The sequence below is a fragment of the Phocoena phocoena genome, chromosome 3 (assembly GCF_963924675.1).
Source record: "Phocoena phocoena chromosome 3, mPhoPho1.1, whole genome shotgun sequence".
Taxonomy (NCBI): Eukaryota; Metazoa; Chordata; class Mammalia; order Artiodactyla; family Phocoenidae; genus Phocoena; species Phocoena phocoena.
In genome coordinates, this window is record NC_089221.1 from 44,349,363 (window position 1) to 44,421,451 (window position 72,089).

Sequence of the window (72,089 nt, forward strand, 5' to 3'; positions counted from 1 at the left end):
TACATTGTAGATGATTAAACTATATGGTAAAAATTTTAAAAGCACTGGAAATATATACAAAAACTACTTTTTTGTTTTTAAAGACAAGTATATTACTATAGGTAAGAAGTCAACTAGTTCCTTTTAGTTCCTTTTAAGTTTGGAGACCTTAAAGTTACTCTTTGAATGCCATTTGTTACACATCCTGGAACTGAATTGCTCCCATTTAGCAAATCAGGTAAATCTGGAGGATGTCAATTTACCAAACACAACACCTGACAGCACAGCCTCTAGAGTTTGCCAACTATCCTATATAGTAGAGTGAAATAGAAACTTTGACAGATATTTTTTTCTTTTTATTCCTTTTTTGGAATACAACAAATCAGTCCTAAGGCTACTTGAATTTGCCTGAATTTTCACTAGATCTGACTAGTTCAATTTAGACTTTTAGGTTAGGATTTACCCTCACTTTCAGGCAAAGAACAGGAAAGCTGACTTTCCAGACTGAGGAAGCGGCATCAACATTTATTTTTTAATAAACACCTGCTGATTTGAAGATGGTTGAGTTATTCTAGTATACCCCTCCTGCAACTAAGCGTGGTCTAATTAATCCTCTCCTAAATGTGCGCGCGTGTGTGTGAAAATACACGAGCGAATGGAGAAAGGAAAAGGGAATAAGGAGCCCTCCTACAGCTCTACGCACCTCTGTTTCAGCGAGCTGGGGTCAATAAAGCAGAGGCACGGAGACACGGCGACAGGAGGCCAGGAGGTACCGGGACCGCCGAGCGCGGCACTGAGTGTTGAGACCGCGAAGGGGAGGGACGGCGGCGCGGCATCTGCTCCTCCTCGGGTCGGGGCGGGCCCGAGAAAACCCGCCTCCCCAGTGCCTTCCTCTTCACAGCACCACAGGACAGCCATGCCGGGCCGCCTGCTGCGCGGCCTCTGGCAGCGATGGCGTCGTTACAAGTACCGCTTCGTACCCTGGATCGCGCTGAACCTAAGCCACAACCCGAGGTGAGAGGGCTGGGCGGCTCGACCAGGGCCGTTTTCCTCTAACCCAGCGACGCCATCTAGACCGCTGGGACTTGGGTTAGAGGGCCGAGGTGGGCGGAGCTTCCGGAGGGCAAAGCCTCAAGCAGGCGGAGCCTAAGACGACCCAGGGACCTGAGTGGGCGGGGCCCGAGGTGCACAGCGCCCGAGGTGGGCGAGGCGGAGGCTGATGGAGTCCGAGTTGGGCTGGGGGCCTGAAGAGGGCGCGGGGCTTTTAGGTGGGCAGGGCCTAAGGCCTATTTCCCGTCGTCCCTGGCGCGGCGAGGTACGCTAGGACCCGATCGCCCGCGGGCTGTGGCTGGAGTTCTCACGTTTGCTTCTGCAGGGGCTGGGGTGCCTGGGTTTGGGGGAAAAATAGGAACTTTTGAAAAAGAAAAGAACTTGTACAACATGAGGGTGCGTGGACTTCTCTCCGCCAAGGCAGTTAGGAGCTTGAAGTTCCTTAGAAAAGCCAAACCGTGGTTTATTTTCACAGCTCCGTAGTTGGTATGGAGAAAACAGCGCAGCTCGGCTGTGAGGATAACAGCTTGGAGTAGCTGATGTATAAAAACGAGCAAAAAACCAATAAAAGCATGTCGGAATAATGGATTTAGAATACGGATTCAGCGCTTGAAGAAGGGGATCTAGCTGAGTGGGTGGCCGTAGTATCATTGTTATTGCCGGCTTTAGTAAGTGGCCTGCTTGTGGTCTGGAAGAAGTCAACGTAATGCTCACTTAAATAGGCAAACGAGCTCCATTGAAGGCTGGTTAATAACCAAAGAGCTTTCCCAGAGTTTCATACTACGGAAACGTGAATTCAGCTGCATCATTACTAGAATTGTGAGGCGGAAATTGGTTCAAGTAAAACAAGAAGTAAAAATAATAATTAAAAACTATTTACGGAAATAAAAAGTGATCATTAAAGAAGTAATTACTGTGGTGGTGTGATGAATTGGGAGATTGGGATTGACATATATACACTAGTATGTATAAAATAGATAATAACCTGCTGTATAAAAAAAATACATAAAATTAAATTAAAAATAAAAAAGTAATTACTCCTGGGAGAGAATGTGACAAAATATATAATGTTAACTTAAATTTGTCTTTGAAACTACACGCGTGTGAAAAGAGCCATTGCAATATGAGGATTCTCATTATGTAATAACATTCACATAATGGCTTTGGGTGTAGTGGGAAACTAGCCCTGTTTCCGCTTCTGGCTCTCCCATTTACCCGCTTTCGGACCATGGGCAAGTTCCCTAACATCTTCAAGCTTGAGTTTCCTTGTCTGCAAAAATGGGGTAATGAATGTAAGGACCCAACAGAATTTGGTATGTAATGGGCCTTTCATAAGCATTAGCTGTTATTGACTTGTGTAGGTATTGTTGGGAGTCAGGTAACTAGAACTAAAAACTCTTTTCTGAACTTCTTAGTTTTATGCCCTTCAAACACATGAGAATAATCTTCATACAGGCCAGTAACCCAGAAGACATCAAGACAGTCTGGCTTTTATCAGTTGAGGGTAGTGAATAGAAACTTTTCCCATTTTCAGGACCCTCCGATATGTTCCAGAGGAATCCAAAGACAAAGTTATCTCAGATGAAGAGGTCCTAGGAACATTACTGAAAGTTTTCCAGGCTCTATTCGTAAATGATTTCAATAAACAATCAGATATCTTGACTGTGTTTCCAGAACCTGTTAAATCAAAATATCAAGACCTACTGTCAGTTCAGCATCCAGGGGTGAAACAGCTTGAATACAGACATCAACAGCAAAATACCTTTACACCAGAAGAAATTCTTTATAAGACATTGGGTTTCAGTGTCACCCGAGCACCTAGCACATTGATTTCGGCTGGAAAAGGTGTCTTCGTTAACAAAGGATTGGTACCAAAAGGCGCGGTTGTATCTATGTATCCTGGTAATGACATAATTAGTACTTGGCCAAGAGTTTCTTATAAAAAAATATAAGTTCAACAAAATGCTTATCCCAGTAATCCTTGGAGTAAAGGGTTGTATTGGAAACTCTGATTTCCACGGATTTTTTTTTCCACAGATTTTTAAACCCTGATTTGGAAATTAACTGTTTGTAAATTATCTCATGTATTAGAAAGTATCCTGGAGTATTTGTTGGGATAAATGCATTTTTCTTTTAAGGAAATTTTTCTAATCAATGTTTAAATTTAGGAGATTATAGTATGGCCTACTTTGATAAGACTGATTACTTAGAAATCACTAGAAAATAAGTCAGTTTGGCTTAGCTAACTAATAATTAAAGGTAAAAAATGATATGGGTTAAAACATGAAAGATAAAATTTAAACCTATAAATCACTGAATAAAGATCTTCCTGCCATTTCTAAACTTGAAAAGTAAAGAAGCTTCTTTTCAAAAGATCATTGACTAGCATGCTAAGTAGAATGTTACTTGTTAAACATATTATTTGGTGTAGTGGAAAGTAAGCGTGAATGTTTGTCAGATAGACCTATGTTTTTAAAAAGTCATTCTACTATTTTTTAATTCTGTGTCCCTAAGCAAGTGAGTCTCAGTTTCCTCCTACACAACTATCCTAACTCCATAAAGACTAAATAGGACAAGCCAGCAACAAACAAATTAATAGTAAAATAAATAGATTAACATGCCTGGAACATAGGAAGCACCCTGTAAGTATTAATTTTCTCCTTTCCTTCATTGCCAATGAAAGGAAAAACAACCTGAATGTCAGACTTATCTATTCCCGTATATATCTACATTATTTAATTATTAATAAAAATACTTTTCTTAAAAGGCTCTTTAATAGATGACAAATCACACTCTACTTTAAAAAATAAAAATAAAAACAAAAACACAGCTTTGTAAAACTGAACCTAAAATGTGGTGTTCACATTTTTTTAACCAAAATAGTCATATTTTATTTGGCTGTGTGGACAAGTTGGTTCTGTGCTCCTTCTGCTATTGGCCACTCTTTAATGAGGGAAGGTAGCCAAAGAGAATCTGATGGTCTAGACTGGAGGTGAAACTTTAGAAAAAGGCAGAGAAATTAAAACAAATTCTTCCATGTTATGTTTATGTTCCAGAGAAAGGTCCTTATCATGATGTTTATGATTTTTATAGGTTGCTATAATAATGTCTTTGTCTTGTATACTAGGTACAGTATATCAAAAGTATGAGCCAATCTTTTTCCAGTCCATTGGAAATCCGTTTATTTTTAGATGCCTGGATGGGGTACTCATTGATGGAAATGACAAAGGAATATCAAAAGTCGTGTATAGGTAAGTTGGTGCCATGTTCAAATTTAATTATAGGAGGTAGAACCACACCACAATGACTCTGACCACTAGCGTTTGTACTTTAAAGAAAAATCACTTAGGCAGCTGCCCTATTGATTAGACAAAAGTTTTTTAAGAAAAATTTCACTGTTCAATTCTAGGGTTAACTTTCAATTTTAAGATACAGAGGAACAATGTCTTAGCTAATGCTTTCACCTGTTTCAGATCTTGCAACGGGAGGGATCAACTTGGCCCTTTAAAAATGAGTGATAGTACATGGCTAACGTCAGAAATTCATAATCCACTGGCTGTAGGACAGTACGTCAACAATTGTTCAAATGGTAAGTTGGCACCTTGGGGCTGTGAGATATAAATACAGCAGTCGTAATGCTCCTCCTTTGCCATGTGACTGAGTGCCAGAGGCAGTTGAGTTAACATTTCAGCTATTCTAAGCCCTTGAGTGAACTCTAACTTTATAATAGCTGATATCAAAGAGAGAATTCAGGGAGATAATGATATACATTAACTGGAATTCTTTAACTTACTATTTTTATTCTGATTTTTCAGTAAATATAGGCAATTGATAACTGCCCTTTTGATCATTATTATTTTAATATTTTTTAATACTTAACTTAGAGATTATTTTGTCAGTGCCTCAACATAGCCTTATAGATTACTCACTAGACACTAGACTGGTATCCTCTTTCTGTTGCTAAGTTTGTGAGTTACCTACCTTCTCTAGGACTTAACTTTCCTACAAGTTTGATCATCTGGCTACATTTAACATAGACTTTGGTGTTCGGGAGACATGAATTTGAAGCCTGATTCTTCTACTTAACCTTTACCCTTTCTGAACCTGTTTCCTGATCTTCAAAAAGTAAATAAAACATCCAAACATATGTATATAGATATATAATCTAGCAGTGCCTGGAACATAATAGTGATTATTAATTTGAACATTTTCTGAAAATTTAGAAAACCATACATCAAGTGCCATAATTCAGTACATAATTCATGACCTTATAAAATGTCTCTGTTTCTAAAAAATTCTGTACTTGTTCCTAGACAGAGCAGCTAATGTCTGTTATCAGGAATTTGATGTGCCTGCAGTTTTCCCTATAGAACTGAAGCAGTATCTTCCAAACATTGCGTACAGCTATGACAAACAAAGGTTAGTCTTCTGGAAGAGCTTTTCCTATCTTCTGTCTTATGCTGTACCTAAAAAAATATATATTTTCTATGAAAAAACTATATAGAGATTGGGGTAAGTTTTTTAGTGAAAAATTATAACAGATTTTTATGTGCATCACACTTTAGTGTGTTAATGTAGGTTATCTGAAATTTAAAATTTTCCATTAACTTAGCTTATTCTGCTTATTATTACCCACTTTTATTCTGTGTAGTATAAGTTATCAACCTTAAAGTTTGTTTCAGGTGACTCTGTTGTTTTTCCTACCTACAAAATCTTCAAATAAATTTTACTTTATTTTAAGGATCCTGTTCTCCATTTTACATGGAAGCACCCAGTTGAAGAAAGGGACCAAATTAGACTATTACTTCTTTTGCCTACTTCACTATTAGGTTCAGAAACTTAGTCAAAAAAAGGGAAATATTCAGAAGATATGAATTTTTAAATCTGCTTTTGTTTTTACCATAATTTATTTATTTTTTATACAATTGTTAAAGGTTACTTTCCATGTACAGTTATTACAAAATATTGGCTATATTCCCCATGTTGTACAGTACACCCTTGTGGCCTTACACCCAGCATTTTGTACCTCTCATTCCCCTGCCCTTATGTTGACCCTAGTAACCACTAGTTTGTTCTCTATATCTCTAAGTCTGCTTCTTTTTTGTTATATTCACTGGTTTGTTGTATTTTTTAGATTCCACATATAAGTGATAAGAATATATGTATTTTTTTAAATAATGTTATTTTGGGCAGCATTGCATCTTCATTGTTGCACATGGGCTTTCTCTAGTTGCAGCGAGCGGGGGCTACTCTTCGTTGCAGTGCGCGGGCTTCTCATTGCGGTGGCTTCTCGTTACAGAGCACGGGCTCTAGGCGTGCGGGCTTCAGTAGTTGCAGCACATGGGCTCAGTGGTTGTGGCATGCGGGCCCTAGAGCACACAGGCTTCAGTAGTGTTGGCACGCAGGGTCAGCAGTTGTAGCTCGCGGGCTCTAGAGCACAGGCTCAGTAGTTGTGGTTCATGGGCTTAGTTGCTCCGTAGCATGCGGGATCTTCCTGGACCAGGGGTTGAACCCGTGTCCCCTGCATTGGCAGGAAGATTCTTAATCACTGCGCCACCAGGGAAGTCCCTGTATTTTTATTGTAACATTTCTTCTCTGATTGATCATTAAATGGAAAGTCTACCGAGAATACTCAAGTAACAATTTTTAAATATAAGTAATTCTGTAGAGCTAAGAGTTCTTTATTAACAATGCTATAGGAAGATATTGTCTTTATATCATTTCACTGAGCTGCCAATTGCTAGCAAACTTTATTTTGTACAGGTCCTATTAAATTGTCTTTTGAAGATGAATGATATTTAAAACTTGGACTATTCCCTGTACTTAAACCTTGGTAACTTTCATGTCTTTGTGTGTGTATTTAACAATGAGGTTTTCTTAGCCTTATACTCTGGAGCATAATATTATTACTATTCAACAAGTACAAGAAAAGTTAAATGAGTAGGAACATTGAAGGTGTGCATTATGTCTTGTGTCCATAAAAAGTATTTTTTCAATTCCCATAAATTATAAAGTAATGTTTCCAGCTTTGCAGAATACAAAGATACAAATTAATTTTTTTAAGTGTTGATTATAATAAATTATAATAAATGTCATTTTAAAATGCTTTTTGTGATACCAGTTTTGAGGGCTTGAACATAGAAACAACATTTTCAAAAGAAGTAGTCAGTTGTATAAACAATTGACTTGTGGTCTTTTTAAATAATACAAAATAAACATACTCTAAAATGCCTTCATCAGTGATAAGAACTATTTCCTCATGGAAATCAAATACATAAAGTAAGATGATAGTAAGGAATCTGAATAAAATTCTCTAAAATCCATATTGGTTGTATTAAAACATGAGCTTGTATCTGTTAATACTTCTAATTTTGTCTATGTTTCTTTTTGTTTTCAGTCCACTTCGATGTGTCATTCTTGTCGCACTCAGGGACATCAAACAAGGAGAAGAGCTTTTTTCAAACTACTATACAATTGTCAGCTAACTGTATGAAATTAGGTTTTCTATTCAGCTATTGAGTTAATTCTAAATGTTTTTGTTGTTTCTCTGAGTTCCACCTGCAGAGCAAATATTTTGAAACCTAACTGAAGTGGGAACTTTTTAGTTTTTATTGATATTTGTGTTTCAGTTCCATCATGAAAGCTATTTGCTTCATTACAATTTCAAATTTGTAATGCAATTCCAGTGTTAATTGGTTTTCACCTAAGTACACAGTAGTTTACTAAATTAAAACCCACTGTCTGAACTTACAGTTTCAACTTTTCTTTTGTATATTTTGATTATCTCTGTGGTGGTTTATCAAATTTTAGCCACGTCATCAGCAATTCTTGTACTATTGATGTGTACTAACTTCCATAAAGACTTAATTTTTCCAGAATATTCTAAAACCAAAAATATTTGTTGTGTTGTCATGAGTTAATTGGGGTGTGTTTGTGTGTGTGTGATTTAAAGATTGTTTTAGGGACTTCCCTTGTGGCACAGTGGTTAAGAATCTGCCTGCCAGTGCAGGGGACATGGGTTCGAGCCCTGGTCTGGGAAGATCCCACATGCCATGGAACAACTAAGCCCGTGAGCCACAACTACTGAGCCTGTGCTCTAGAGCCCGCGTGCCACAACTACTGAGCCCACGTGCCACAACTACTGAAGCCCGTGCACCTAGAGCCCATGCTCCACAACAAGAGAAGCCACCACAATGAGAAGCCCGTGCACTGCAATGAAGAGTAGCCCCGGCTCGCTGCAACTAGAGAAAGCCCATATGCAGCAACAAAGACCCAACACAGCCAAAAATAAATAAATTTATTTTTAAAAAAAATTTAACAGAAACATAAAAAAGATTGTTTTAGCTGGTTAAGGGGAAAATGGGGGGTCATCATACTATTTACTGTATGTGAACATTTACACACACACACACACACACACACACACACACACACAGTTTAAGAGTGTAAGATTGTTTTGGCATGGAATTATAGTTAAAAGACGGTGGTGGGAGGAACACCTATCCCCTATTCCACACTTCTCATATTTGGACAGCTTCCATAAGTAATTCTCCTGCCTCTTTCTCCACCCACTGGCGAAAGAGTGATTTTCCGAGATTATCTTTAGGGAAGAACTAGGCACCCATGGCCCAAACCCCTCTAGTTCCTTTTCTGTGGACTCTCCCAGCTGAGTCTGTTCTGGGCTGCTCTCTGCCCTGTGCAGGGAGTAGCCTGTAGTCAGCCCAGCCAGTGAAGGAGTGAGTTTAGTTCAGAGGTAGAGTATTAGTGAGCTGACCTGGCCTCAGCTCTGAAGCCACATTCTCCAGTTTTATTAGTAAGAGTTACTTTGATCTGCATCAACCTGACTCCTGCATCCAACCCTCAGTTCCAAACTTGGATAGGGAGGAGGGTGTTATTTTTTGGGCCCCTCAAATCCTAACATGGCACCTATACAACCAGATTCTGACCATCTCCACTGCTACACCAACAGCTTTTCTCAGTTTACTGCAATTTCAGTGGCCACCTAACTGCCTTCCCTGTTTCCATTCCTGCGCCTTTTACAGAATAGAACACCAAGAGGGATTCTTTCAAACACAAATCAGATCCTAACCCGCCTCTGCTCAGAACTCTTTGATTACTCCTGCTTTGGAGTAAATGCCGGTCTTTCATTACCTCTGATCGCAGGTCCTGCTCACTCCACCCAGCCACACCTGCCTCCTTGCCACTCCTAGAGCCTGCCGGGCACACTCCCACCTCAGGGCTTTTGCACTAGTTCTCTCTGCCTCCAAAAACCTCCCCCCAGATAGCCATACAGCTCATCCCCTGTCACCTTGCCTAACCAACCTATGGAAATTTACAATCCCCAACCGCCAACCCCTAAAATCCCCATCCATTTCTTCTCTGTAGTATTTATCATGTATGTCCATGTAAATCCACGGAAGCATCTCTTTTTCTCAGGCTCATTTGTTTTTTATTTGTGCCGCCAAGATTCTGAGATGCCAGGAGACTCATATCGTTAAAAAAGCCAAGCCACTTGATCAAGAAGATCCTATTGGGCTTCCCTGGTGGAGCAGTGGTTGAGAGTCCACCTGCCGATGCAGGGGACACGAGTTCGTGCCCCGGTACGGGAAGATCCCACATGCCACGGAGCGGCTGGGCTTGTGAGCCATGGCCACTGAGCCTGCGCGTCCGGAGCCTGTGCCCCGCAACGGGAGAGGCCACAACAGTGAGAGGCCCGCGTACAGCAAAAAAATAAATAAATAATAAGATCCTATTACTCAGAACTTTATGTAAAATACAGAAACTTAACTCCTGTGGCCATATTAGGTATTTAGGAGTGAAGTATTGCAATGTAAAAGACTTTTTAAAAATAAGTCAGAGGACTTCCCTGGTGGCATAGTGGTTGGGAGTCTCCCTGCCGATGCAGGGGATATGGGTTCAAGCCCTGGTCCGGGGTGATCCCACATGCCGCGGAGCGGCTGGGCCCGTGCGCCACAGCTGCTGAGCCTGCGCTCTAGAGCCCGTGCTCCGCAGCTGAGGCCGCCGCAGTGAGAAGCCCACGTACTGCAACAAGGACCCAACGCAGCCAAAAATAAATAAAAATAAAATAAATTTATAAATAAATAAGTCAGAAAAAAATGCATATTATATAGAAAGAGAACAAATATGGTAAAAAGTTAATTGTTTAATCTGGATTGTTCTTCATACTGTTATTTTAACTTTTGTCTCAAAAGTTTTATTATTTTAAGTAGGGAGAAACGTCACCATCAGCTTAAGAGTCATCAAACATTTAGTGAATGCCTACTATGTGAAGGGTCCTGGAAGATTCAAAGAATAAAACATAGTTCCTGCTGATAAAATGCTTACAATGGTACTATAAAGCGTACCCAGTACCATGACTTGGTCTGGACTGGAGAGGTGAAGATATTTTAAAAAAATAAAACACTGATTTTTTTTTAAAGAACCACTTTTTCCTTACTAGAATATTTTTTTAAGGTTTATAAATGACATATCATTTCTGACATGCTTATGAAATGCTTTTATTAATTCTACACCAGGAAACAACTTTGTGGCAGTATTGGCTTTTTGTGTAAAAACAATCTCATCAAAATCGAGGTACACTATAGAGCATGTGTCTCTCTAAAGTGAATATGCCAGCTATAGTATATTAAACCTTGAAAAATGTGAGCATTTCTGGTCTAGGACTATGACTTCACTGCCCTGTGCACTGTTTTGTCAGAGAACCCAGATAGCCACAGAGAAGAGAATAAAGATCAGAGATCACTTACCTGGGTGGGAAACTGTAAACAGTGCTATATCCCAGGGACTAATTTAAGTTAAAAATGAAAGTGTGGGGCTTCCCTGGTGGCGCAGTGGTTGAGAGTCCGCCTGCCGATGCAGGGGACACGGGTTCGTGCCCCGGTCCGGGAAGATCCCACGTGCCGCGGAGCGGCTGGGCCCGTGAGCCATGGCCACTGAGCCTGCGCGTCCGGAGTCTGTGCTCTGCAACGGGAGAGGCCACAACAGTGAGAGGCCCGCGTACCGCAAAAAAAAAAAAAAAAAAAAAAAAAAAAGAGAGTGTGTATAATGAAATACCCAATTTACAGATGACATGAAATCTTTAAGTCAGAGAAGCAGCTGGCTCAAAAAGTATACCATTGATGGAAATTATGGCCAAAATGGGTAAGGTCTACAAGTGACTAGATTATTCTGCTCCCACAAGGCTCTCCTCCCTCCCCTAAAAGACTAAAGCGCTATGCTCTTATATGGCGTTTGGCTGACCTCTTGGCTGTATTCAAAACACTGGTCCTTGTACCTCCTTTGAAGGCACTTCTGTGTATGTGTCCACCAGATAGCCCTGCACATTAAGGAAGAAATGTGGTTTTAGATAAGCAACTGAAGCAGAGACGTCAAGGTTTTTATCCTCCTCTTGTCCTTGTACAAAATCTGGACATTATGTGCAATCTGATCACTGCATATTAAGAATGGAACTACAGAGAAAAAGCTCTGGTCAGAGCAAGTGAAATATGGGGACAGACTTGTGAAATTAGGCTAAGGTGAGATATTTAGCTTGAAAAGATGAAGACTTAGGGCAGATATTTCTAGAGTCTACTAAACTATGAATATTATGATAAGGAAGACTAGTTTACTATAAATATATTGTCAAATAATAACATCTGATCAAATTTCAGATTTCATGTCTTCCTAAATGACAACAGTTACTGAGAAACTTGTTTGAAACATAACAGACATTCAATAAATACTTCCTGAATGAAACTAAAAGTATGTACAATCCCCACTTTGGGATAACGAGAATTTTATTATAGATGGAAATTTATTTTAGAGGAGTTAAAGAAAACTTATTTTATCTACCAATTTTATTACTTACCTATCAAATATCTTATTTACTACATCTAAAACCAACTTAACAGTGGTTAAATATCTACCCATGTGTTATAGCTTAAGAATTATTAAATAAAAATCTATTTGTGGCAAATACTCACACGAACCAAGAAAAAAAAAGATTTCCAGATTTTTATTTCTGGAACTGTACACCAGGTATTAAAGTACAACAAATACAAAATAATGCTCAAAAAAATCAGTGTTTATGTACAAATATTAAAATCAATGCAACAATAGCAACTTCCTCTTGAACATCTGATACTAAAACTTGTTCTGATTGTCACTAATCATCTCATACTCACAGCGTACTTATTTCAAACTGGGACAATTGGAATCACTGGTCATCTAAGAGGAGTTTTAATATCTACCATATTTAACAATAAAACTAATAGTTTCCTCCTTTTAGTGAAAAAATTAAGAACTTTTTAAAAAACATAGTAATGTCAATATTTTTATAAATTATTTCGATTTCCAGTTGTAGACAATGTGCTTTGAAACTCTGGGCAAACAATCTCCTTGGTGGTCAGGTTTATTTGTTGGTTTACATTCAAAGTTGAAGTATTCACTAGAGACTTTGGTTAAATTAAACAGTATCACTATGCTCTATTCGATCTGACGTTCTCAAATATTATGACCCTCAATTGTAAAAATTAAAAAGGAAACAATTGCACAATTCTTTGACCTAATTGTACACACTTTAGTATTGTTTAAACAGTATTCTACATCCTTCAAGTAAATTCAGCAGTTGACCATGACAAGAGGAAAACTAAACACTGAAAAAGCTAGCATGAAAAAGTGGAGTACAACTAACAAAAGTAAAGTATTGCTATAATCACAGCACCAGTTTCACTTCTAAATGAATCCGCTGTCCTCTTCAAACCCCCTGTACATAAAAGACACATCAGCCAACACTGCAACTGCTCACCATGGATTTTTGGTTTGTTCATACAAAAATAATATGGCAAAGGAAAAAGAAAAAAGAATTTATCACAGTTTGTTATAAGAATTGTGCTTAACACTTGATAATAAAGGCATTATTGTTTCTTCTTATGACTGCAAACCAGTTATTTTCATGCTCTCAAACGCAATTCTTCTAATAAACAGTAACAAATTCTCTGTTAAGATGCTTAAACGGAAAGGAAAAAACCCAGTAAATCCAGATTTAAAAGGAAATTCAATAAATAGCTATTTTACATGAATAAAGTCATAGTGGTACAATTTATGAATGTCACATCAAGCATGCACAAAAATGGTATTATACATGGAGGAAGCAGTCAGAAAATATTGAATTAGATCTAAAAAGAGATGAAGACTTTACATATATATACAAAAATCTTGCAAATTATTGCCTCATTTTAACAAGGAATTAAAAGTAAACGTTACCAGCCAGTTAGCGCTCTCTAAGAGGCTAAAATCAGATTGGCGTTTAAAAATCCATTAAACTAGCTGGAAATTATTTTTCTCTCATATCATTTCTGGATTTTGGTCAAAAATCTTTATTTAAATAACTAAAGTGTCCATTCAACTTGCTGATAATCAAAACTTCAGATAAGAAACACTGTTTCCATCTTGTATCAAGATCCCAGCAATGCATAGATAAACTGAATATATTACTGCATCAGCTACTGAGAATGGGCATGTTCATTTAAGTGCAACTGGTATTAGCATTCAGTCATCTTTGTGTAAATTATTTTATACAGACCAGCCACTGTAAACCCAGAGTAAAAATTAAAGTTATAACAATGGAAGAGTATGGCCAGTATCTTACTAAATTATAGGTGTATTCATTTTTAACAAAAGAAATTAGGTTCAAAGTTTAGCACAACACCACAGCAATAAGAAGCTGACAACTTGGAAAAAAATATCTGAAAGCAACACAGAACCCAGGCTACCCATTATTTACTGTGTGCATACAGGAATGCTAGACTTTAGATGTATAAATTAGAGACTGACTTTAAGTTATTAATTTAACTACTTTTCGTCCACTGTGCTAAACTAACTTTTATAGTAAATGTGCTAATGCGTAAACACTTCAAAGCAATCTTCATTAAAATGCTGCAAAGAAAAGAATACACATCATCCAAAACTAAGGATGTCATTGCAGTTCACAGTTTGTATAATAAATACCCTCCCTTTCCATCACTACTAAGGTAACTACACTCTATCTATTCATCAGCACAACCTTGAAGCGACTTATACTTACAAATATCAGCAATGTAGCCAAACATTTAAGTTTCTGCAAAGCAAGACAACTAGTAGAAACTGAAAAATTTAATTGACAGTGCAAAAAAAAAAAAAAGTAAAATTCTGTGTTTTAACTGAACTATAAAAGCAAAGCTTATCACATCCTAATACTGCATTACATATTGTATGAATTCACCTTATAACTTAAAGATGCATGTCTATACAGCAAAAATGGCCTAAGTTTAAGACAATGGCTTCTCATTCACAATGTTTGGAATAAAAATAAAACTGAGTTTGAGATGCAACTGAACGTCAATCACTTTTTAAAACTTAAAGTGGTAACGTACCATTCTATTTCAGATAGGAACTCACATTTTTCTTGCCAGTAACTGTTCAAGCTAAACAGAAAAGTTTAAATATACTTCAAGGTTCTACTGCATTTTATGTCTAAAATCTAGAAATCCCTCCTAAATATTAACACTTTGAACTGCACCACTATAAAAAAACTTAAGAGGTGTCCCAAAATGTAAACCAATGAGTGGCAACATCCTAGGCTTTGTAGACTGTGCCCTGCAAGTCAACTGCCTCAGGATAAACTAAATTATCAATGACTGGTATGATTTTTATGATTACAATCTTGATAATGGTGGACAAAACCCCATCTAAATACCACACCTTCAAATGCCAAACTTTTAGCCAATAACTGAAGTTACACAGAAATCTTCCGGCAGTAAAATGACCAATTCTGTGTAAGGTAGCCCTGGTCTAGAATTCTGAAACAGGATCCAAGCAAGCGTCTTCATAATTTGCACGCAGTTCCTCGTGCTGGCTTCCATAAAGATGGACTTGCTGTTTTGTAAACTGAAGTGCTCTAGTTGAACAACATGAGAGAAGTTTCCATTTTTAAAAAAATCCTTGCATGTTTGTGCAGTTTAAAGAAACCTACCCCTGCTTTTATTTAATTAAGAAAATAAAACCAAAAAATGCTACATTGAGCAGGGATCAGGATCGGTACCTGTAAACATTGTTATTCCACTGCATCCATTACGGCAAAAGGAATTTACATGAATAGAAGCCACTCCCTTCAGTTCAGAACATCTGTGCTGGTTTTGAGCTGGTGGCCTCTGTCTACAGGTTTTAAAATTGGGAGTGAGGGCAGTGGGGAACAGAAAATAGAAAAAGAAGGGAGTGGGGAAGAGGTACTGGGGATGAGGAAGAGATAAGCAGAGCTTAAAGCTGCACCACAGAGTTCAATCTTAGTCCCCAACTCTGCTGATCATAGTTCATTTCCACATTTATGGATTGAAAATGAAAATACTCTTGATAAATCAAGATATAGTTCTATACATACTGACATCACTGATGTCATAGTGAAAAAAGTTCAAACTTCCAGTGAAAGACTAAGCAAACCTGATACTTTCCTGGTACTGGTACTGCACACCCACTGTTTCTGGGCCCCTCACTCACGTCACTCAGAATGAAGGGCGGCATGCTGATGCAGAGCGTGGGCACTGATGAAACCATTGGTCTCGCTGGCAGACAGACTGCCAAAGTCAGCCACAGACACGGCCATTTTGGCACTGGTGATATGATGTGTGTGATTTTCAAAGTCCACACCCAAATTATTTGCAGAAACCTCATTCATAAAGGATTCAGGAACAGCAATGCCCATTTTCAATCTCTTTGCTGGTCTTTCTGACTCTTCACTGCACATGTTCATGGGGTTTAGCTCTGAGTGATAAAATCCAGTCTCAAATAAGTTAAAACAATCACTTTCCCCATTGCTGGGCAGGGTGAGTAACTCCTCTGTTCCAACAGGCACATGATTGACTTGTCCACGGGGCGTGCTGCCCAGTGGAGGAAAGCTATCATCCAAACAACTCACATCCGCTGGATCGCAGACGGTCGCTACACCGCTGGTCAAAGCTAAAAAAGAGACGGAAAATGGTTTAAGTAAGCGGTCTGACGTCATGCCACAAAGAGGATATAAGTTTGCCCCAAGCTATGGTAAAAAATGCAAAAAGACGCTCACGTTACCTGTCAAGTCACTAGCAGTGAAAGAGCTGAGAATGTTCAGCTGTTGATCAGGAACAGGCTCAGGTCGGTTAGACGTTAAGGCTGAAGAATTTACTGTCCCACCCAGAGCTTCTGTTTCATCTACCAAACGATCCATATAGTCCCTAAAAAACACACCCCAGTAATTTTATGACTGCATATCACAGTTAAAAACAAAAATCCCAGAAGTCAATCCCACAGTACTTACGTAACTCCAGGGTGATGGTTATATCGTTTCTTTCCAAATCTTGTCTGTTGAGCAAAGTAATCATAACGTTCAGATTTCTTCCACATATAGTAGAATGCTACACATTCAGCAACTGTTCTAGTTCTCACCTAACAAAAAAAGTTGCATTTTAAAAAATCAACATATTCTACGCATTTTTTAATAACTATTTTTTTTTACAACCCATAGGTCTTATTTTCTATCTTCCCAATTATGAAATTCTGAACTTTTTATTAGTGAACTGCCATTACATTTACACTATTTAATAATGAGGCTGACTTCAAAAGCCCAAGGCTTTTTCTTTAAATCAGAATGTAATAATAATAATAAATGCGTATCCAGAAATTATCTTTTTTTACACCTTTACCGAAAATCTTAAAACACTGACATCCTTTACTTTTCTTCACTGAACTTTCACTGTGATTCTGACTGTAGCAGGGGTCCTTCTTAACCCTGAGGGATCCATGAATGAGCTTCGTTGGGATCTATTAATTCCCCAAATTTCATGCAGGTCTACTTTTCTGGGGAGAAGGGTGCAGCTTCATCAGATTATCAAAGGGTTCCAGGGCCCAAAAGAGATTAAGAACCATTTGCAAAGGGATCAGTACTCTACCGCATCTGGAATTTAAGATGATTGCCAGATAAAGGCAGAATTTTTTCCTTTAACATGCACTTGGCTCTTAGTGCCAACAGAGTTTGGTAAGAACAACAACAACAATAAAATTTGAGCCTCGTTCAACTTGGCTCCACATGCAGACTAGGGTTCTTCTAACTATATATAGGTAAAGGTATGAGTTCAGATGTACAGACAAAATTCTGTATCTTTATCCAATAAACACTTTCTCCCTGCTTAATCAGTACCCAATAAGGACGTTTCAGAATCTCCATCCTGATTAGTGAGCATGTTGTGATATAAGATCATAATATAGTAACAAGCTTTTTAAACCAAGAAATAAGGTATACCTTTCAATAAATACATTAGCCGTAAGTCTTCAAAAAGAATATAGGCTTCTTGGGAACAGAGACCTTTCCTGTCTTATTCACTGATGTATCTCTAGAGCTTAAAATAATATCTGTTAAATGATAAAGCTTATTTGTGAAATAAATGAATATATTTAATAAATTATTGCTAAACTGAGATTTTATTTTGACTTAAAAGGGCAACTGCTTCATCTTTCAATAAATTAAACACTTAATCTCATCTGTGAGAAAACAATAGGTTTTCATACATACAAAAAAGCACTGAAGTATTCAACATCATACTGGAAGATCTAGCTAAATGCAATAAGAAATAAAAGGTATACAGATTGAGAAGAAAGAAATAAAACTGTCTGCTCATAGATGACATGATTGTCTATATAGAAAATCCTAAAGAAGCAACAAAAAACCCTCCTGGAACTAATAAATGATTATAGCAAGGTTGCAGGACACAAGGTTAATATGCAAAAGTCAATTGCTTTCCTATATACCAGCAATGAGCAATTGATATTTGAAATTAAAAACACAATACCATCTACATTAGCGCCCCCAAAATGAAATACTTAGGTATATACCTAATAAAATACATGTAAGATCTATATGAGAAAATCTACAAAATTCTGATTAAAGAAATCAAAGAAGATTTAAATAAATTGAGAGATATTCCATGTTCACAGATAGGAAGACTGATTATTGTTAAGGTGTCAGTTCTTCTCAACTTGATTTATAGATTCAGTGAAATCCCAATTAAAATTCCAGCAAGTTATTTTGTAAATACTGACAAATTAATTCTAACGTTTATATGCAAAGGCAAAAGACCCAGAATAGCCAACACAATATTGAAGGAGAAGAACAAAGTCGGAGGATAGATACTACCCAACTTCAAGACTTACTATTAAGCTATTGTAATCAAGATAGTGTGGTACTGGTGAAAAAATAAACAAATACGTTAATGGAACACAACAGAGAGCCCAGAAACAGACTCACACAAATATAGTCAACTAATCTTTGACAAAGGAGCAAAGGCAATTCAATGAAGGAAGGATCATCTTTTCAACAAACAGCACTAGAACAAGTGGACATCTATATCCACCTTTCACAAAAACTCAGAATGGATTATAAGACCTAAAAGTACACTACAAAACTATAAAAGCTCCTAGAAGATAACACAGGAAAAAAACCTAGATGACATTGGGGATAGTGATGACTTTTTAGGAACAACAATACTAACACAATCTATGAAAGAAAAATTGATAAGTTGGACTAATTAAAATTTAAAACGTCTACTCTGCAGAAGACACTGTTAAGAGAATGAAAAGACAGGCCAAAGACTGGGAGAAAATATTCAAAACTCACACATATTTTTTTGGACTGTTATCCAAAATATATAAAGAACTCTTGCAATTCAACAATAAGAAAACAAACCACCCAATTAAAAAATGTGCTAAAGACCCTAACAGACACCTCACCAAAGAAGATATATAGATGGCGAATAAGCATATGAAAAAATGACCCACATATGTCATCAAGGAAATGCAAATTAAAACAAGATACCACTACACATTTTAGAATAGCCAAAATCCAAAACAATGACACCACCAGATACTGGCAAGGATGTGAACAACAGGAACTCTCTCATTCATTGCTGGTAGGAATGCAAAATGGCACAGACACTTTGGAAGACAGTCTGGCGGTTTCTTACAAAACTATCCATACTTGCTTAAAGAAAAAGAAAATGAAAAAAAACATTGGAAAGCAATTATACTCCAATAAAGATGCTTAAAAAAACCAAAAAAATAACAACAAAAAAATATCCATACTCTTACCATATCATCCAACAATCACACTTACTGGTATTTACCCAAAGGAGTTGAAAACTTATGTCCAAAAAAACCCCTGCACACTGATGTTTACAGCTGCTTTACTCGTGACTGCCAAAACTTGAAAGCAACCAAGATGTCCTCCAAATGGTGAATGGATAAACAAATTGGTACATCCATACAATGGAATATTATTCAGTGATAAAAAGAAATGAGCCACACTAAGACTCCATGCTCCCAATGCAGGGGGCCCAGGTTCGGTCCCTGGTCAGGGAACTAAATCCTACCTGCTGCAACTAGAAGTTCACATGCTGCAACTAAAGATATTGTGTGCCGCAACTAAGACCAATATAGCCAAATAAATAAAAAATTTTTTAAAAAAAAAAAAAGAGAGAAATGAGCCACAAAAAAACATGGAGGAACCTTAAATGCATATTACTAAGTCAAGAAGCCAATCTCCAAAGGCTACATACTGTATGATTCCAATTATATGACAAGGGATTTTTTGATCAGTGAAACTATTCTGTATGATACTACAATAGTGGATAGGTGTCGTTGTAACAACAGAGTGAACCTACTGTAAACTGTGAACACTAGGGGATAAAAACATGGCAAAGTAGATTTACCAGTTGTAACAAATGCACCACTCTGGTCGGGGGGCTGGTGGGGGGAAGCCCTGTGTGGGTGGGAGCAGGAAGTACATGGGAACTCTCCATACTTTCTCCTCAATTCTGCTGTGAACCTAAAACTGCTCTAAAAATAAAGTCTATTATTTAAAAGTGTGTGTATATTCTAACAGTTTGGGATAATTAAATCTCATTAAAATATGCTTTGCTTATTCTTTCTTTTTGTCCTAAGGAACATACGATTCTAAAATATTTAGGTGGATAGGTCAATATTCTATGCCTACTGCTTTTTAAAAATTTTAAGTTTATTTATTATATTTATTTGTTTTTGGCTGCGTTGGGTCTTCGTTGCTGCATGAAGGCTTTCTCTAGTTGCAGTGAGTGGGGGCTACTCTTCCTTGCGGTGCAGAGACTTCTCATTGCGGTGGCTTCTCTTGTTGTGGAGCATGGGCTCTAGGTGCGCAGGCTTCAGCAGTTGTGGCACGCGGGCTCCAGAGCGCAGGCTCAGTAGTTGTGGCACACAGGCTTAGTTGCTCCGCGGCATGTGGGACCTTCCCGGACCAGGGCTCGAACCCGTGTCCCCTGCGTTGGCAGGCGGATTCTTAACCACTGCACCACCAGGGAAGCCCCACCTATTGCTTTTTAAACTAGATTTTATATTTCAGAGCAGTTTTGGGTTTACAGAAAAATTGATCAGAAAGTAACAGAAATGTTAATAGGAGGGGAGCATTAACAAGTTATAGCTTTTATTCCCTACCCAAGAGGCTCATAAATTAGTTGCTTATATTCATTGTAATTACTAAGCAATTTCTCTATACTAATTTGCCTAACTTACCTTATTCTTCTGTATAAGATGAAAATCTTTTCCAAAAAGCATGAGTGCATGTTCAAAGCTCCGGCATTCTTCTTCTGTCCATGCAGTCATTCCTTCTAAAGAAATTTTAAAACAAAATAAATTGGCCTCAAAACTCTTATATATATAAATGACTGATTTACTTTCAGTATGTTTTCCTAATAAAAAGGCTATAAACTTCTACACACACACACACACACACACACAGAGAGAGACAAGTTCTTTATGTGGAGATTTTAGTTAGTAATCTTAACTAAAAAAATCTAGAATACCAAAATATAAACAACTGGGTTTTTTTCCTCTGCATGATGAGACAAGAATTTTATATTTTCTTCTATAATTCAAGCACATTGTTTTTCTGATTTTTTTAAGCAATGAGCATTTTTTTTAATTAGGGGGAAAAAAAGGTTATTTTCTTTATAGAAAAAAAAGCCTTCCTTTGGTCTTATGTCAAAACCATAAGCTCTTTAATTAGAGACCATAAATAATGAACACATATTTATTTAGAGTCAGTTTGCAAAGTGCTATACTGTAGGAATATAAAGGGAATAAAAAACAGCCCATGCTCTCAAAAGACTAAATCTCATTCAACTTCCTGGCAGATGTCAATGTTGATGAATCAAATCTACTTGGGGCAGAGGAGACTTGAAGTGCCTCACAATGGGAACCAGGTCCCCAAAGCCATTAAGAGTAGCCCACCACAAAGGTAAAAACTTTGTTCAGAGTTTTGAGAGCTTAAAGTAATTTTTTCAAAGAAGCAGCTTTTACACGGAAACATTTCAATAGACTATCTCACCTACAAGTTTAAATGCATTGTTTCCAGCTTCTATATTTTTCCAAGTCATTTATATAATATTAGTAAGCATTATTTCACTCTATATATACTTAGTGAAAGCTATGGTGCATGCAATTGATTTATATAATGACAAAAATACTGAAATTAAACTTAACCATTTTCCTTGACACACACAAACCAAAACCTAAGCACTGCAAAAATGTTATTACATGATTACTAAACATACACTTCTTGCAATAAATTGAATGGAATATATTATACATGTTTCTTTTTTTTAATCTTTAATCTCCTGTTCATTTCCTGTCTGGTTTAAGAAAAAACAACTTTTTTCCCCCAATGAAATCATAAAATCATTCTTATTAATTACTTTGGATATATTGTCATCTCTGGGGTCTGCTTTGTTCTGGAGGTGACAGGGGGGTAACTAATTTGTATTTGAACAATCTCTGGTACGTCTAAAAATAGAGGGCAAGAAAAGGAAAAAATTATTTGCTATGAAGATGAAAATAGATCTTATACAAAAGTGTTATAGGATTGCTCCGTCCTTTATACTTTGCTTATTCTGATCCCCAAATGACCATCCCCTATCATTTCCCTCTCTTGATCCCAAGTGTTTCTTACCTTGAGAGGCCTTTCCGTTGCAGCAGTACCTTTCAATTGCTTCCTTTATATTATGGTTACACTTGAGAAGTTCATATAATGCCTTAGGGCAAGGGAAAAAAAACTATTCAATAAAACTTACCAAAAGTTCATACTTAAAAAAAACCCAAAAACAAACAAACAAACAAAAACAGGTGTATTGTAAGAGTCCTGACAAATACTAGCTGAAGTCCTCTCTAATTTCAGGACATTTGAAGCGTATGTTTGCCCAGACATTTAATCTACGTAACTATCCTGTAGATTGACTCTGGTATCCGAAGAGTTTGTCCATTCTGATTCTACCTCTCAGAAGTCATCTACCAGTATCATTCCTCACTTTTTTTTTTCATTGCCAGGCCTTCTGAGCTGGGAGAATATCCCTATTTTAGATGATTATTTCTAGTCAGGAAAAGTCAAGAATTATGGTCTTCTCTCTTGATAGCACCTTCTGCCTGCCTTTTAGAGTTTTAATAAAAGAGAAGAGCAGCAGGTTTAGAATAGAAGGATGGATATTTTAGTGACTGGAGTTTATAGTTATTTCCATCTACTATGGAAGATACTATTTTTAAAAAATTAGAATTTCTTCCCATTAAACCTGTTTGGAATTATGAATATACTAAATAGCAGCAGACAGAACTCAACTGAAAGTTAAATAATAATCCACCTTCCCAAGTACGTTTCAAGAAAGGCAAGGATATTGGTAAACCTATTAATACGTCAATAGGTTAATAATCAATACATTAATAATCAATCATTAAAAACAGCTGCTAAAAAAGCTTCAGATAAATCAGTACCCATTTCTATTTTTAAAAAGACAAAACCTGTAACGGTTGTAAGTAGATGGATACTACCTTACTATAAGAAAGACAGGCTGTATCAAACCAAGGCTGGTATTGTTCTTTTTTTAAAATTTTTGGCCACACCCCGTGGCATGTGGGATCTTAGTTCCCTCACCAGGGATTGAACCCGTGCCCCCTGCATTGGCAGGCGGAGTCTTAACCGCTGGACTGCCAAGGAAGTCCCAAGGCTGGTACTATTCTTAATGTAAAAACCTTACATGTATTACCTTCCATCAAAAGCAGGCCTCAAACCACTGTAACTACCAAAAGTCTCTGAGAGTTATAGCTAATGCGGTAAAACATGTTCTAGGAATAAGAGATATAATAATGGTAAGGAAGGAACAAACGTATAATTCAGTAATGACTTTAAAACTAGAAAACCTAAGAGAAACAACTGAAAAATCATTATACTAAATTAAATAGTTTCAGTAGCTTGAGAAAAAAATTTTTTAATTTATATTTCTCTAAATCAACAATACACAAATACAAATATAATAGTGATCCCATTTACAACAGTGCTAAATACTGTATTTAAAAATAATGAGGAATTAATTAAATGCATGTGATACTTAAACAAGCAAAAACATTTGAGTGATTAAAAAAAAAGTCAAATACATAGAGAATCAGAACATGTTCTTAAAGTAGGTTTTATGTTTTAAAGGTACTAATTCTTCCAAAATTAATTTATAGTTTTAATGGAATATCAATAGGAAAAGCCAATGGGATTTCTTTTTGACAGCTGACAAAACTACTTTGAAGTTCAGCTAGTTTGACTTCTCTGTGTTATTCGGAAATTCAAGTTTGAGTCCACCTATCTCTGGGCACTCATTAGCTGGGATTAGCTAGGCTGGAGATAGAGTGTAAAGGTATATGAGAGGGGCAAACAACGTCAGAGAGAAAAAACCCTAATAGGCAATACTTCCACCCTTAACCCACACACCATCAGGAGCGTACTCCATCTATAAGCACACAGTATTTAACGAATGCTCCTAAAGCAAATTTATACACTGTTTTTTTTGTTTGTTTGTTTTTGCGGTACGCAGGCCTCTCTCTGTTGTGGCCTCTCCCGTTGTGGAGCACAGTCTCCGGACACGCGGGCTCAGTGGCCAAGGCTCACGGGCACAGCCGCTCCGCGGCATGTGGGATCTTCCCGGACCGGGGCACGAACCCGTGTCCCCTGCATCGGCAGGCGGACTCTCAACCACTGTGCCACCAGGGAAGCCCTATACACTCTTAATAGACATGAAGTTTAATCACATCCTGAATAAAGTTCAAGAATAATCCAAAAAATAACTTTAACATAAAATCTAAAAGTCCAACCACAGAGAATGTTTAAATAAACAATGGAACATACAGACATCAAGAATGAAGTATTAAAGAAATCTCAATGGCAAAGAAAATAAGACTAAGTGATTAAAAGGATATAACATGGTAGGTAAAGTAAAATATATGTGTGTGTATACAGAAAAAAAGGCCAGAAGACATGAAACAATAGAACGGTTATCATTAGGTCTTGGGATTTTTTTTAAACCAGTATTTTCCAAGTTTTAAAAATCAGAAAGAGATAGCCAGTTCATATGTAAGAAATATTTGAATCAAATATAAGAAAATCAAGAAGATACTATATTAGTTAGCTGCTGTTTCAACAAAAGTTGATGTATACCTGTTCATTGTCCCTTGTGTGCGTTCCTGCAGAAATCCTATCCATTATTTTTTCGTTTCCAGTTCTTAATGAGGTCTCAACAAGGTACTCCTTAACTTTGCTCTCCAAAACCACACCAGGACGCCAAAGTAATTGGTCTTCATTTTCATACACTGATAAAGAAAATCCCATCAACACATTAAAAGTAGTGAACACACTTTAAGATGTATACAAAACTGTTTTTCTTCTTCCTATACAAGTAACTAACTTTGAGGACACCAGTAATTTGATTGTCTGGCAAGCTGAGTCTTTCATTAGTAAAGGTTTAAAACAATTTTTTTTTTAACTTTATTAAGGTCCAAGTATTCCAGTCACTAGAGCAAGTAGCTTTTTTGGTGATTGGATTTACTAACAAGTTAGAAAGCTTTCTATGCCTAGTAGTCTAATATAAAACCTGGTAGTGGTGTCTTACATTCTTCTAATGAGGGGGTAAAAATAACCTGTGTAAATTCTTTAATAAACTTATTACAATTTTCTCTTAAACTCCCTAAATGGCTCTATGACAATGTCTACAGGTTAAAAATTGCAAACAAATTAAAACAAACAAAAATAAATAACAATCAAAATATCTGCCAATACTGAAATACCTAGGAAAGATATAGTTTTCCTTTACTGATTTCTTCCCAAAAGGTACATTTTTATTTTAAAAAGCAAAATAATAAAATAAAGTAAAAAGGAAGCAGACTAATTAAAAATGGAAAACAATGATAAACAGTAAGATAAGTAAACTTTCCACCTCTTAGAGAAGCTGATATTTAGTAAGCGAAATGACACTAAAACAAACTGTATATTTTATTAACGCTAACACTGTTGCCCACACTGAAGGTTTCTACTTCACACAATAAAGTCACACAAAAACAAAACAAAACAAAAAAAATAATAAAGTCACACAGATAGCCCAAGTATTTATCCCATTGCTTCCATCCTTCAATTGTAAAATAACTACTAAATATAGCGAATAAAAGTAATTTACTGAGAGCTCACTATGCAGCAGAGACGGTGGTAAGTGCTTTACATTCACAACTGTATAAGGCAGGCATTTCTATTCCCAATGAGCAGGAAAGTTAAAAATAAAGTGTGCCTGTGAAGCAATAAGACTGACTTTTGAGGTAAGTTTCTGGAACCAGTTTCATAAAGAAACTTTGGTCAAAACTGAAATAGGTAATATAGTTTGAGTTTATTCCCTCAAAAGATAGAGAAGGTATACGTTCCTTTCTGAAGGTGTAGAACTGAGAGAATATTACCTCCGCTATGTTTCATCTAAGGACCAGCAGTTGCTGAGCATGTACTTTTGCCCATGGCCAAATCTACGTGTTTCCCAAGTTTGGCTAGGAAGGTGTACCTGGATTTTTACTTCCCACCACCTCACCCCTCCATACTTTCAGAACCAGCTATAGTTGGAATCTACCAAAAATGTGAGGAAAACTGATTACACTTAAGTAGGGGTATATAACAAAAGCAACAGAATCTTTACATTCTACCGCCTTATCTTTCAGGGCTGGGGCAAGAGAATTTCTTCTAGCTTCTTTTTTCCTTAAGTGTTTCTTCCCAAGAGGATTATATTCCTAACGTTCTCATTATCTCAGGTGATAGGATGCTACCAACTTCCACTGCAGTGGGATGTAGGCCAAAGAGCTGTACTTTAAGAGCAGCTCCACTATTTTAACAGGCGCTTAACATACTGAGTAAGAAGCACCGTAAGGGGCCAGGGTTGGGGGGAAGGGGGCGGTAGTTCTCTGAGTCTCATGGTTAATTAATCTCATGATACATTACTCCTAAGTCAGGCCTAATTCTTCCCTGACTCCAAATCTATCTTTATACTCACAGGATGAGCATACAATCAGATATAAATAAACATATCGAGCGGTAATCTGGCTTACCAAATATTATCAAAATTAAAAGGCTTCCTTACCTTTCTCATTACCAGCATACTCTCCAAGATAAGGTGGAATCTCTGCTTGATATTGTAAACCAATCATTATTTCCTACAGGAAAATTTAGAAGTAAAGACAACTTATTACAAAAATAAATAGTGAAAAAAAAAAGTTCCAATTCATTAATCAGTTACTACAAACCTAAAGTTATCTCACAAAATTATCGTAAATTATTTCAGAAGTGTTTTTAAAAGCTACTTTAATCCAAATGGTCTACTAAATTATGATGGTAACTTAACATACCTTCCTCAAATCTTCAGGTGAGTTACCACTGTCTGTTTCAACATCTTCAACCTCTGATTCTTTATCTCCATCACACGTAGTATTTGCTTAAAAGAAGAAAGTTAAATTTTAAAAAAGGGTTTTGTTGCCTATTTTTGCAGCACCTGAAACAGTGCCTGATATTTTATATTTTACTTATGATAAAAATTTGTTGAATAAATGAGATCAGCACAAATATACTAAACCTCTTGTACTATTCTCACATTTTGAAACTAGTGAAAACAAGACACTGAAAACACGAAGAAAGTGCATAATATCCTTATAATTATCTGGTGTACGGTCATATAGTTTGGAGAGGCAAGAGGAAAACCACTACGGTCCCCTTAGAAAAAGAAGGTAAAGCACTAGATTACACTGATTACATTAATCCAGAGCGAGACATACACGAGCTGCACATTGAGTCCATAAAAATTATCTTTTTGCACACATATGTGTATGTGTATTGGAACTTGTTATCTGAACAGTTCTTCTACCATAAAAATACCTGAGAAATAAGCAAGATTGCATATAAGAAATTATTTCAGTTCAAAGACCTTTTAAATATTACTGATATACATTAAGGGATAACACCAAGAACTAAAAGAAAAGGATTAAATAAATCACTAAAAATAAAAAATACTTTTGGAGCAACCGATGGTAGTTTTCAAACTGACAGTAGTTTATCAGAGAGTAAGAGCCTTTTAACAGAAATCCAAAAAATGTCTATAAAATTTCATGGCTGAACTAAGATTGGTTGCCCTAGCAACAGATGAGTCTTGGGAAAGAAAACAGCCCTGCAAAACCAAGCAAATGCTTTCGTTTTTAAACAGCATATTAGTTTACACCTCCCCCAATAAAAAAAGGTTATAATCTTGTTCAGATTATAATAGTATTTTATTTCAATTAAGTAAAACACTCAGATATTCTGACATAACTACTGAATGTAACAAAATGTACTCAAGCTACAGTATCAGTGCTACTACTAATCAGTAATGATTGGATTTCTTACATCGTAAAGGCCTAGGGAAGAAATCGGAAGTTTCATGGGAAGTCACAGATGGTGTCAGATCATCTGCAGAAGACTGAGTTTCCTCATCATCACCTGACAATAGGTCTTTTGCTATTTCCTCCTATAAGAACAGGAATGCAATGCTAGGGTTAGAAATGATTACATCCCATCAATTTTGAAAAAAAAAGTCTTTATAACATTATTCATAAACATTATGGTATTATAATACAATTAAGAACTAACTGAAGTCTCAGTTTTGAGAAAAGTAAATTTGAAATTCTCCTATAATTTACTTCACATAATTAGTTAATAGCATTTACTAATTATATATAATATTAATGCTATACTATTATACATTTATGATATAACAATTTGCTTAATTTGTGGGTATGTAAAGAACTTATCTGAAGCGGTAGACTAATTTTTAGTGAATTTACAACAAAAATAATCTTACTTATAAGTGGTTAAAAATTAAACTCACTTTCTGCCAACTTAAATAACTAAAAGAAAACAAAAAAGTCTCCAAACTCCACTCTTCTGATAATTTTTTAGAAGTCCAACTAATGCACCACTCCGACCAGTGATATAATTTTAAAAGAAACAGTTCAGAATTAATTTTTATGTAAGTATATAGTCATCCTTGTGCCTGGTACATAGTAGGCACTCAATATTTGCTGAATGACTATGGTCATTAAGGTTTTTGGTACATTAATATCACATTTAATTGAAAAGTGGGAACAACATAACTCACAGGAAGATGTGGAGTCCTCTCCCTGCCTGAGACCTGAAAGATGAGGAAAGTTTCCCAGGGATCTGTTAGCAGAGACCATGACTGAATTCTCCTGGGCAGGGACTAGGCCTCCCCTACAACCAGCCTATGTTAAAGACGTATCACTGAGGCCTTGGCTGCTATGGTCTCTGTCACTCCCAGAGCCCAATAAAACAGAACTTCTCTCCAACCACTCCATGCCTAAGCCAGATTGGTTTGAAAACTTCTGGGGGATTCATTAATCAATGCATTCAAGTGTCCACAGGATCAAAAGAAGTTAGGGCAAAATCTAAGTTTAGATACAGTATGTCTACACAGGAAAGATAAAAAGTTATGGAAGAATACTCAAATATGCAAAGTATTATGAAGCTATTACTACTTTTAAAGTAGTGAGATCAAAGCCAAACAATATTCAAATCAGTCACCAAAATGATAAGAGCAATGCAGCCATAAGAAGTTTACAATTCAGAATTATGAAATGCTTTAAATTAAACTAATAAAAACAGTCAATGGTAACAGATCTGGAATTTTTTCTACACGCTTGTACTTACTTTGTCTAGTGTCATATCTGGTAGTTCATCTGCAAGTTCACTTGGGGAGCTATTTGCACTGGAATTTGCAACTGCTGGAATTGTAGGTTCATAGCCATAGAATGCCAATAAATCTTCTAGAGGCATGTTTCCTTCCTATTCAAGCCAGAACACAAACATGAACTCAGCAGATGCCACAATGCTGAACCTCAGATAAACCTTGATGCCATTAATGTTCATAAAGCACATTATCAAAACAGCAGGACCAAATCAAAACCAAGTTTTAGTTTTGCTTTTTGTAACTGTATCCAGAAAACAGGATCAATATATAATTAATAAACAAAAGTCTAACAATTAACATCTTAATTTTCATTTTCCAGCATCATTTTAGTTTTTAAAAACTTCCTCAAATATTTGCCTTCATGCAGACTTTTTTTCGCTTTTATATTACTATAACGATTCGCCTTGAAAACATTTCCGATTAATCAATCAATAACTTCACATAATTTTTAGCTTGTTTCCTTGCAATTAACAGTTGACCACTTGGTTTATTCTTCATGTTATTTAGAAGATATCTAATGAGAAAACCTTTGCTGAACACTTACTAACACTATTATGTTTATATATTAATGTTCAAGACACAGCTATCCTTTGATATTCCTACTACTGTATCTATATTCTGTACCAGTTGTTTTTTTCCCACAACTGTCTGATGAAGTTTGCATTACCACCATCTTACAGATGAGAAAATTGAGGCTTAGTTCTGGGTTCAAATCCCAGGCCCCCAAGTTCTCTTACTGGCAGTGCTGCTTTGATAAAATTACAGACTCTGGCTGCAGGGCTACCTGTGTTATGAATACTTATGCCATGCCACATAGTGGCACCCAGGCATTGTTTTTTCCCTCCACTAATCTGAAAATAAGTGCTATATTTCCTTTTTTAAAGTAGTTTAATTCAACCACTAAAATGCATAGAACTGTTTATAATTATCATTTAAATGACTTCAAAAACCATATATTCATGAACTAGTTAATTTCTTAAATATTTTAAAGACGCTTATGTCCATCTATTAAGAGATTCACTTTTAAAACTAGCTTACGGTTTAATTTTCCCTTTAAAAAAAAAAATCTAAGTCATGAAGCACACAGCATGAAAGCAGAGTATGCAACACATGCCTACAGTTGATCACAAAGTGAGCTGAGGAGAGCCAGTGATGTCTCCCAGAGAGCCAGCTGGCTGCCCACCAGGGCCCACAAGGGACACAGGTTCTGGGGGTCCCTAAGAATTGGCCTTCACCTTTGCAGTATAGAACTTACATTTTTCACTATGCCTGAATGAAACAGATTCATGTTACGAGATGAGAATAAGGTACATGACAGAATGCTAATTTGTGAACCTGCAGTAGCAGACATGCACCCTTCCAATGACCATGCCACTCAGGAAACCTTTTCAGCTTGGAAGTGGAATCAGTAAAAAGCTGCTTTGGGAGCATGGACAAATTCAGCACAAATTAAGTTGGATGGTCAGGATGGACAGAAAGTCACCCATGCCACGGGAAAACCTCATGAAGTATTCTTCTCGCAAATGAAAGAACCCCTCGAAGGTGCCAGAACCACATTGAGAGTTTCTCCAGTCCTGCTCCTTGCAGAGTCCATGCAGCCCATTCCCTCTGGTTCACACTAGTTGTAAGAGGAGACTGGTTACAGCCTTTGCCAACCACCTGTTAGCAATATTTCTCCAAAACTTTACAGTTTCAGATTCCCTCCATGAACTGGGGAGATGGCAACTTTCACTCATCATGCACTGACAGTCCACCTTCCCATCAACACAGCATTTACTGAGCTCTAGGTACCATGTGAAGGACTACTGGCTATGGGTAAAGAAATACAATTTCCAAAAAAAAAAAAGAAATCCCTGCTCTCAAGAAATTCAGTCTTGGTGGAAGGAACTGACAAGTTAACAATTGTAAAACACGGTGATAGCTGCTTTAATCAGTTCTGGAATTGGTGCTATGAAATGGTAGGTACAGAGAAGGGAAGACCTACACTCCAGGAATAATAGTATATGGTAGGGAAGTATCACACAGAGGACAAAGACTGAGCTAAGTCTTGAAAGATGAAGAGGCTTTTAACAGATAGGGTTGTGTGCTAGGGACTTGTGGTTCATCGTCAGAAACACTGACTGAGCAGTGACTGTGCCAGGAGCCCACTGTGCCAGGTGCTGGTATGAAACACAGGTCTTGCCCTTCTACAGTTTACAGACTAGGGGGATACCAACAATACTCAAATATGGAACTGCCAATTAAGATGAGTGCAAAAGAAATCAACAGGGTCCTGAGATACAGAATTATGTGGAGGGCCTACTGTCATAGGGTTACAGAGTCAGACAGTGAATGACTTCAGCTGAGGCCCAAAGTCTGAGAAGTGACCAATCCTGTGAGGAGCATTCCAGACAAAGGAAACAACACACTTGAGGCCTGAATATGGTTTTCCACTAAGCCAATGGCCAGAGCACAGAGAGTAGAATGAAGAATGGCTCAAGAGGAGATTAGAAAGACGAGCAGAGGCAGATCACAAAAGGCCTCATGGGAAAGGAACTTGGACTTCATACTCCCAGGGCAACGGGAAGCCATTGGAGAATTATAAAACTGGAGTGACATGACTTTATTCTTAAATCCTGGGCAGTTGTATGAAGAAAAGTTTGGGGAGATGAAGAGGGAAGAGAAAAGCAGGGAGACCACTTAGGAGTTGCATGCTGGGTTAGGGTAGTGATACAGACATGGAGAGAAGTGAATAGATGAGATGTATTCTGAGGTGTAATCAAATGGGCTACTGGAGTAAAAGGGAGAAAGACAGACAACTCCCCAGATTTCTATCTGAGCAACTGCCTATCGTGGTAACTTTTACTGAGGTAGAAAAGACTAAAGGAAGGAAAGGTTTATGAAGGAAAAAAACTAAGAGCTCTGCAGAGGGACTTCCCTGGTGGTGCAGCGATTAAGAATCCGCCTGCCAATGCAGGGGACACGGGTTCAAGCACTGGTCCAGAAAGATCCCACATGCCGCGGAGCAACTAAGTCCGTGTGCCACAACTACTGAGCCTGCGCTCTAGAGCCCGCGAGCCACAACTACTGAAGCCCGCGCGCCTAGAGACCGTGCTCCGCAACAAGAGAAGCCACTGCAATGAGAAGCCCGCGCACCGCAACGAAGAGTAGCCCCACTCACCGCAACTAGAGAAAGCCTGTGTGCAGCAACGAAGACCCAACACAGCCAAAAATAAAAAATAATAATAAAAAAAACAAAATGTTTGAGAGGAGAAGAATACAGTGAATTTCATGATTTAAAAAAAAAGAGTTCTGCAGAGGACACAAAGTTAAGTTTGAGAGGACTATGAAACATCCAAGTGGAAAAGTCAAGTTGGCTAAGAGCCTGGAGCTCAGAGGATCAGGCTGGGCTAAAGATATAAATCTGGCATTCATTAGCATCTAGATGATATTTAAAGCCACAGGAGTAGATGAGCTCACTCAGGGAGAGAGTAAAGAGAAGGCGATCTATGCTTTATTAGAAGAATTTTCAGATATATTACCCTATAGGCAATGGGACACGTCTGGAAAATTTTAGATATGATTTGCATTTTGAAAAAGACATCCTAGGGGGAGTAGAAGAATAAGAGCCTGAACTAAGAAGGGAATTAAAGAATCTATTTCTTGACTTACGTGATAGAGGGAATGTAGGTAACACAGGAGTCTAAGTGGATTGCCCATTTCTGACCTGAGAAGGTTAAATAGCTACAGCATCATTATAAGACCAAAACAAAAGACAAATAAACTTAAGGGTAGAGGGTGGGACAGTAGATGATTTAAGGTGAAAGTCGAAGCAGTGGGCTTGAATGAGTTATCCAGAAGAGGAATACAGAGTGAGAAGACAAAAGCTAGAACCCTGGGGAATACCATCAATTAAAATGAGGGTAAAGAAAGAAAAGTCCATAAATACTACAGAGGGAAACACCAGAGGGTAGAAGTAGAACTAGGGGAAAATGCAGGATTATGTAAGTTAAGAAAGAAGCAAGGGTGGAGAAACCACGGATGGTCACTTGGGTCAAATATCAAAGAGAGATCAAGCAAGATAAAGCAGACATGAATTCTTTGTATCTGTCAATCAAGAATTATTGGTGACCTTACAACCTGTTGGGAGAAGCAAAGCTGAGGACTGAATGGGAGGGCAGAAAGTACATACACTATAAAAAGAGAATGTTGAAGGGCAACACAGGGTCAAAACAGAATTTCCAAATGTGGGAAATATATGAGTAGGAGGCCATACTGAAATAAAAAAAATAAGTAGAAGAATAAACTGAGGGCTAAAGGGGTGGAATCTAGGGACTAGCCTGGGATGTGGAAGATACTTTTGGGACCGGAGAGAAGGAAGGAAGAATTAGCATAAAAGTTAAGTTTGCATGTGTGGGGCAAACAGGAGGTTCTGGGTAGTCATTCACGAAAATCCTACTTTCTCTACAAACACACAAGCATGATCATCTGTTGAGGGAGAAGGTGACCTTCTTCGTGGAAACCTCCTTAATACAGTCAAAGGATGACACTGTAATGACCCCTAGAAGGGGCTGGTGCTAAAACACAGAAATTATCTGTACTAAAACTTTAAAGCAAAACTGGAGAAGATTAATCCAGTCTCTGAAGCACTTTACAAATGAGCTTTCTGTTAGAGTCTATTAATAAAGCACTTAGTCCTTTGAAGCATAGAAGAAATGTTTTCAAAATTGAATTAGCAAATCTCAAAGTCTCTGAGGATCTGTGGTGGCTAGATCAGCTTAGAAGTTTGATCTAGCACCTTATCCCAGGGATGAGGATTTTTCTCTTCTACAATATTTCTCAGGCATTTTGTTGAACCTATTTAAATTTCAAGGGACACATCTGAGTCCAGTCACACTTATAAATGAACTGTTTTGTAAGTCAAAGGATTTGTAACAGGAAGAGCACAATATTTAGAGGCAGAGGACTCACTAATTGCTAACTACTACTGTGGGCAAATCACCTAACCTCTCTCACCTCTATTTCCTCATCTGTAAATAGAAAAACACATTATTTCATTAATCCTATGATGCATAACCTCACATATCAGAAATCAGGATGCACCTCATCACCACTGCACAAATTTCTCATAGTAATGTCCCTCCCTGCTCCCATCTATGCTACTTCTAAATCTACGGTACATCTTACAATCAACAAGGCCTCTGAGCCAAGGAAATAATGCTAATACTTGTCTGACACACCTGATGGTGTTGCTGAATGGGTCAAATGACGTTGTCTAAGTGAGGTACAAATTAATTTTCACATAACACCAGTCTGGTACCTTATAATACTGGATGCAAAACCACATACATATAACTTTTTTAAATGCTTTTTCATTTCACAATGCGTATCAGAGGAGAAATCTATATATTAATAAAGGCAGAAATGTAAATTACTTTTTTAAAACTTATAGGTCTAAATCTAGGATTATTAAATTAAAACCTCTCAGGAAACAGTAACGTGAAGAAATTAAAATGTAGAACGATATAACATAAACCTTATTTTAGTATGGTTAATAACTAAAATCTTGTCACATAATCTATTCTCTATATTTACCAAAGTGCTACTGTAAGAAAACTGATTTTGTACCGCTCTTATTTTCCATAACATACAATGTACTAAAAATTTGTAAGCACCAAAATAAAGGCCATATGTATAGACTACCAAATTTATTTACTATGAGCATAACAACTTGTAGTTTTTTAAAACATTAACACCAAGGCTCTAAGACTGTTACCATGTACCAACACCTAAATCACTGTTCCAATAAGATTAATACAGTATTTTAAATCGTATAGAAATAATTTCAAACTTCTTCTAAAAATAAAATGATCCTTACTCTTTATATTTGTGTCTCTATCTACTGTTCCTTTTCTTTGTTTTCATGTTTCATTAAACATCAATGAAGAACAGAGACCACATCTACACAGTTATGCTTTACTGCAGATAAGAATCACAGTTCAGATGAAGTGAGCAGTCAGTCACTCTTAGAAACAGCTCCTCTTGTCCCTTGCTCAATGAGAGAAGGATTAGCCTTCTGAGCAAGGACATAGCTCTTAGGTCTTCACTAGAATTTGTTTAAAAATCACCTGGATTTTTCTGTCGCAATTTCCAAGAATGCGACAAAATGCCAAGAAGCAAAACTGCCTAAGTACAGAGAAGTTGAAACATTTAAAGGCCTGTAATTTTTCAGAATCTACAAATTCAGTGACAGGTATCATTACAAAGATTTAATTACTGGAGTTTACTAAACAAAATGAAAATCACAGGAATAGAAACTAGGTATTTCTGTGAACAGCTAAGTGAGTAACTCTTTGCTGTTGATTATTTCTCTATATCTTCCCTAATTTTCTTTTAAAACTCACCACACAGATTAAAGCAGCTATTACTATAATCTCTGGAAGAATAAAACCTACAAATCTGGAAAACAAAATTTTACCAGCCCATAAAAATCTCTACCAGATTACCCATACTCAAGTAGTAACTACATTAACACATTAAATGAAATTTTAAATTCTTACTAGTTTACTGACAAAACATCTATATGTGTGGTTAAAGCACAGTCTAGCACATTTATATTATTTTCTTATGTCATGCTGTAAATAGACTGCTGTCTCCCTATCTTTAACAGCAAACACATAATTAAGGAAGGTGCATTATGAGACCACCTGGGACTTTTGACCAAGCCCACAGCAGTGTCCTGACATAAAAAACTACAGGAGAGAAGTAAGTATTCTAAGAAGCCTTCCATGAACTTCCACATGAGGCTAAACACATTTTACTAGACATAAATCCTTTCTCCCATAGCTCTCACTGCTTACTGCTTTCATAGTTCTTAGCAGAGGACATCAAAAAAATCTTTGCTCTCATTTGTCACCCCACACTAGACCATAAGCTCCCAGAGATCAGAAACATTGTCAAATTGCTCATTTTTGCCATCCCAGGACCCACCACAAGTCCTTGGCTTAGTGATAATGCTAGCTGGATTATAATTCTCAATTTTTCTAGGCTACCTACTCATAAGAGGTAGAAACGAATTCCCTGAATAAAGTCAAGGCAGAGCTTGAGACTCTTGGGTATCTTTTCTCATCAACAGGCAACAACTTACCATCACCCCTGAAAGAAGTGATAGGTAAGACTTTTCTTCTTGATTATTTCCTAACAATTTTATCTCTATATTCCCAAATCTATTTGGCTTTTATAGGAGATATATGTATATTTTTTTAATGATTAAATCTAACTGCAACCATGTTGGATTAATCTGCCAAAGGAATAAACATGTTTAGAAGATTTCAGGTCTACAGGAGCAAGCCTGGGGTCTAGGCCCTGAAGACTCTGCTTCTGTTTCCCTGTGTGTTAAGATGAAAGAAGAAATGCAATAATAGCACAGCCCTGCCTCACAAAGACAGCAGAAGAGATTACCTACGAATGTGCTTTGTCTTCTTCAAGAAAAAGAAGTATGAAAACTCAGTATTATTCCTGAAAACTTTTGTTATTCTGGGCTGATTAGAAATTTGCAAATAAGGTTAATTTACAGATAAGTATAATCTTTTCAAGGAACCCCTCTCTCTGTAGTTCCTGGTATAAATATATGTTTAAAATCCAGTTCATTTGAATTTATACTGATCTGGGGTTTTAAAAGTTATAAACTACATTTACCTTCCCGACTTTCTAAAAGATGACTGGGTGGGAAGGAAACAGGATATTACTAATTCACATTTAAAAACAGAGTAAAACTTTTTCTCTCTCAATTTCCTTATAGTAATCTATCAGATTTTAAGTTTCTTGAAGGAGAACTTCTCCCTGTATCTACTGCAGTGCTTAGTTAAACTCAAGTTTGCCCCTCAGTAAAATAGTGTGATATAATGCAAAGAGGCTGGGCTAGGATTCAGAACTAAGTTTCCTACAGTTCTCTATATCTCAATATTCTCATCTGTAAATGTACCTAGTTCATTGTCCTGGTATAAACTTAAAAACAGGTTAACAAACATAAAATAATTTTTAAAAGTTATACGAAAATGTACTTACTAGGCTATCCTTCAAAATAACAAGAAAATCAGTAACTTTCTGTACAAGTTAGGTCAAAAGGAAATACGCTGATACTATTTTTTTAATTGAAGTATAGTTGACTTACAATGTTGTGTTAGTTTCAGGTGTACAGCCAAGTGATTCAGCTATTTATATATACACGTGTGTGTATATATCTTCTTATAAATATGTGTGTATATATATATATTCTTCTTCAGATTCTTTTCCATTATACACTATTACAAGATACAGTTCCCTGTGCTATACAGTAGATTCTTTGATACTATTTTTATTTCAGGTAGGTTATAAATAATTTATAATAGAATGTCAAAATCTTTACTATAAGTTTGTATTAAAATACTAAAGTAAAATCCTTTACCTTTTCTAAGTCTTCAATTTCAGAACTGAAGTTTTTACCCTCATCCATCATTTCCTCTTCTTCAAGAGTTCTTTCATCATCATAGTCATGGACCAACATCTCAGCAGTGGGGTCAAAATCATGATCCTCAGACGACAAAGACCCAACTGGAAGGAAACAAACTGAATCACTTTACAGGTTCCCAAGGCTATTTACAAAAGAAAATAACTTGTGTTCTACTGCCAGTTCCTTAATACACTTGTCTAAAAGCAGTAGAAAAATGTGAGAAGGATTATGAAAGGAAGACTTCACAAGAGTCTTACATAGTGAGGCTAAAAACTTCAGTAGAAGGGAATATTAACTTTACTCAAATTCTAACCCTCAAATAAAGGTTCAAATCACAACAGAAATGTGGTTTTTAGAACAAATACAAATTTCTGTGAAGCAGCTATACAGCAATTCAGTCTTCAAAAGCACTACCTCACTTTTCACGTCTATAACAGTATTTCAAGCTCCCCAGCATTAAACCATAAAAGCATGCTTTTCTTTGGACTACTAATAAAGTTCTTAAGGTTATGTGAAGGGAATACAGAATATCATATCTAAGAGCTTTGGAAGATGTATCCCATTGCAAGTTGTTTTAGTCAATTCCAACTTGTTTATAAGATGGTAATGCTTGGGAATTCCCTGATGGTCCAGTGGTTAGGACTGTGCACTTCCACCACAGGGGGGATGGGTTCGATCCCTGGTTGGTAACTAAGATCCTGCAAGCCACGTGGTGTGGCCAAAAAAAAAAAAAAAAAGATGGTAATGCTTTTTAATGGCAAATCTGAAGTCAACAGGATACCCTGAAAACCAAGTGGAGAAATGAATACTATCCATAATCCCGAGAAAATAAAGTCAAATTTATGAAAAACAGGATTTTCTCCATTTGTTTTACTCTACTATGTAATTTAATTAGATCACTCTCAGAGCAGGCAAGGAAAGAAGTATTAGAATCTTGGAGTGGAGAAAGGGAGAAGTGGAAGGAAGCATATTCAACACAAAAAGCTTGATGTGTTTTTAGTCAAGCTATTTAATATTTTAAACATTTAAGGACATTAAGATCATTACCAAAACACTGAACTAGACCAAAGATTTTTCACTATGGAAAAAAACACAGACAATTCAATGTTTTTGATTCTGAGTTCAGAGAACTCTAATCATTAGCCCTAAAAATAGTAAAATTCCTATGGGACTCTATTCTTTAGGAGGTTTACATTATAATGTTATTTTTTGAATGCTGAAAGATATTAACCTGCTCATTTTAAAAGCCTGTTGAAGTATAGGTAGTTTAAGTTAATTTTAGAGAAAGATGAATATTTGTTAAATAGCTGAAAAGCAGAACATCAACCATTACAAATTTTCTTTGAGGAATTCCAGGAAACTTTTGGGGTATGCCAAAGTGTAAGGTATGAAGTAGATGGTAACTTTTCTACCTCCTTGAAAGCAGAGCTCTACCCTCTTTCTAATCCACGTATCACTTGGCACACTTTAAGGCTTCCCCTGAAAGAGGAAAGTATTCATTCAATAACAGCCAGAAACAGAAGGGACTGAGGGTCTACTCTTGGCTTTGTCCCTGGCTTTCTGGGACCTGAGGCAAGTCATTTAAACCGTCGGGGCCTGGGTCCAGTTTTTCATTTATAAAATTCATAGGGTTGGTTTAATGACCTCTAGTCTCTTCTGGTTCTAAAATGTTCTTAAAAATTGGCTAATTGATTATAAACAAGTTATAAGTTTGTTTAAACACCAAAACCACACTTTTTGCTTTTTATTTAGATTGCAACTTCTTAAAAGCATACAGTGATACAAAATGGAAAAATTCCATTATCATCCAGATGTTTGGCATCATGTACATAAATATTCTTTCCCTGAAATCAGCTATAACAAAGAAATGTTTGTCTCAAAGTTAGAGAAACTTAAAACAATTTTTAAATGTAAAGACATAGCTATTTTCAAAATAGCCACAAATTTATTCTACTTGGTGTTAATTATTTTATAATACCTTAAATGATAATCAAGTGAGACATTAAAGGTTGACTAAAGACACGAAGTAATATGCAAGAAAATGGACTCTAAGGCAACATGTGGTAACAGAAGACTTGGGAGCCCATCCAGACTCTATTAACTAGGTAACTCTCGGTAGAGTTATTTAGAAGTCTCCTCAAGTGTAAAATAAGGGAGTTGAACTAGTTCAGAAGCACTTTTCCTGGAGACTATGAGAGGGAAAAGAGGCAGCCAAAAGGGGGCTGGAAAGAGAATAAGAAACTGAAACAAAGCTGTCCTTAACATTTCAGCACATGAGGTAAGGTCTCTGCCATAGATGGGTTTCAGGGGTTCCACAAATCCCAAGTTATATGCAATTATCCATTATGTGCAGACAGAGTCCCTTGCTTTCATCAGATCCTGACAGGGGTTTCTAACACCAAAATGGTTAAGAAACACTGTCCTAGATGATCTAATGTTGTCTCACCTCAAAAATTCTGTATTACCACTTTTCTTTGCCAAACTCAGAAAGTATGTGTTTCTTTTAATTAGGACAGCTTTACGTAACTCTCAATTTTGCATTTAATACAATCCACAGACACTTCTCAATTATGAAAAATGTATGAGACAAAACAAGGGGAGATGGAGAGTCAGGATTAATGATCAATATAAACACCCCCAAAGTTCTGACAAATTAAAGAAACAATTTCTCAAAAAAATTAAAATCTAAATTAAACTGCTAAAGTTAGTGGAAAGTTTGGGAAAGATTTGGGATTAACCGTTTCAGGCTTCAAGAAAAAAACACGATATGTGAGAATTAAAGATCTATTACTTAAAAAGAACGTTTGTCAATTAGCAGCTCTGTAACAAAAGTATTTTTTCAACATGCCAGATAAAAGTGAGAAAAGAGTGTAACTAACTGTTCCTTCCTCCAGCAGCTTAATTACCAAAATGAACACTGAAACCTCTTAAAAACAAATGATGAAAACTCGCAAGACAAATTTCTGTTGGAAAAATTGAGCAATAGATCTTTGGGTCCCCATCACCCTTTGGGACCCACTGAAAAGTAAGAAAAGGGGACAAACCTGGGCTCGAACTTCCAAAAGAAGCCTAGGAGAGAAAAGAAAACGTGCGGTTAGATCGCGCGGCCAGGGAAAGAGGCAGCGCCGGCAACAGGGCGCAGAGGAGGCGGAGCCCAGCGCTCCTCCGCAGCTGCCAAAAGTGCAAGACGTAGCTTCGCTCCAATCGCTCCCGGCCCCTTTCGGGCCCCTCTTGGCTGCCTCGCCTTCCTCCCCGAGTCCGTAGTGTACAAACTCGCACACCGGGGACGAAGCCCGGTGTCTAACTGGCAACTCCAAGACTCCGCTTGGAGCTCAGCAAGTTATAAAGTAGAGAAGCACAACCCAGAGCAGTCGGCTCACAGCATCGGTCCCCCATACCCCGGCATCTCAGGAGTCCCCAAAATCCCACCTGGCTCTCCACGGCCCCAAACAACAACTCGCAACCTAACACCCTTTCCTGGAAGGGACTCACCCTGCGCATCCAGTCCACCTCCTGGGGCCCGGTAGCCCCAATTCCTGGGCTGTCCTCTGCCCCCGAGCGTAGCCAGCTCTCAACCGGACACTCGCCCCCAAACCAAAGCTCAAGCCCCCCCATACTCTCTCCGGCGTCCGGAGACGCGGATCCGCAGTCCCAGAAATGCTGGTTCCTTCCAGGGTGTTCAGTCGCTCCCCGGGCCCGCCAGCGAGCCCCTCGCCCTAGCGTGCTCCAGCCGAGGGTCTTCTGCTGCGCCACCCCCTCCCCCCAAGCTCACTAGTCCCGGGGGACACAGCCAGGGCAGCTCCGCTCGCCCTGCCTCCCCCCTTAAGCTCGGAGGAAAGTGGGGCTACCGAGAGTCCGTGGAGAGAGCGTCGAGGGTCTTGGTCCTCCCCGTTTACCCACAGGAGCTCCCGCACCTCCCGGGCTGCGGGGCGGGGAGTCCCGCTCGGCTCTCGCGAAGCCCAGCGGCCGCGCATCCCGCTCGCCTCCGAGCCCGGAGCAAAGTGGAGCGTGAGGTTCCTTCGCACCGCAGCCTGGACCCAATGGGCCGGGGGCACAGAACACTCCTCCAGCAGGGCAGTGGCGCAGCCCGCTCCCCGCTTTGCAATCCGGCCGCGGAGGGGGGGGATCGGCCGGTTTCCACCCACCCCGGCCCCAGGAGGCGGCGCGGAGGCTCCGCCGGCCCGCGTCAGCTGCCCGGGGGCACGGCACGGCGGCGTCCGCGGGCCGGGGTTCGCTGCCGCCGGCCGCCGCCTCCCGTCCGGCCCCGTCGCCCGGCCGGGTCGGGGCAGGAGCCGCCGCGGCCTAGTCCCGGAGGGAGACAGCTCCCGCGCCCGCTCCCGCCCCCCGGCCGGCCCCGCCGCCGCCCGTCGCCGCCCCGCGGCCCCGCGCCGCCACGCCGCCCCCCGTAGGGCCGCGGGAAGGGCCCCGGATCCCCCAAGCCAGCTCGGGGACCGCGGGAGGCCCCCGGGCACCCGCTCCAGCCCGGCCGCTCCTGCCCGGTTTCCCTGCTCACCTCCGCCATATTGGTACCTTTAGGGCGAACGAGCAGCGCCGAGCCCAGTCCCCGGATGGGGAGCCTGAGCCAATAGCAGCCGCCGCCGCCGCCGCCGCCGCCGCGGTCCGCCCGGCACCCGCCCGGCGGCGGAGGCGGCTCGGCCCCTTATAGGGCAGGGCGGCCCGCGACACCCCCGGCCCGCTCGCAAGCCCACCCCATCCGGCGCCCCTCGCCGCGCCCCCCGCCCGCTGCGGGCGCCTCGACCCGCACCCGCTCACCCGCCCTTCGCCTCTCGGCTGGAGTAAAGTTCCTGCCGAATTGGAGGCAGACGGGGGACGGATGGAAACATCGGCGCAGGACAGACCCATGTCCACCCAGTCGAGGCCCAAGAACCGGCCCGGGCGGCTGCGGACCGACCGACAGACGCTCCGGTCCGGGAGGGCGCTGGGGAGAGGGGCAAGAGACTTGGAGGGACAACTCGACAGACTTCTCTAAGTAAGAAGAGAGGAGGTGGTGGATGGCCGAGAGGAAGCCCCGAGAAATGGAAGAAGTGGCTGATGGACTGCAGTGTCAGTCCAGAATGAGAGGACAGCGACCAGGCATTTTGCGGTTTCCCCTAAGAGACCTGCAGGAATGGGGGATGCAGATCAGCGTACACTGGCCCATGGAGTAGACGGTGGAAGTGGTCATTTGCCAAACAGGCTTTGGAAGATAGTGACAGTACGGAAGAAAAGGCAAAAGATCAACAGGGCAAAGAAGTGATAGTGAATAGAGTTGCACGACTCAAAGAAGATGCTTGTAAAATACAAACTCTGCACGTTCGGGAAAAAAAGTTAGAACAGTACTAGAGGTTGTTAATTGCCAAACAGGGTGGTAAGGGAATAGGGTTGATCCCAAATAGGGATGACCCAGAGGTACACACTTGATAGACCTATGGAAGAGCAGGAATACTCAAGGGCCTGAAACTGACCCACCTCCCACCTCCCTCCCAAAAGGTCAAACATTTGCTTAGGGTCAAATGGGAAAGTAGACCTGTGGGCAAGTGGATGGGTTGAGGATAGAGGACAAGGTTTAAGAGGTGTAACTTCTCCCAGGCATGTCTTATGGCCGTTTGGTCTTCATTGGGAGACCTAAGTCTAACTCCTGGCAGTTCAAGTTTCACACTGAACAACTCTGAGCAAAGTACACAAAAATATTCACCAACAACTCGTTGGTAGCCCACAGAGGTAAATCCTGCAAGAAGTTCGAGTCCGTATTCCTAGGTTCCTTGGCACACAGGTGTCTTGAGGCAGGAGGCCAGAAATAATATGTATAGAAAACAAAGTAAAAAGAAAAAGTGGAAAAGAGAAGTCGACTGTAAGGTCCTGGATAAGTGAGATGCAAACACAATTAGAAAAGTATAGCAGGGCCCTATAGAAACTTGGAGAAGAGTGTAATCTCAGACACCAGAGCTCTTCTATCAACTATTGCTAAAACACGTAATATTAAATAATAGAATTGAGGTTATTTGCCGTAATCTCACAAATTGAGAGACTTTTTAGAAGCTTAAACTTTCCATTCTTTTAGTCCAAACATGAAAGGTCTGGATTTTAATCTGGGGTTGCCTTCGATTCTCCCCTCCAATGGTGGAGACTGGATTATGGATAGGAGGGGAGATGATTACTTTCAACCTTTTTAAGCAAGGCATCTCAAAATTAAAGTTATTCCACTGGTGAACGTTATTTATTTATGGAAATTTTAGGAGAAAAGTCACCTCAACCATTTCAAAACATCATAAAGACATGGAAAATTACACTTTCCCTGCTGTGAAAGATATCTTTCGACATTTTGTCCAGTCAAATAACTCAAAAACAGCTGAACTTTGAAACCAGAGGGCTTGGCACACATTGTATGTACTGTCCTCAATGAGGCGTTTAGAGTTTTCAAAGTAAAAAATGGCTTGAAATTAAGTGATTAACTTTAGAAAAGTGGTAGTGAACACATCCCATGGACAGAGCCATTAAACAATGCCCTGAGCTGGACCACAGGCCACGCCACCACAGAATGGGGTTGGGATCAAGTCATGAAGAAAGTGTCTCCAGCAACCTGTCTTGTCATACTTAACACTAAGGAGAAACATTTCCTTCATAGCAAAACGTGGCTAATCCAAACTATAAATGTGGCCTTAGGTTCCATTTTGCCCTATCTAAGAAATATACAGACTTCTGCACTTGCATAAACTTAGTAGAGAGTATGCAGATTCTCTTTTTATTAAACTATAAAGATTTTGCACAGGCACTTGTAATTTTGGCTGCTTATATGCTCTCCATCCTAGTATGTAATTCATGTAGTCTATGTCCAGGCTATTAAATAAGGATTCATAGAAAGATAAGTGAAGCTAAATTAATTTGCAGATTAAGGAAATAGAGCCACTTTCCACTCCTAATCCCCAGAGAAAAAGTATACCACCCAGTCTTATATAACACATTCCTTTTATGATAAAGTGTGTAAAGTCTACTGTTTGTACATGGATCTTTCATTCTTTTTGATGACAAGGCTTCTGGCAGTTGGTACAGATAAAAAGTCCCCTTGTTCTAGGGAGTTGAAATAAAAAATTACTTTTTACTGTTGTTATTATTATATACAACAGGTGGCATTATATAGAAAGTAAGTCCTATGCTGGACTCTGGGCACAATGGGATCACCGTAAAAGTCCTTGTCAAAGCTTACCATGTAACTGAGTAATTTTTATACGTGGTGGATGGGAATCAGAGCAAGGAAAACTCAAAACTGAAACCACAGTAACACCTAAGGAGAACCAAAATGTAATAACATCCTCCAGCCATCTTTAGAAATGAAATAAATCAAGAAAAGATTATAAATGTATGGTTTAATATGTCTTACAATATATACAATAAAATAAGAAAATGTACGTATAAAAAATGAGGGCCAGTGAAACTAATTAGCCTAGGAGATTAACACCAGAGAAGAAGTTAGAACAAGAATATGCAGGTAATGAGGTGTGATACACAACATGAGAGTTAAACCATAAATTTGGCTTAGAGCTTTCTGGAGCTAAAGCAAAAGATAAAAAATAAATACAATCGTTGCTTGATTCTCACTGTCCTTGAGAAGAAATGTACAAATTCTTCCATGGAAACAAAGCTTTTCAGAACCTTTAAAAAAATGTCTTGCCTGAGCTACATAATAATGTAGTACTGTAGAGGGCAATATCCTCTACCAGATCCTCAAAGGGCACTGGCAGGGTTTGCAACACTGTTTCTTTTAGTGACCATCCATGAAAGTTGAGGGCATCCTATAAATGTATGACCTACTGAAAGCAGTTTTAACAGGGCCACGGTAATGCAATACAAATATTTAGCTTTCTACAGATTCCATCTAATCCAAATAGACTATCCAAAGTTAATGTCTCAATCTCAAGTGCCTGTGCTAGTCAGGCAGGCACAACGAACAAGTGAAGCTGGCCATTGTGAAGACTAAAGTAGGGGCAATAGCAAACCAGCAGACAGTAACCCTACCGGAATGGAGCAGCCACTAACTCAGTCTCAGCAGACTGGCTCTAGCCTTGTGAGAATGTGGGCCCAGTGCTTCCAGGCATTCTCAATTTCCAAGAACATCGGGAAAGCCAGATTTTTATGTGACATCTCCTGGTTTTCAAAATTTATCAACTAATTTAAAAAAAAAGTTCAACACAATGTAGATTAAATAAACCATGTTAAATAAATCACGTGAACTGTGTGAGCTTCCAGTTTGCAGACTCTTAGAATCTCTTAACCTTACCTCTCAACATGGCTTCGGGTAAGACTGTAATACCAACATTTCAGCTCGCTATCACATCAAACTTCTTGCATTTTTCTAAACATATCCATTTTTCCTGGGTGAAACTCAAATATTTCTTGACGGAATGGATGACTACTCCATGAGAAAGCTAATTCACTGTAGTAAGCTTTGCCTAAACAAAGATTGTTAACAGAAGGGAGATGGTCTATGTAGTTATTTAAAAAAAAAAAAAAAAGGGCTTCCCTGGTAGCGCAGTGGTTGAGAGTCCACCTGCCGACGCAGGGGACACGGGTTCGTGCCCCGGTCCGGGAAGATCCCACATGCCGCGGAACAGCTGGGCCCATGAGCCATGGCCGCTGAGCCTGCGCGTCCGGAGCCTGTGCTCCGCAACGGGAGGGGCCGCAACAGTGAGAGGCCCGCGTACCGCAAAAAAAAAAAAAAAAGAAAAGAAAAGAAAAAATAATTCTTATTTCTCTAAGATTGACCAAAACAGGTTGAACAAAACAACCATAAGTACTGACAATTGCTTTGTAGTTGTATGTTGTACTGTATTAGAATGGAAGCTAGAGAAAGTTCTGAAAAAGCTGAACTCAACAACGTCAGAATTTTAGCAAAAACTAACTGGGGAATCCAGCTTGGAGAACTGGCTTTGAGATGGAACACACAGGGCAAGGATATAGGGACTTCTCTTGATGGAGGAACATTGCCACTTCCCAAGGCAAGTATTAGCAGAACTAATTTAACGGCTGCATAACTTATCTTGAAGAAAGAATGCACACGGGGCTTCCCTGGTGGTGCAGTGGTTGAGAGTCCACCTGCCAATGCAGGGGTCACGGATTCTAGCCCTGGTCCGGGAGGATCCCACATGCTGCGGAGCGACTGGGCCCGTGCGCCACAGCTACTGAGCCTGTGCTCTGGAGCCCATGAGCCACAACTACTGAAGCCCCCGCACCTAGAGCCCGTGCTCCGCAACGGGAGAAGCCACTGCAATGAGAAGCCCGCGCACCGCAGCGAAGAGTAGTCCCCGCTCGCCGCAGCTGGAGAAAGCCCGCACACAGCAACGAAGACCCAACACAGCCAAAACTAAATAAATAAAATAAAAATTTTTTTTAAAAAAAGAAAGAAAGAAGAAAAGAATGCACAACTCAAGGAGTGCCAGTGACTTTGCTCTGCGTTTCCCTCAATCAATATACTCTGGGTTTACCTTGAAATGGGAGACTCCAATCTTCTGTACTCTTGGTTGGCTTCTCACAGTGTGAGCACCTTGCTGCCCTGAGTATAATTCTGGTGTTTAAAGATACATTTTTTTTTTTGGTACAGTATGACCTATAAATACAAGCCATAGTATTTAGGCTTAAAGTATAGACACTTTCCTAAGCCTTTTTTTTTTTCAGTTCAATTTCTTCTAAAATTATTATCATGAAATGTTTCAGGAATATCAAAATATATGCTATTTAAATAGTTTTTCCTCCTTTTTCATTTAGTTGCACAACCAAATGTAAATACAGTGTGATTCCACATTACATGCATTTATTGAGTACCTATATATTTTTTTTTGGCCGCACTGTATGGCATGTGGGATCCTAGTTCCCCGACCAGGGATCGAACTTGTGCCCCCTGCAGGGGAAGTGCAGAGTCTTAACCACTGGACCGCCAGGGAAGTCCCTTGAGTACCTATTAAGTACATATTTTTTCGTATAGTCTTCTTCATCATCACCTTGGAGGTAGCTGTTATTGTCTCCAGCTTATAGATAAGGAAACTAAGGCTCAGAGAAATTCAAACTTATCCAGCTTTTAAATGACAGAGCTGAATTTGGGCCCAAGGCTGCTTGAATTTAAAGCCTGAGCTCTTTTCTTCATATTAAGATGTTAATGAGTGAACCAAGAACCATTAGGAAACAAAAAGATAGCATTTAAGTGAAATCTTGATAATTTTATAAACGAGACTAAGCAATCTCTCTTGGGAAAAAACAAGTGCTAAACTAGGGACCAACTTTTAGAATAACCTATGAAACTGGATAAAAGAAAAATGTGTATCAGATCAACTTATTGTAACAATACAGTAAGGAAAATAATCTGAGTTATACAGTACTTAAAAGATGGTAAGCGGAGGGCGCAGAGACCATGTCCGTCTCAGTCCATTTTTTTGCAAACATCTGGCCTAGCACACTGCTTGGCACACAGTGCATGTACACTCAGTAAATATATTTGAATGAATGAATCAGGATCTAGTTCAATGGTAGCCACTTCCTTAGAGAGAAATGACCTAAGGTATACAATAATGAGGATAATAGGCAATGAGTCCTAACGCATCATTAGGAACAGTATTACAAAGGCAACAGTCATTCACTTATTAATCCATTTACAAACCATTTCCATCCCTGGCCTTTGGTTAGATTGGGACTGCCCATGTGGTACACGTACCAGGAAGCCCAGCCACAGACACCAGCCCTCTGTCTTCACTGTGCAGTCAGGCAGCCCTACTGCTCACTTGTTCTGACCTGTTGTGGTCCTTTCTCCTTCCTCCACCTCAGATACCCAACTCTCCTTGATGTCATACCACAGAGTAACGTCCCACAGGGATCCCTTACCTGTGTGACTCACTGGGACATGCTTCTTTGGCTTTTACTCTCAGCATCTCCCTAAGACCTCTACTCACCCATAACTGAAAGATTTTCCTGGCCCATACTGGCCACATCAGCTCTACCTGGCCTTCCATCCGGGAGAAGAAGGGACATATGATCTCACTGTGCTGGGATCTATAAGGAGATTCATCATAAGTCTACACTGCAAAACAGCTCTCCTCATTCACTAACTTGTATTTCAACTTTTGAAATATTTATGCCCCGACATTTATATTTACACACAAACGAATTCACCACACCACTGGGTGGATTTCTCTCCAAAATGACCAAGTCAAAGTTGTACAAGAACAAGCTTATACTTTGGGAGAACTTCTCTCAATAGAAAGAAGGAATTTTAGGAACTGATTATATCAGAAACATCTTATGTGCTGTGTTAGTTTGCTAGGGCCACCATAACATAGTACCCCAGGCTCGGTGGCTTAAATAACAGAAATTTATTTTCCCACAGTTCCGGAGCTAGAAGTCAAAGACCAAGGTGTCGGCAGGTTTGGCTTCTCCTGAGGCCTCCCTCCTTGGTTTGCAGATGGCTGCCATCTCACTGTATACTCACATGGCCTTTCCTCTGTGCACACGTATCCCTGGTGTCTCTTTGTGTGTCCAAATTTCCAGTTATAAGGACATCAGTCAGATTGGATTAGGCCCACCCTAATGGCCTCATTTTAACTTAGTTATGTTTTGAGAGGCCCTATCTCCAAATATAGTCATAGCCTGCAGTACTGGGAGATCAGGACTTCAACATATTAATTCAGGGGAGGGGGGAAATGATTCAATCCATGACACGCGCCCCCTCAGATTCTTTCCACCCAATCTGCCCTCTCACACTTGCAGCCTCCACTGTGGATGACCAATTCCATGCACACCGCTCCTGCTGGTATCTGGCTTCTTCTGCCATTTCTGCACTCAGACAATAAATAGCTGCAAAGCATGGAATCTGGCTTCCTGAGTGACTGTTAGGGGGATTGGATGGTGTAAGCCAAAAACGTGGAGGTTTGAATTCCACAGGAGGCAAGCTTAGATGAATGGGGATGTGGGAGACTGCAGGGCGCCAGGCAATTAAATTCCTTTTCCTCCCGCCCTTGGGTGGATGACTCTGGGGCACAGTTTCTCCACCCAGCCTGTCCTGAGATGTCCAGTGGTTGAGCAGATGTACTTGCTGAGTGACCTGCTGGGTCTCCTGTGGCTTTGTCAAGAAGCAATGACCAGCATGGTTATGTATCACCTTGCACTGCTTCCCATCCTTCCCTGTTTAACTTCCCTCTTTCTTCACTCTTGCTACCATGGCTTTGCACTTCCCCAAATCACCATCTCTTAATCCTTGTCTCAGGCTCTATTTTCTAGGGAACCCAGGAGAGAACACTGGCATACGTGCCAGCTGGAAAATGAGACTGAAAAAGCAAAAACAAAAACAAAAAAACAACCCTGTTAATTAAAGACAAACATTGACAAGGAAACTTGGGGCTGATGCAGAGCTGAATACCATGTAATCAATAACATGCTCCTGCATGATATACATCATGTTCAGAGGACTCATCACTCTTTATGAAATAGGAGATTAGAAAGTATATCAGTTGGTTCCAACTGGGAACCATTCTAAGATTTAAAACAAAGGAAATTAATCCATGAATTGGTTACATAGGCCATAGGTTTGGCTGAGATGCCAAACAGAGGACTGTGAAGCAATCCATAGATTTGCAAAAGCAGAAAGTGTTACGCCTTCTAAGCTGGAAAGACAAAAGGAAGAATCAATGTTACCGCAGCCCAGAGGCCAGTCACTGGGGGAAGCTGGCACTACTGTATGCTTGACTAGCTACAGCTGGAGATACAGCTGTGCTGGAGATGCAACTAGGCATAGAGAGAAAAGGACAAATACCCTGGTTTTTCTCTTCTCCCTCCAATTTCCTGCCAGTGCCTCCCATTACCTGAACTGGGAAGAAGCCAGCGGACCCAGGAGCTCGGAAAATGCAGCCTGCAGGAATTGGCACCTGTCATATGGAGCAGTTCAAGGGAAGGATATAGAGTGAAATTAACAGCACAGGGTAAGGACTGGCCCAGAAAACAAGACAGGTTAACTTGGAGAAGTTGTTAGAAGGTCAATAACTTGGAGAAGTTGTTAGAAGGTCAATAACTTTACAGGTCAAGGTACCGTACCTTAGGGGAAAAATATATATGTAACACAGCTATAGCATAGTGCACATTGGAATAAAACAGCCCTGAGTTCAAATGTTATTCGCACATGTGACCTTGGAAAAAGTCATTTAATTTATCTGAATCTCAGTTTCCTCTTGTTAATCTGTGTTGTAACCCTCTTAGAAACGATGTGTAATGCTTTAGCATTGTCCCACTGAGGGGTGAGGAAGTTGGAATTTTATCCACTAATTCCCATCCCCATTGAAGGTCACTCCTGGCATTCACTCCTGGGCACTTTTGGCCTGCCCTTCCTTCAGGAGGGCCAGGCCCACTGTCTCAGGCAGAGAACAACCTTAGGCAGAGGGGCATGGGAGCCAGGTGTGAACAGGTACTGTCCAAAGACAACTCCAGGGTAGACTGAGGAATATGGATCAAACATTGGCAGTATCTGTTGCTGATATATAACTGAAAAAGATCTGGGAATCATAATGGACCACAGTCCAGCCTTAAATCAGCACAGTTGTGCTTTCATGTTTCCCTAGACCAGTGCTTTTCAAACTTTTCTGACCAATATCCACTGTTAGAAATATAATTTTACATTGTGACCCAGTACACGTGTGTTCGTATACTTATATATAACTTAAACAAAAGTTTCATTAAACAATATTTATTCTAAGTAGCATGGACTCTGATATCTTTTTATTTCATTAGACTTTTTTAAAGAAAGGTTGCAAGTCACAAAATTGATCTCATGACCCTCTAAAACCCTCAGTGTATTTTCTTAGCTACTCTAAATGTGGGCTGCTGCCGTGACAAGTTAAGGAACTGGAGCCAGAATGTAAGTAAACTTTGTCACTAAGTACTAAAGTCATTAAGCACTAAATTCAGCTGACATTTTTTCATAGCAAGATATTCTCAGTGAAGGAAGCAGTATGTGTTGATTCATATTTTGGCTCAAGCTCCTTCTCTAGTCAGAGACCAACAGCTCATGGATCCATACTTTGAGTAGTACTGCCCTAGACCACATTTAAAAAATGGCTTGTTTTAAGGGTAAAGAAAGAATTTTTCTAACATTTGCCCTTCTCTCTTGTTAAAAGATCCCTAGTCCTCCAAAATCTTCCTCAGTTTTTTCTTGGGGTCTCTAAGGGTCATCTCTGATGATGTCATCAAACCACATTTACAGATGGTCCCCACCCTATCCTTAGTGCCGAAGGCTAGAAGCAAGGGTGAAGACGACTGCCCACCCCCTCTGCTCACCCCTGCAAGAAGGACCACGTGGTCCATGCTCCTGGTTCCCTGTTCCTGCTGCCACCCAGCGTATGGGGAAATGAGATTCGAGTTCCACTTCTGTGGGCCAGAAAAGGAGGAAAACGGGGTCCCACACTGCAACTGTGGGCCCCTTCTCCAGGCTTCAGGTGAGTTCTGTGAAGCTACTATCTTCCAGGACAGCAATCCTCAAACTGGAGAATGCTAGGGCAGTGGGCCTCAACCAGCAGCGGTTCTGCCACGCCCCCCCAACCCCGCCCAGCCCCTGGAACATTTAACAATATCTGGAGATGTTTTTGGTAGTCAAGCTGGGGCGAGGGGGTTGCCACTGGCATTTTAGTAAGCAGAGGTCAAGGATGTCGGTAAATATCCTACAATCCACAGGATAGTCCCCACAACAAATAATTAAATAACCCAAAACACCAGTAGTGCTGAGACTGAGAAACCCCACCCCCAGGGTACATGCAGGCTTCCCAGGGGTGAGCAGGCAGATTGTTCTAAGCTGATTGGTTACTTATCTTCAATTCCATTTGTAATCTTTCCTAAATTTGGTCTTCCACAGTCTGCCAATTCTCCTTTTCCACCTCTCTTTTTTTTTTTTGCGGTACGCGGGCCTCTCACTGTTGTGGCCTCTCCCGTTCCGGAGCACAGGCTCCGGACGCACAGGCTCAGTGGCCATGGCTCACGGGCCCAGCAACTCCGCGGCACGTGGGATCTTCCCGGACCGGGGCACGAACCCGCATCCCCTGCATCGGCAGGCGGACTCTCAACCACTGCACCACCAGGGAAGACCCCCATCTCCCTTTTACAATGACCCTTTCCCCAAATCCCAAATAAACATTCCCAGGTATAAAAACTTCCAGGACACCCCGTAAGGGACAATTTGAGTCTACAGCTTCCTCCTGTGAGAAGGAACTGTGAGGCAGTTCCCTGGGTGCAAAGCAAAAGAGCTTCATAAAAACACTAAAGCAGCAGCATCTTGTTTCACGCAGGTGACAAACCCCTGCAAGCCTCTGAACCTTATGCAGCCATCTATATGTCTTACAATTATAATCCAAAAGTAAGATAAGGTGATCACAGGGAGACATATGAACACATTTATATTAATCGATAAATGATGTCATATTTTTTTTCTGACTGAAAATTCAATCTGGTTAATGGGTCTGACAATGAGGACTGGCTTCTCCATTTCAATTATACAGCAGACATTTCCACAAACTAAATTGGCTAACTCTGCAGGCCAAGGTACAATATATCATGTGCCAGAAATGACATCTTTTCAATTATTCAGATTTATAATAGAAATATTTACATGTTAACTTAAAGATGTGAAAGGAGGGTGACACTGTTGGTGTGAATGTAAGCTGGTGCAGCCACTGTGGAAAAAAGTATGGAGGTTCCTCAAAAACCTAAAAATAGAATTAACACATGATCCAGAAATCCCATTCCTGGGCATATATCCAGACAAAACTATAATTCAAAAAGATGCATGCACCCCTATGTTCATAGCAGCACTATTCACAACAGCCAAGACATGGAAACTACCTAAATGTCCATTGACAGATGAATGGATAAAGAAGATGTGGTACTAAGATCAGGAACAAGGAAAGGTTGCCCACTCTCACCACTATTATTCAAAATAGTTTTGGAAGTTTTAGCCACAGCAATCAGAGAAGAAAAAGAAATAAAAGGAATACAAACTGGAAAAGAAGAAGTAAAGCTGTCACTGTTTGCAGATGGCATGATACTATACATAGAGAATCCCAAAGATGCTACCAGAAAACTACTAGAGCTAATCAATGAATTTGGTAAAGTAGCAGGATACAAAATTAATGCACAGAAATCTCTTGCATTCCTATACACTAATGATGAAAAATGTGAAATTGAAATTAAGAAAACACTCCCATTTACCATTGCAACAAAAAGAACAAAATATCTAGGAATAAACCTACCTAAGGAGACAAAAGACCTGTATGCAGAAAATTATAAGACACTGATGAAAGAAATTAAAGATGATACAAACAGATGGAGAGATATACCATGTTTTTGGATTGGAAGAATCAACGTTGTGAAAATGACTCTACTACCCAAAGCAACCTACAGATTCAATGCAATCCCTATCAAACTACCACTGGCATTTTTCACAGGACTAGAACAAAAAATCTCACAATTTGTATGGAAACACAAAAGACCCCGAATAGCCAAAGCAATCTTGAGAAAGAAAAATGGAGCTGGAGGAATCAGGCTCCCTGACTTCAGACTATACTACAAAGCTACAGTAATCAAGACAGTATGGTACTGGCACAAAAACAGAAATATAGATAAATGGAACAGGATAGAAAGTCCAGAGATAAAGCCACACACCTATGGTCACTTTACCTTTGATAAAAGAGGCAAGAATATACAGTGGAGAAAAGACAGCCTCTTCAATAAGTGGTGCTGGGAAAACTGGACAGCTACATGTCAAACAATGCAATTAGAACACTCCCTAACACCATACACAAAAATAAACTCAAAATGGATTAATGACCTAAATGTAAGGCCAGACACCATCAAACTCTTAGAGGAAAACATAGGCAGAACACTCTATCACATAAATCACAGCAAGATCCTTTTGACCCACCTCCTAGAGAAATGGAAATAAAAACAAAATAAACAAATGGGATCTAGTGAAACTTAAAAGCTTTTGCACAGCAAAGGACACCATAAACAAGACAAAAAGACAACCCTCAGAATTGGAGAAAATATTTGCAAATGAAGCAACTGACAAAGGATTAATCTCCAAAATTTACAAGCAGCTCATGCAGCTCAATATCAAAAAAACAAACAACCCAATCCAAAAATGGGCAGAAGACCTAAATAGACATTTCTCCAAAGAAGATACACAGATTGCCAACAAACACATGAAAGAATGCTCAACATCATTAATCATCAGAGAAATGCAAATCAAAACTACCCAGTCAGAATGGCCATCATCAAAAAATCTACAAACAATAAATGTGGGAGAGGGTGTGGAGAAAAGGGAACTCTCTTGCACTGTTGGTGGGAATGTAAACTGATAGAGCCACTATGGAGAACAGTATGGAGGTTCTTTAAGAAAGTAAAAATAGAACTACCATACGACCCAGTAATCCCACTCCTGGGCATATACCGTGAGAAAACCATAATTCAAAAAGAGTCACGTACCACAATGTTCACTGCAGCTCTATTTACAATAGCTAGGGCATGGAAGCAACCTAACTGTCCATCAACAGATGAATAGATAAAGAAGATGTGGTACATATATACAATGGAATACTACTCAGCCATAAAAAGAAACGAAATTGAGCTATTTGTAGTGAGGTGGATAGACCTAGAGTCTGTCATACAGAGTTAAGTAAGTCAGAAAGAGAAAAACAAATACCGTATGCTAACACATATATATGGAATCTAAAAAAAAAAAAAAAAAACTGGTCATGAAGAACCTAGGGGCAAGATGGCAATAAAGACACAGACTTACTAGAGAATGGACTTGAGGATACAGGGTGGGGGAAGGGTAAGCTGGGAAAACGTGGCTTGGACATATATACACTACCAAATGTAAAATAGATAGCTAGTGGGAAGCAGCCGCATAGCACAGGGAGATCAGCTGGGTGCTTTGTGACCACCTAGAGGGGTGGGATAGGGAGATTGGGAGGGAGGGAGACGCAAGAGGGAAGAGATATGGGCACATATGTATATGTATAACTGATTCACTTTGTTAGAAAGCAGAAACTAACCATTGTAAAGCAATTATACTCCAAAAAAGATGTTAAAAATAAATAAATAAAAATGTATGGATAAAGAAAAAAAGATATGGTACATATATACAATGGAATACTACTCAACCATAAAAAAGAATGAAATAATGTCATTTGCAGTAACATGGATGGAACTAGAGATTATCATACTAAGTGAAGTCAGTCAGAAAGAGAAAAACTAATACCATACAATATCACTCATATGTGGAATCTAAAATATTACACAAATGAACCTATCTATGAAACAGAAACAGACTCTCAGACATAGAGAACAGACTTGTGGTTGCCAAGGGGGAAGGAGGTGGGGGAGGGATGGATTGGGAGTCTGGGGTTAGTAGATGCAATCTATCATATATAGAATGGATAAACAAGGTTCTACTGTACAGCACAGGGAACTGTATTCAATATCCTAAGATAAACCATAATGGAAAAGAATATAAAAAGAATGTACATACATGTGTAACTGAATCACTTTGCTGTACAGCAGAAATTAACACAACATTGTATTATAAATCAACTGTAATTCAACTTAAAAAAATGTGAGAGGAAGGGTGATAGAAGCCAGAATAGAGGTTACCTATGGGTAAGAGAGGGCAGGTATCAATAAGAAGGGAGCATGAGGGAGCCTGCTAAGGTGCTGGAAATGTTCTACGTCTTGATTTTGGTGGTGGTAACGTGAGTGTATAAATATGGAAAAATTCATTGAGACTTACACTTAAAATCTGTGTACTTTAGAAAAGTTATATTTTAATAAAAGCAAGAAAGAAGTAAAGGTTTTTTTTCAAAATTCTTTTGTGAGAGTATTCAAGCAAAAAATGTTGCAGACTACTGCTTTGGGAGAATGAGAGGACTAGATTTTCCTGGTTTTCCTGGTTTTCCTTTAGCCATGGTCTAAAACATGTCTCTTCTGTCCTCTATCCTCAAGACTCCTTCTTCCTAACCTGTCTCATTTGCTTCCCAAGCCCTTCCACTAAGCCCCTGGAAGTTATATTCTGTGATCAACACACCCCTACATCATGAATCACTTCCCAGGCATTTCCCTCCACCACCTGACTTAACTGAAATCTACCTCCTCTCCTTGACTGCTCCCGCCCAGGACACCATCTTTTCAGACTGCACAGACCTCAGAGTCAGGAGGGGAGGTCTATGGCCTTGCTCTTCTGATAGGAAGCAGGGTGCTGCACCCTCTGAGAATCCTAGCACTCAGTCATACAACCTTCGCCCCCGTCACTGTCATTTACTGACTGCCTGGCCACTGCCCTTCACCCACCGAGGATTTGGTGTACACACAGTCTTCTCTGCCTCAATCCCTGCTATTCTCTTGATTACATTTACACTTAACAGAAGATTTCAATTTCGATAAAGTCCAGTGTATCCCTTTTTTTAAATGGTTGGTGCTTTTGTAATTTTTGCCCACTCCAGGTTTTCAGAGATTTTCTCCAATATCTTTTTTTCAAAATATGTTATAGTTTTAACTTTAACATTTAGGTCTATGATCTAGTTTGAGTTAATTTTTATGTATTGTGTGAGTTAAAGGTCAAGATTAATTTTTTCTATATAGATATACAGTTGTCCCAGCACCATTTGTTGAAAAGCTTTCCCCATTGAAATAACTTGGCACTTTTGTAAAAAATCAACTGAGTACAGTGGTCCCTCAGTATCTGTTAGGGGTTGGTTCCAGGACACCCCCCCACTCCCACCCCCGCTTAGATACCAAAATCCACAGATGATCAAGTCCCTTATGTAAAATGGTATGGTATTTGCACATAACCTAAATCCTCCCATACACTTTAAATCATCTCTAGATTACTTACAGTACCTAATACTGATACTGTAAATGTTATGTTAATAGTTGCAAATACAATGTAAATGCTACGTAAATTGTTACTGAAGTGTGGCAAATTTAAGTTTTGCTTTTGGGAAATTTTTGGAATTTTTAAAAAATATTTTCGATCTGGGACTGCCCCGGTGGTCCAGTGGCTAAGACTCCACACTCCCAATGCAGGGAGCCCGGGTTCAATCCCTGGTCAGGGAACTAGATCCCACTTGCCGCAACTAAGAGTTCGCATTCCACAACTTAAAGATCCTGCATGCCACAAATAAAGATCCCACATGCCACCGCTAAAGATCCTGCGTGCCACAGTGAAGATCCCGCATACTGCAACTAAGGCATGGCAGAGCCAAATAAATAAATAAATATTAAAAAAATTTTTTTTGATCTGAGGTTGGTTGAATGTGTGGATGTGGAACCCACCGATACAAAGGGCAAACCGTACTATGCGGTTTTACATGAGGGACTTGAGCATATGTGGATTTTGGTATCCTTAGGCAGTTCTGGAACCATTCTCCCGGATACCCAGGGATGACTGTATATATAATATATATATTCAACTGGATCAACCGAGATATTTATATTACATTATATACATTTTATATATATACATCTAATGCCTATTTCTGGGCCTCATATTTTGTTTCATTGTTCTATATGTCCATCCTTAAGACAATTCCACACTGTCTCGATGACTTATAGTAATAAGATGTATAAAAAATCTTGAACTCAGGTAGTGTAAACCCTTCAACTTTGCTCTTTTTCAAAATTATTTTAGCTATTCAACATCCTTTGCTTATTCCATATGAATTTTAGCATCAGTTCATCAATTTCTACAAAATGCCTACCAATATTTTCACTGAGATTGCACTGAATCTACAGATCAATCTGGAAAGAAATGACATCTGAACAACAGTGAGTTTTGCAATCCACGAACATGACGTATCTCTCCATTCATTTAGGTCTAACTTTCTTTCAGGAATGTTTTATAGTTTTCAGTGTACAGGTCTTGCACATCCTTTAGTAAGCTTATCCCTAAGTATTTTATGTGTTTTCAAGACTATTTTAAATGACATTTAAAATTTCTCATTTCACCATTGGTTGTTGCCAGTATATAAAAACTTAAATTTTATATATTGACCTTGTATCCTACAACTTTGCTGAACTTATTTATTGCTTTAGTAGCTTTTTTGTAGCATCTGTAGAATATTCTATGTTCACAAATTTGTCATCTGTAGTTAGGACAGTTTTACTTCTGTCTTTCTAATCCAAATATCTTTCTCTTTTTCTTGCTGTAGTACAATGGCTAGGACCTCCAGGACAATGTTAAAAAAAAAAAAAGCGTTAAGAGTACTTATCCTTCCTTGTTTCTGATATTCCTGGGGGAAGGCATCTTATTTTTTACTGTTGTGGTGGTTATGAAATATATTCATGATTTCTCTGACACTCCTCCCTTCAAAAAGTGGAGCCTTAATATTCTCTCCTTGAATGTGGGCTGTAGTTAGTGACTTGTTTCTAATGAATAGACTCTGGTGGAAATGATGGTATGTGACTTCCAAAAGACCAGGTCATAAAAGACATTGTGGCTTCCTCCTTGCTTTCCCTTTCTCTTGGATCACTCACTCTGGGGGAAGCCAGTTGCCAAGTCGTGAGAACTTTCAAGAAGCCTTGTGAAGAGATCCATACGGTAAGGACCTGAGGCTTTCTACAAACAGTGAGTAAGAACCTGAAGCTTTATCCCAACAGCTTCATGAACGAACCATCTCGGAAGCAGATCCTTCAGCCCTAGTCAAGTCTCCAGATGACTATAGCCCTAACTGATGTCCTGAATGCAACCTCATGAGAGAATCTCAAGCAGAACCACCTTGCTAAGCTGCTCCCAAATCCCTAACCCTCAAAAATTGTGAGATGATAAGTATTTATTGTTTAAGCTGTTCGCTTTGGGGGTAACATCTTACACAACAATAGATAAATAATACAGTCATTAAGTATCACCATGTTTCCTTATATGCCCTTTATCATCATGCCCTTCTATTACTACTTGGCTAAGATTATTTATTGTAAATGAGTGTTGAATTTTGTCAAGTACCTTTTCTCCATACATTGAGATGATCATATGGTTTTTCACCTTATTCTGGTAATATGGTGATTTTCAATGTCTAACCAACCTTTCATTCCTGGGATAAATGTTACTTTATCATTCCCACTCTACGATACATTCATCTTGTTGAGCAGTAAAAAGGAATGAACTGATACATGCAACAATATGGATGACTCTCAAATGCACTCTGGTTCCATTTATATTAAATTCACGAAATAGCAAAGCTAATCTAGAGACAGAAAGTAAGTCAGTGCTTACCTGGTGGCAGAAAGTGGGTGGGGATTGACAGCACAGGGCAGGAGGAAAGGGTGATGGAAATATTCTGTATCTTGATTATGGCAGTGCTTATACAAATTTACATTTGTAGTGGTTATACAAATGTATAACTCATTAATCAAGCCCTTAAAATGGGTGCACTTAAATGTAAGTGAATTTCACCTCCAGAGAGTTGATGTTTAAAAGTTTATACTTGAATTCTGTGAAACTAAATAGGTTGAGAATGTATTTCCTTGTCATGCCCATTAAAATAAAAATGCTAAAACAGTAGGTCTCGGTTATTTTTTTTTTTTTTTTTTTGGTCTCGGTTATCTTTAAGCATGGTTATCTGTGTTACAACTAAAGCTAGCAATTTGGTTAATGACCACAGTAAAAGAGAAAACACTGGCCTAGTTAATGGATTTAATCTATTTTCCAAGTCTAAATGGTTGTTAAGGAAAGGCTTCTGCTGTGTATAGAATCATTACTGTAGGGAAGTGTACTCACTGGGCCTATTTTCCTAGGGTGAAATTCAAATATGTTTGAGAAATCCAAACCCAAGTCAGTTTTCCTAGGGAGAAACCTCTACTTAAGTGATCTCAGCCTCAGAATAAAGGGTTAAACAGAAACACAATCCGTGACTTTTCTGATGGTTTTTCTCATTGTGCTGAAAGCATTTCTTCTTTAGCTGCGATAATCTTGAAATCTGTCTCACCCTGAACTAGGACTCTTCAGCCTGGAACACACAGAAATGGTACAAACGCCAACACTTGTTTCTAAATAAACCAGCCATAAAAGAGAAATTGTTGATAAGAGGAACAATCAACAGTATCAATTGTTAGTTATTGTCAGTAAAAACTGTGATTTTTTTATAACCAAGCCTAATGCTGACCCTCCTCTCTCTTATCTTTGCATTTGCAGAAAATGAAAAGACTGGAGGAAATGAGAGTCTGCCTCTAAATTGGTAATTGCACTGGCCATGTTCTCATCCTTGTCACTCTCAGGCTGGAATTCCAGAATAGCTGCTGCCCCCAAGTCAGCCCCTCCTGCACCCCTCAGCTTGTCATTCCAGCAACAAGAGCAAAAGAGAAAGAAAGGGGCTAAGATAACTGTCAGTCACATTCAACTTTCCTCTTTCTCTACTCTTTTATTTCGAGGGTGGAATCTGAGAACCTCACTATCTGCAACCCCTTTTCCTTAAGTTGGAGAAGCCAAGAGCCAGTTATGCCTCTGTGATGGAAAATATCTTTTGCAGGAAAACGTGAAGAGCCCTGATATCAAGGAAGTGCAAGACAACTAAGGTCCGGAAGCCCAGGGGAAGCCAGGAGTCAATAGCAAGAACTACGGGGACCATAATCCAAAAGACAGGTAACTCTGGATGAAGATGTGAAAAAATTAGAACCTTCATACACCACTGGTGGGAATGTAAAATGGTGCAGCTGCTTTGAAAGGCATCCTGGCAGTTCTCAACAGGTTAAACATAGTTACCACATAACCCAGCAATTCCACTCCTAGATGTACATCCAAGAGAAAGGAAATCATGTGTCCATACAATAATTTATATACAAATGTCAGAGCAGCATTATTCATAACCACCAAAAAGTGGAAACAACTCAAATATTCATCAACTGAAGAAAGGATAAACAAAATGTTGTTTATCCATACAATGGAACATTACCTGGCAATAAAAAAGAATGAAGCACTGATATAATATGGATAGATCTTGAAAACATTATTCTCCATGAAAGAAGCCAGTCATAGAGGATGATATATTGTATAATTCCATTTAAATGAAACCCCCAGAATAGGCAAATCTATTGAGACAGAAAGTACAACAGATTAGCGACTGCCTAGAGTAGCGAGGGGGAACAGGCACATGGAAGGGTTGGGGGTTGTTGGCTAAGCAGTACGGTGTTTCTTTTTGGGGTGATGAAAGTATTCTAAAATTCATTGTGATGATGGTCGCACAACTCTAAATTTATTAAAAGTCATTGAATTGTACACTTCAAATGGGTGAATTGTAGGGCATGTGAATTATACTTCCATAAAGCTACTATAAGAAAAACAAAAATACCCAAAACATACAGGGGACCAGGGCAGGAATGGAAAACCTGGAAATTAGCCAGAGGGAAAGAGGAAGCAGGCAGGTGGCCTGAGGCAGTTCCTAGGCCTCACTACAGTGCAGCTGCTGTCGGTCTGTATTTGCTACAACATGAGGCACGGATGGGATGAGCTGAATTTAAAGGGCCAGGGATGGGCTAGACACTACTGTACAGCAAGCTGCTGTTTTTATGGCAGACGACTGCTTCTATAGTTGCTATTAAAAAGTGCCAAGGGCTTCCCTGGTGGCGCAGTAGGTTGAGAGTCCGCCTGCCGATGCAGGGGACATGGGTTCGTGCCCTGATCCGGGAAGATCCCACATGCGGCGGAGCGGCTGGGCCCGTGAGCCATGGCCGCTGGGCCTGTGCGTCTGGAGCCTGTGCTCCGCAACGGGAGAGGCCCCAACGGTGAGAGGCCCGTGTACTGCAAAAAAAAAAAAAAAAAAAAAAGTGCCAAGAGGCTGCTTCTGTGTTCAGGTCTCTTTAGGGGGCAGATGGTGAGCCCCATGTTCATTTGTTTATTTAGGTCCTCAGAGTCAGGAAGTTGACTTACTCATACTCAGTTTAAGACATTTTATCCTCTTCAATCCCATATAAGGCCTTTGGTGGTGGGTACATTCCTTTATATTTATTCCTTTTTACTCCTATATTCTACCCAAGCAACCATTCTAGTGGGTATAATGAACATCTTTTGGATAGTATGTGTATACTTGCATATTGAGTGTTACTGATTTGTATGCAGGTATTCTTAAATTTAGCAAATATTATTGCATTGGACAGCTCATTTTGGTTCTTTTTTTTCCTCCCCTTTTTTTTTCACTCAGCACACTGTTTTTAAGGCCTAGCCATGCTGTTGGGTGTACATCTTTGCTTCTAACTGGTACGCATCCGCTACATGTTACCAAACTTCTCTCTATATGTGACTGACATATAGGCTGCCTTCCTCTCTCTGCTACCCCCAGTAATGTGTGGCATCCGTGAGAAAGCTCCTCACAGACCTCTAGCCACAGGCAGGGTAACTGAGCAAAGGCCCCAGCTGCTGTACTCTGAAATCCAGCGCTGTGTTTCACCTGAGGTCATGTTTCCCACGGGCTGCTCCCAGCCAGTGACAAGTGCAGCAGGGACACTAAGACAGGCCCATTCCTGGGAGACATGGGATTCCTCTCACAGCTGATTTTGGCTTGAAGACTTCCTGCTGGACTCAAAGAACCTTCCCTAGTTTGTACAGCAGTCTAGGACACTTCCACCAACAGCCCTTCCGTCTCTCCTTCACTTGGGATCAGACTTGCAACATGGTATGACAGTTCTCCCAACCCTCCCCGTTTTTGCTCACAGGCATATTCCCTAGTAAAATCTTTGTACATTTAACTGATTCAACCCACATCTTGGCATCTGTTTTTTGTAAGACTCAGGCTAATCCATAATGCTGTACCAAACATCCTCATACGTGTCCCCTATTAAGTTGTGTAAAGACTTCTTGGGGATGTACATCTAGGAGGGAAGTTGTTGAATCCTAAAGTGGGACCAGATTGCTCCCTGGAGGGGCTGCTCCCATCTGCATTCCCAACAGCAATACATGGGATTCCTATATCTTCTCATCTCTGACTCTCTGTGGCATTATCCACTCATTTCTGTCCATCTAACAAGCATAGAGTAGTATCTCTTTGTTGTTTTAAATTTCTTCTCTCTGATTACTAAAATTACCGATCATTTCTTCATGTGCGTTCTAGTCTTTAGGAGCTCTTCTGTAAATGGCCTGTTACTTTACCCATTTTTATCTTGGGATTGCTTTCTTTTCCTTTTTGGTTTTAAGGAATGCCTTGTATATTCTGGATACTGAGCCCCTGTTGATTTTAGACTTTGCAAACATCTCACAATTTACCATCTAGTAACTTTGTTCATGATATCCTTGACTGAACAGAAATCATTCATTTTAATACGAGAACATCTCTGGGGAAGGGGAGAGCTGTTAACATTTCACATCATGGTCAAAAATTTGAACCATGGCCAGAAATATCCAGACTTCATTCTAGGCTCACCATCTCCTAGATGTGTACATCTAGGCAAGTTACCTCTCTTTCAACTTTTCATCTCTAAAATGGGCATAATATAAGAGAATCCCACCCATCTGAAGCAATTGGGATAAACAGATCAACTTAAAATGGAGAATCATAAAATGCCATACCTATGTTAAACATTTTCTTTTAACTTAAAACATACAAATATGTATTTATTTATACATCTTTACATAGAGCATAGGCCTTTTCTTTGGCTACACTGCACATCTTTCTTCTTACCTAATCCAATCCACAATGCATTGGCAATAATTTCCAGTTTGGGATTCTTTAAGGTATATCAAGAATTCATATCTTCTATATTTTTACAAGCTTTTTCTACCTGCTACAATTGTTCTTACCCATATTTAGTCGACAGAAAGTTTTTTTATAATACCTTTCCAGAGCATTCCACTTAATTTTCTTAGGAACAACTCTTCACACTCGTATCTAATGTTTATATACTAATTAATCCAATTGCACAATTGTAACAAGCACAATAGGCACAAACAGGTTTGAGAACAAAGATAGTTTCGTAAGCATATGACTCAACATGGGGGAGCAGAAGTACACAGGCAAACCAGAGTCCTTGGCTGTAAATATTCCATGTGTCATCGGAATTCATCCTTGTGGGTCATGGAGGAAATGGAGAGCCCTGGAGAATCTGATGAGTTGTTTTAGTGGATGCTGCTTAGGAGTTTCCATTGTTATCTGCCTTTTGGTTAGTTGTACTGAACACTGCACCTGGCACCTAGTAAGTGTTTGGTAATTGTTAATCATTATTAATACTAAACTAGTGGGTTTTGTTTTGTTTTTTTTTTTTTTTTGTGGTACGTGGGCCTCTCACTGTTGTGGCCTCTCCCGTTGTGGAGCACAGGCTCCAAACGCGCAGGCTCAGCGGCCATGGCTCACGGGCTCAGCTGCTCCACTGCATGTGGGATCTTCCCAGACCGGGGCACGAACCCGCGTCCCCTGCATCGCAGGCGGACTCCCAACCACTGCGCCACCAGGGAAGCCCTAAACTAGTGGCTCTTAACCCTGGGCAACCTGTCTCTTCCTCCTGCCACTCTGTCCCCCAGCCCAGGAATATTTGACAATGTCTGGAGACTTCTTTGGCTGTCTCAACTGGAGAGGTGGTCTAGTGTCTGGTGGAAAGGTACTAAATAGGACAGTCCTCACAACAAAATGTAAGTAGTGCCCAGGTGGAGAACCCTGTACTAGACTATGCACTTCAGGAGAACAGTAACCACATAGGTATTTATTCACAATTGTATCTCTAGTACTTAACATCTCATGGTCCATAGTAAATAATAAGTATGTGTTGATTCATGCATGCAAACTGACTAAATGAGAGAGAAGCCTTTGAGAGAATTGAGGGTGCATTCCCAGAGTCGGGGCCCAAGACTTCAAAGGGGCACAAACAGACCCCTTCCCAGAAAATTAATCTAGGCTACTCTAGCATCGACATATATACACTGCCAAATGTAAAATAGCTAGTGGGAAGCAGCCGCATAGCACAGGGAGATCAGCTCGGTGCTTTGTGATGACCTAGAGGGGTGGGATAGGGAGGGTGGGAGGGAGGCTCAAGAGGGAGGGGATATGGGGACATATGTATGCATATGGCTGACTCACTTTGGTGTACAACAGGAAACTAACACAGTATTGTGAAGCAATTATACTCCAATAAAGATCTATTAAAAAAAATTTTAGACTACTCTGTTCCTGATCCAACTTCTGCATATTACAGCTGGTCAGCTGTAGTTGGTTTGATCCTCATCGGCTTATACTGTTTTTGTCTGTCATATTTACCCACTAAGAATTTTATTATTATTCTTTTGGTAGTTGATCTCTGGCTAGATACCCGGACTTTGCTCTAACCCGGCAATTCAACGTTGGTCCACTTCTCTGGAGAGCCCAGCCCTGCCATCCATTAGCGTTCAGCATCTCGCCCTCCTGCCTGGCACCTGCATGCTTGCTTCAGCTCTGCCCCTGGCTGTCAGGAGATTAGATGAAGGGAGAACAGTTATTATAACTGGTTAAAGAAAGGTCCTGAATGAAGAGAATAAAAGAGGTCTGGCCCAGGGAAGCAGAAGAACTATGTTCTCACCCTGGTTCTACTGCTTATCAGCAGTATGTTGGGTAAGATCTCATAGTTACTGTTTCTTTACCTCAGTTTCTTCATCCATAAAATGGAAACAATAATGCTTTTCAACCTATTTTATATAAAGTGGTTTGTAATCAAATGATAACATGAAGGTGATTTTCAGAAAGGTTTACAAATAACCTAAAAGTCTTTAGTGACTGTCAAAGAAATCAACTTTTTAATAAATGGATATAAATATAAATATATATATATGTATATATATATATATACCACATCCCCACACCCTGGCATTTTCCCAGGCAGGCAGAGGAATGCTCTTCCCATTTCACAGATGGGAAAACGGAGTCCCTCAAAGGTTAGTGTTTTGCATAGTTCAAACAGCTGGTATGTTCCAGAGAGACTGGGCCGGGACACAGACCAATGCTCTTTCAACTAAGATACTAGGCTACTAAGCAGGTCCTTTGAAGACATGTGAAAATGACTTTGATAAAGTAATACAAAATCACATTATAAAAGGATTTGGCATGAAAGGAAGCTGCACAGCATACACCCTAAGGATACTTTTATAGTCATGTCTCAGATGTAAAATTGGGAAACAGTGAAACTATGCAGCTAATTGTCTTTATTTATTTGTTTTTTTTTTTTTTGGTTTGAAACATCCCACTCAGAGAGGATTTGCATGTGGCCCTGAAATTTCTCTGCTCATTCAAGTTTTGGCCATTCTTTTTGTGGCATGGATCTACAGAACAGCAAGTGCCATAACCTTGAATTCACACATGACTGTCTCCCGTGTCACTCTGTGGGATTCAGCCAGGCCTGACAATACTCACAGATGGATAGAAGGAAAGGAGGCAGCAGGACTTGAACGCATCTCTGTCGGGCGGGTCAAACACAAGGGAGGGAGAGGGAACCAGCAGCTGCGGCTGCAGGGAATTCCAGTTTTGTGCATGCTGCCGGGGCGGGTGGCCTGGAGAAAGCTGTGCAGGTGGCTGAGAAGGAAGAGGATCCCAGCAAGCATGTGAAGTACAGGAGTGGGGCATTCAAGGTGGAGCACACTTAGAAGTCTGGGACACCCAGCCAGGAATCTGTCAGCACTGGGGATGTTTGTGATTCTGATCCCTGGGATCTGGACTGGCAAGGCCAAGGGAGGCTCCTGTTCTAAGAAGAGATGGGGACATCACCAGGTTATTGAGAACAGGCTCAAATACAGAAGCCCAGACTCAAGACATGGGGTCTGTGAAAGAAGATGGAGAATTCAGGAACAAATTAGGCACTGCTTATGGACCTCTACAGGGGTTGCTCAGCTGGAGTAGAAAGACTGCTCTCTGGGGAGAGAAAAAAGGAATAAACCAGGCACCAGACCGGACGAAGCAGGAGGGGGCTGTCAGCTGTCAGGAGGCAGTGGGACCTTTGATCGCCTCTGTTGCCCCAACTGTAGGCACAGTACCCCACACGCAAGCACAGTACCCCACACGCTAGAGTCTCTGGGCTGCAGAACATACCTGCTGCCCCTGGAGTAGCCCCATGGGTCATACCGCAGAGCTATTGCTAAAGAGATAAAGGAAAACTTGGGAAACGCTCTGGGTTGAGATTTTAAATATTTACAGTATTCTCTGCAACTGATTCTCAGTCGACTTCTTTGCTCCCTGGTGCCACCTTGCACCTGCCACTAGAGCTCCTTCTAGGCAGCCAGTGCCGACCTCCTAAACCTGTAAGCATTCTCTTTGAACAAAGCCCATCAGAGGTGTCTAAATGGGAGAGAGAATTGGACGAAAGGAACGGGGGAGGGAAAAGGACCAGCTCTAACTGAAGTCAAAGTTGGAAGGAAACTGAAAAGTAAGTGGTATGAAGAGACACTGCAGGTTGCTCTCCAAAGCATTCTGTGCTAGGATTGAGTCATCCTTGGGTATAAATCTTTTTGATGCTGATCTACAAAGGAATGAATAAATGAATGAATGGACAAATGAATAAATCAGTGAATGATTCAAAGAATCAATGGACTGATAAACAAATGACTGATGAAGATAGGAAAATGGCATTGTGCAACCGTCACTATACAGATATGTGTATGATTGTGTATATGTGTGTGTGTGTGTGTATGAATGAGGAAGAGTTCAAAGGGTTGATGGGTATAATAGGTACACAGAGGGCTACTCTGGCTCTTAGAGAGGGATTGGTGACAAAGTAAAGGGGAGTAACAAGACCTAAATTGCCTCAGAAACCCTCAGCCCTCGAATGGCAACAGATATGTGTGGCAGCTGCATCCTGATAGCCAACGGTTGTCATGTTCAACTCTCTCCTTCTCCCATGGGATATGGAGCAAAACGGGGCCCAAGTCAAAGGATGCTCCACTAAACCAGTCCTTTCTCTGACAAGCCCCTTATGTTTACTCCCTGACACTACAAAAAGAAACAGAATCGCTCACAGATTTTATAACTAATGCTTTCACGCAGATGAAATCCTGTGCCTCTGAAAGACCAGCCAGCTACCCAGCATTGGCTAAAATAGTACTTGACGCACGCACTAGGCAGTGCAGTGGTAAAACTGTGGCTGTGAAGAGTGGGGTGACTTCCGGCTTGATTTTATCTAGCCGGTATATAGGGGAATAATGTATCCTAATGGCCTGTTGTGGATAACCTTTTCAGAATGAACATCAAATTCTCAACTGGTAGAGGGAGTGAGGACCAGGATCACCTGGGGAGCTTTGTCGAACTTCACATGCGCCAGGCATCCTAGCCCTGATTCTGGTATTTACTGCCTGAGACATAAGCTACTAGAGTGCAAGGAATTAGATCTGCAGTTGTTTGCACCCGACAGAATGCCTACCATGCAGTGTGGACTCAATACATATTTTTATCATCATAGAATTTGGAGGGATTTGGTCTCCTCTTTGCTTGAAGTGGCCTTAGAGCTCAACCAGGGATCTTATTCAATGGCAGAAATTAGGTCTGGAGTAGTGAAATGACTTGTCCAATATCACATGTCTAACTAATGGCTCAGCATGGCAACTGAAATTGCAGGAGAATGCAGAGAGGTTAGTATAAAAATGTATATTAACCAGTGAATGTAATTGTTTTCTGAAAAGGGCAAAGCACCAGTTTTAGGAAATTGGTCAGATGGTCTGATTGAGGGAAAGAAAAGATATGCTAGGCTCACCCATCAAATGTGGGGTGTATGGGCCATGGGTCTGTCCTATCTTTAGGTTCCTGGCCTCTCCCTCCTACTGCCAACCAAGCCTTGTCACACAATCCTAAACCACAAAGTAGAGGAGATGGGCATAGTTTATTAGAAGCATCTCCTGCAGCAGGAGAAAAGGAACCAGGGTCAAATGCCAATTCAGTGCTTCAAAGAAGATTCTCAGAGAGAGGTTCATTAATCAAGAACAGTTTAGGTAAGCTTCCATTTCAAGATATGTAATCTCTATTATGAAAACTCTCACCACCATTAAAACCTCTTTTCCTGAAGCAACAGCAAAATGAATATGGCTACCGATTTTAGGTGAGAGGCTACTTACTTCTATTGTCAAGAGCCAAGAAATCATTCAGCACTGAAACAGTTACTTCTTTTTCACTGGGCAAAGGTCAACATAAAAACCGCAGCCTTGGGACTGCCCTGGTGGCACAGTGGTTAAGAATTGCCTGCCAACACAGAGGACGCAGGTTCAATCCCTGGTCCGGGAAGATCCCACATGCCATGGAGGAACTAAGCCTGTACGCCACAACTACTGAGCCTGTGCTCTGAAGCCCGCGAGCCACAACTACTGAAGCCCGTGTGCCTAGAGCCCGTGCTCCGCAACAAGTGAAGTCACCGCAAAAAGCCGACACACTGCAATGAAGAGTAGCCCCCGCTCGCCACAACTAGAGAAAGGCCTGCACACAGCAACGAAGACCCAAAGCAGCCATAAATAAAGTTAAATCTTTAAAAAAAACAAAACAAAACACAGTCTCTGCTTTTAGGTTAAGTTCTTTTCAATACTTCACACTCAAAGGATTTGAAACATAAATCTGCTTGGCTTTGAGTTGCTGGAAAGCAGGGTGTTATTTAAACAAACACACCACCAAGAGTGACACTTTGCACGTGGCCACTAAGACACCACCTAGAGAAGATATTGATGAGGTGTAATCATCTTAGACTGTGCTTTGGTGCTGGAGCAGCACAGGGAACACTGATATGGAGGGGGTGCAACTTTGTCAAGCAAATGGCCCAGTCCTTTTGTTACCCTTTTGACAATAAGGGCACCTTATGAAACTGGGCTCCGTGAAGCACTTACATCATGTCTTAGGATTCTATCCATTCATTCAAATGATTTAAACCAACACCAACATTGCCATATGAAATATTTTAAACGTACATCTGTAATCCTGATTAAAAAATGTCTAGGAAGGCCTGTTCTTGGCCACTGTATTTCCAAAAATATCTCTTGCATACACCAACAATTGAACACACAATCTGTGTGATCTGTGCCTTCAACCACTTGCACCATTCTTCATCTTTGAAGCCTGCTGTTGAAGGGCATTCATCGCAAGGTCACACAGCCTCCAAAGAGGATCATTTGACAATGGCACACAAAGTCATCCACAGATGGAAGATAAGAGCCTTTGTAACTGTGTGGGGCCTGCATGGTTGCAAAACGTCAATGAGACGAGAGAGGTGTTACCAGGAGAGCACGGACTCCTTTCTGATATTGAAAAATGAATACTACTGCCTTTTTTGCCCTGAGATAACTGATTTGTGAAATCCACCAGTCAACTGAGATTTAAAAACCTTCCAATGGTAAGACTTGCAGTATATACAACATTCTATGAGCTATCCTAAGATAAATAAAATCATACCCAATCCCTCATATTTTCATCTAACTCTGGTGTTAATAGTCAAAATAATCAAATTTTAAGGAATTTTTTTCTAACCAAGTAATTTCTCAAACAAATTTGAGAATAAACGGCTCCTCTGCCAGAATGATTTCTACAGAATGTTAAATGGAGCACTTGGATTAACATGTATCTCAGTATTTAACTGCACCCGTCCAGGCAGACCTCAGACAGAGGAAAGTGCGGAAGATTGGCAAAGAGTCTCTCTACCTCAGGATAGGCTTACATCTCACTTTCCCAAGAATTTCAGTTGTAATAAACTTTACCCAAAATTATGTTATGACAAGAGATTGTAATTCTAAGTAATGAAACTCAACATTTCCTTCTTCTATTGCCCATGGTATAATGATTTAAAGTTGGCAAGCCTTCCCTTGGTCACACAATCTATGAAATTAAAATATGGCTGTGGTTTTGGTCAAGGCCAATGAAATGTGGCAACCCTGAACAACTTATAAGAATAAAATGTTAAATTAGCAATTCCAGGGACTTCCCTGGTGGCACAGTGGTTAAGAATCCGCCTGCCAATTCAGGAGACACGAGTTCAAGCCCTGCTCCGGAAGATCCCACATGCCGCGGAGCAACTACGCCCGTGCACCACAACTACTGAGCCTGCGCTCTAGAGCCCGTACTCCTCAACAAAGAGAAGCCACCGCAATGAAAAGCCCACACACAGCAACAAAGTGTAGCCCCCGCTCGCCGCAACTAGAGAAAGCCCGCGCACAGCAACAAAGACCCAAAACAGCCGCTAAATAAATAAGTAAACAAATTTATTTTTCAAAAAAATGTTTAAAAAAACAAATTAGCGAGGAGCTTCAAGATGGAGGAAGAGTAAGACGCAAAGATCACCTTCCTCCCCACAGATACACCAGAAATACATCTACACGTGGAACAACTCCTACAGAACACCTACTGAACGCTAGCAGAAGACCTCAGACCTCCCAAAAGGCAAGAAACCCCCCCATGTACCTGGGTAGGGCAAAAGAAAAAAGGAAAAACAGAGACAAAAGGATAGGGACGGGACCT

The 72,089-nt window shown here is 39.7% G+C and overlaps 2 protein-coding genes across 5 annotated transcripts; one reads left to right on the forward strand and one right to left on the reverse strand.

Annotated features, from left to right (window-relative positions):
* The first annotated feature begins 895 nt into the window (after positions 1 to 895).
* SETD9 (SET domain containing 9) lies at positions 896 to 7,514 on the forward strand. Its single transcript, XM_065875136.1, has 6 exons — positions 896 to 993; positions 2,564 to 2,931; positions 4,157 to 4,280; positions 4,503 to 4,618; positions 5,343 to 5,448; positions 7,427 to 7,514. Exons 1-6 carry the CDS (start codon positions 896 to 898, stop codon positions 7,512 to 7,514), a joined length of 900 nt encoding a protein of 299 aa, XP_065731208.1.
* Positions 7,515 to 12,025: 4,511 nt separating this feature from the next.
* MIER3 (MIER family member 3) lies at positions 12,026 to 42,211 on the reverse strand. 4 transcript variants are annotated; one of them, XM_065873975.1, is made up of 13 exons: positions 42,176 to 42,211; positions 40,707 to 40,731; positions 37,618 to 37,763; positions 29,153 to 29,287; positions 27,833 to 27,953; positions 26,806 to 26,891; positions 26,541 to 26,613; positions 24,590 to 24,741; positions 22,070 to 22,151; positions 20,635 to 20,729; positions 16,358 to 16,485; positions 16,132 to 16,274; positions 12,026 to 16,020 (listed from the first exon to the last, which is right to left on the reverse strand). In XM_065873975.1, exons 1-13 carry the CDS (start codon positions 42,182 to 42,184, stop codon positions 15,563 to 15,565), a joined length of 1,653 nt encoding a protein of 550 aa, XP_065730047.1. In that variant the 5' UTR covers positions 42,185 to 42,211; the 3' UTR covers positions 12,026 to 15,562. The 4 variants fall into 4 exon arrangements, with proteins under 4 accessions (XP_065730047.1, XP_065730051.1, XP_065730050.1 ...); XM_065873979.1 differs by lacking the exon at positions 42,176 to 42,211 and having other exon boundaries at positions 15,563 to 16,020; positions 20,635 to 20,726; positions 40,707 to 40,734; XM_065873978.1 differs by lacking the exon at positions 42,176 to 42,211 and having other exon boundaries at positions 15,563 to 16,020; positions 40,707 to 40,734.
* Between the last annotated feature and the right edge of the window lie 29,878 nt (positions 42,212 to 72,089).

What these genes read in the sequence shown, in the direction of transcription:
- SETD9 (XM_065875136.1), top strand. Translation starts at nt 896, where the DNA reads ATGCCGGGCCGCCTGCTGCGCGGCCTCTGGCAGCGATGGCGTCGTTAC. An exon ending in AACCTAAGCCACAACCCGAG is followed by an intron (nt 994 to 2,563) that starts GTGAGAGGGCTG and finishes TCCCATTTTCAG; the next exon opens with GACCCTCCGATATGTTCCAG. An exon ending in CGTCAACAATTGTTCAAATG is followed by an intron (nt 4,619 to 5,342) that starts GTAAGTTGGCAC and finishes ACTTGTTCCTAG; the next exon opens with ACAGAGCAGCTAATGTCTGT.
- MIER3 (XM_065873975.1), bottom strand. An exon ending in TTTTGGAAGTTCGAGCCCAG is followed by an intron (nt 37,764 to 40,706) that starts GTTTGTCCCCTT and finishes GTTTCCTTCCAG; the next exon opens with TTGGGTCTTTGTCGTCTGAG. An exon ending in ACACAAGGGACAATGAACAG is followed by an intron (nt 22,152 to 24,589) that starts GTATACATCAAC and finishes CCTTGCCCTAAG; the next exon opens with GCATTATATGAACTTCTCAA.